We start from the raw sequence: 68,206 nt of genomic DNA on the forward strand, positions 1-68,206 counted from the left end.
AGTATCAAAACACTCAGTCCACAGAGAGATGCTCACAGCCAGAAACAGATACACAGAAACAGTGTATTTAAATGAGCTGTCAGGACTTCTGTACGCTTGTGATGTCACAACTATACTATGTATAGGTATAAATGCTGTTACAGTCATTCCCCGGCTGTGATCCCAGTGCAGAGACACAGAGAGTGCAGAAGTGGCTCAGAAACACTGACCAATCAGAACAGACTGGGCTTTTTCAGAAGGGATCATTAAAGAGAAAGGAGCTAAAGCAGAGGGTGAATACCAGAGCTGTGGTCTGAAATTCTATCTACTTTTCAATTGATTGGTCGACCATAAAAAAAAAATCTGTACATTATCTTTATTCTTTGCCATGGATGCACTGTGCATTTACGCTCTGCTGCAAACACCAGCAGTGTATCAAGGTGCTGAGCCTCTTGCACTATGTTCATTTCAAGTGTTTTTTTTAATTTAATTTTTAAACTAAAAACAGTATACAACTATACGATTTACGTTATTAATTTGATTAAAAAAATGTTCTAAAAACGAAGCTAGAAATTCCCAAATGAATGATCCATTCACCCTGAGATGGTCCATTTGTTTTTAAATAAACACTTGAGTTGTGAATGTTTAATCACTTTTTATTCTAACACTGTTTCTATCACATATGAACCAGCCATTTGTAGCAAAAAGATAAAGGCAGCATCACTTCACACTTTTATACATTTCTGTAGTTATGTAACACATTTACATTCCAGCTGAGAAAAGAAGAGCCCTGAATTCCAGCGGCGACCGTGAGTGGCAACAGCTGTACTGTTGTTATGAGGTCATTATAGGCCATTGTACTCTGGGCTGTTGGAATTTACTGTAAGTCTCTAAGTAGGACTGTTTGTCCCTGAGATGTTGTGGTCCTTTATTTCAAGACAGCTCTCCTTCCGTTTCCTTCACTTCATATGAACAGTCCTGGTGAAATATGTTAAGGTTTTAAATGACTAAAAAAAAATGTGATCTCTGTTATTTTTGCCCTTCTATGGATATTTCTTTAATTAAGAGTTCAGTCGTTAGCCATGACTGTAAACGTCATATATCATGTCTTTAATGGACATCAACAGGAAACGGCTTTACACTGCTAATGATTTACAAAAGTGCTTCATAAATAGATAGAAATTGTACACATTTACGACTGACACAGTATGAACAAAATACTTATGGTGGCAAATAATATCCTTGTGCATTTCTTAACGATGTGACGTTTATATGGACTTGACACGAGACTTGATATTCAGAATTAGGAGGCACTTTGTTTTCAAGATCATTATGAGCAAAAAGTCAGTTGTTCTGTTATCTGAGTTGAGTGTTGGACGTCATTCTAACTTAATGGAGTGGCGAAGATTCCCGGTTCTTCAGTAAGTCTTTAATCTCTCAGCTTTTTCCACCTGTGTCAAGGTTCACACAGCTGCAGTCTCTCTGCAACAATCAAAAGTGTGTTTATGACCTCAGTATCCTGCAGCGTACGCCCACTTGCGAGGATCTGACTGAGCGTGGAGGCCGTCATCATGGCGAACCACTGCCTGCACCACGGCTCCCGTTGATTTGAGGAACTCTGTCTCGTGGTTCTTTAGTGCCAAACCCTCCAGGACGTCCTGCAAACAGGAGCATGGAGCATAGGTGTAGCATGCTGATTATGTCAAATCACACAGCAGGAATCAACAATGCTGAGGTGCTTAAAACAGTGGTGGAAGAAGTACTCAGGTGTTTAATTTAAGAGGAAGCAATAATATGGTAGAAATATTCAGTTACAAGTGAAGGTATTGAAAATGTGACGTAGGTAAAAGTATTAGAATAAAATGACAAAGTAGCCACCAAATAGGTACTTTAAGTGTCTAATTATTGATGCATTAATGTGTTAATGTTGCATTTGGTAAATATGAAGAATATTTTAATTTATTATTATATATTTGTATTACTTATATAGTACTTTATATTATATGTATATATAATAGAGCCTTATCATCATTTATTATTTACTGACTGCTTATATCTTGTTATTTTAAACGGAATCTGCAATGAAACTAGTAACTAAAGATGTCAGAAAATTGTGGTGGAGTAAAAGTACAATATTTCCCTCTGAGATGTAGTGGTTTAGAAGAATACAGTAGCAAAATTGTAAAAGTAAGTACTTGAGTAAATGTACCAATGATTTAAAAGATTATTGCAATATAGTATTAGTGTGCAAGTTGCACTGCAACCACATATAAAGTAATTCTTCTTCTTATAACATGATATGCCTATTTTTATCCAGCCCACAAAATAGACCATTACCATACCAGTGCTGAAACATTTTTTCCCCCTGAAGGTAAATATAATGAACAGTGTCCCTAGTGTCTGCCATCACTGAGGAATAGGGGCTCAGTGTTCGCCGGGCTTTTGTTTGAAGTAGTTTCTCCCTTCACACCACACCATATTGTCATTTGTCACATACATCAGTATTGTTTGCTGTCGGTGACACTCACTTTGTCAAAGCCAGGCTCTGCTACAGTGGCGTTAGGACTCAGCTGGTTGTGGAGCCTTGGATCTGCCACAGCTTTTTTCAGATTGTAGTCGAAGAACAGTGCATTAAGAATCACCTACGAAACAGAAAACATTTCCACCAGTGATAAATGTAACAGTCAAAGAGGAACTAACTAGTTATGATTCATTTATTTAAATGGCTACAAGAACTGCATCAAATTCGGACTGCATCTTGAGTCTCACCTGGGCGATAGAAGTGGTGATTTTTGTTCCTCCCGAGCCTCCGACCACCATCTTGACTTTGTTGTTTTTGTCAAAGAGGATGGTTGGACACATAGAAGACATTGGCCTTTTTCCTTTTGACAAAATTGGTTGGTAGTTAAAGTTAACATGGTCAAGTGAAACAAGCGTATGTCCTTTGCAGTGCATATAAAAAGTATTCTGAGTTTATTGTCTCACAACATTGAATCAAAGTGCATTAAACATGTTGTTTGTATGTATTTTTCTGTTTTTTGTGAGTAGGTATACAAAAAACAATCTATACAAAGTATTTTACAGCTGGAATTCACTTTGTAGAGGTATTTTACATTAAAGACTATTTCTTTCTGTTGATCTGTGTTAAAGAAAATAAAATCTATTTAAAAATGTCTAATCCACATTAAATCTACTTTGATTCAATTCTACAAAAAAAAAAGAAAGATTAAACCTTCTATAGGGGGTGAGGATATTTGATCGACTTTAAATTTTTAGTATTAATGCACACAAAAAAGAAACATTAAGAGTTAAAGACATAATGTACAGTGTCAAGAAGGACAGGTCGACCGAACATTCAATCTGAATTATCTGAGTTCTCTCTGTCTCTGTCTCTCTCTCTGTCTCTGTCTCTCTCTCTCTCTCTCTCTCTCTCTCTCTCTCTCTCTCTCTCTCTCTCTCTCTCTCTCTCTCTCTCTCTCTCTCTCTCTCTCTCTCTCTCTCTCTCTCTCTCTCTGTGTGTGTTTGTGTGTGTGTGTGTGTGTGTGTGTGTGTGTGTGTGTGTGTGTGTGTGTGTGTGTGTGCGTGTTCGTGTTTAATTTAACCTGGCCTGATGAAGTTGTTGGGTGAAGGAGGCACTCCAAAGCCGTTTGTGATGAGCGGCGAGCTGAAGTCATCCATCTCATTGTTGAGAAGTATCCCTGTTGATCTTGACATGACTTTGGAGCCCAAACTGCAAGAAAACAATAACCGTTTAGATTTCGAAGGAGTTAGAGGCACAAGTCACATTAACGTATTTCGTAAAGGTCAGTTAGGAGGTCATACAAGTGGTTGATGGTGCTGGTGGCCGCCACAGCACTTCCATCTTCTGCTACTACAGAGAGGTGCGCGGTCCCGTGGTTTTCTGGCAGGTAAAACTCTGGCTCATAGTAGTTCTGGTGATGTGTGGAGTCATCTGTGATTTTTTCACGGAGGTCATCGGCATAGGACCTTGAAGTCATATTCTGGATGAGCTTCAGAAAAAGAAAGTGGGACACCAAGATTAACGTTGAGATTAAGTATTGTTTACTGTTGTTTCATTTTTGACTCATGTTCTGGGGAACTTTACTAAGAGTTTCATGCTTTTAATCATGTCTCAAGTTAGAGATTCCTAATTTCTCCAAAGCTGAATGATTAGTGAAACAATATGTCCTTCTACAGTAGATGTTATAATTTAGGTATTTACCCTCCAAAGTCATTTTTAGCCTGGCATAACCAAATTAATTTGCATATGTGTATAGGTTTTGAATCTCTCCATTCATTTGTAATTTCAGCAGGTGAATATGCCAAACTAGTTTCCTAGAAATTATGTTGATGGGAAAAAAAATTATGCCCCAATCGCGTTTATCATCTTAATGGGAAAACATTATGGATCTGCCAAGTTGGAAAATGTTGCTGCAAAACAATTAGTGACAACATATTTAATTTGTATTCCCTATAAGAACACATTATGCAGCTCTTTTTTACGGTTGTATGGGCAGCCACAGTACTCAGTTAAGGTTTGGAAAATATTAAGCTCTTGGATTATTAATATTTTAAAAAAAGGTAAACAGTGACTTAAAACATAAAACAATACATGCTTTCTTTATCATTTTTTTTGTAAAATTTAGTAAAATGTAAGTCAATGAGAAAATGTCTTCTAAAATACAGCATGTAGTTCATTGGGTAAATTATGGTCTTATTTAGATTCAAATAGAAAACAAAGCAGGGTATGCTTTCAGACAAGGCAACGTTTGGTATTGTCCATATTTTCGTCTTGGAACATTCACAGTGTTTTTAGTTGATGAATTGTAACATGGTGGCTTTGTTCACTTCACAGTCTATTTTGTGTTAGAAGTGAAACAGTCCTGAAACCTATAATTGGAAGTGGCGGCAAAACACTGCCTTTCAGCCGGGTGTTAAGTTACTCTTTAACCAGAGTGCTTTGTTTGTACATGTTAAACATTTATTGAACTATGTATAAATTTAGAGAATGTCTGACTTGCACATTGACATGATCCCATCAAAACATGTTAAGTAAATGCTAACAAGCACAGAGTATTAGGTCTTCAGCTTTGGAGGAGTTTTTTTCTTGACTTACAAGAGCAGCTGGGTAGTCAACACAAAAATCGTGCGGTACCCCAGAAACAATTACAACAACCCTACAACTATTAAATTGTTTTAAACAGATACAATAACCTTACATCAGTGATGTTGAGAAATGCTGGATCTCCAAGTAACGTCCTCTTTGCATAAGCAAAACGAAAAGCCTCCACGATGCGATGGTAGGTTAGGATCTTGTTCTCAGTGCTTGCCATACTATCTGGGGTGAAGTTGTAACCTGTAGAAAACATAGCAATCAGCAGTAATTCGTTTTAAACCACAGCTCAACTCATCTGTCTTCATTCAGACGGCTGTTCAGGTAGGAAAGGAAACAGCTCAAATGGACTTGACCCAGCCTGTTCCTGTGTTTTTATTTAGTCTAAAAGCTGCTGTGACCAGACCGTGGGTATTAGCCTGAGCTGACAGCCACAAGGGGAAACAGGAGGGAAGGCTGAGGGAACCAGAGTTTTGGTTTGATGGGTTTCAGCTGTCAGACAGAGGCAGGAGTCATGGTAAATGAGCAGGATGAAAGTTATGGGCAGTCACTGAAATGTGTGCGTGAAGCTTCCACCACTCGACTGTGTCCAATTAGAGGTAAATTGGGGAGATTAGTGTTAGCGTGTGTGGCAGGGGGGCGCAGTGAGTGGGTGGCCAGTCAGAGGAAGAGAAAGGTTCAGAGAGATTAATTACTTTAGCAGGAAGTTTCTCGTCTAATCCTCAGAGGAAGTCACTGTCACTGTACTGAAAAGTAGCAGAGGCACAGTGTCTCAACATGAACAGTTTGGCTTTCCTGCAATTACCAGCTAACAGAGGAAGAACTAAAATCAAGCAGTGTATGACGTACACAGAAAGATAAGATTATATTATTAAAATGATGATTGATACTAAGGTAGCAATGACTTGATTAGCAACATGTTCGTGAACTTTGCTGATCTGAGACTCTCAGGTGTGAAGCAATTATCTTTGGATCTTAATAACTTCAATCAAACAAAAGCTTTTTTTTCTCACTGTTACAGAGCCTTTCCCTCAGGTGTTTTAATTTAATTCCCTAAATTAGAGGAAGTTAAATGTAAACCTGATATTGTTTCAGTAGATTATTGCTTCATGTCATTTTGAGGCACCATCTGTTAGTGTTGCAGAATCAACAATCAAGTCCTTGTTCCTAAAAAAATAGTCAATTTGTCAGTGTCTTCTTCCAAATTACAAAAGCATATGAGGTTTTTCTGATCTGGTCTATGGTGAAAGGACTCGTTCAACATTTTGTGAAAAGCGCTTGTTGCCTTTCTTGAGAATAATCCATACAAAAATCAAAGTGTAAAAATGGCGTTTTACAGTTGGTAATGTGCTTGATTTTGGAAACTGATGATTGTTTTAGGAAAGGTTGTGAACCTATCATTTCAGATATACAGTCTGGAAACCATCAATATATGTACCAAATTTTATGGCAATCCATGAATGTTGAGATATTTCAGTGCATTGCTATTTCTGTAGCCTTAAAGAAATGGTTAAGGTTGGAGGTGCCTTACTGTCATGGTTAAAAGACGCCAATATTGACTTTTAGAGGGAGAGGTTGCGTGGCTCTAGAACATCACACATCTTATACCTTTGAGAAGTTATATGTATCTGTTTTACAAATGTAGGTATGTTTTTAGGAGAAGTTCAAGATACTCTTGGGTAATTTTAAGTCAACAAAGATTTTTATTTTTAGAGTAAATTTACTGTACAGTAGATCAGCATGCTGTTCACAGTGGAGTCTGAGAGAGTAACTGGAAGAGTGAAGCAAGCTCACATTAAAGCACTCCCACTCGGGATGTTTTTGGACAGAGTATCAAGGCTTACCATTCAAGATGTTTAATATCAGCGAGAGCACAGGGCCGCTAGCGGGGGCATTGGGAACAGCCATGGTGTACTCCCCCACATTCACCCATAAAGGGTTCTCATCCAAGACAGGCGCATAATCCTTCAGATCCTCCATTGTGATGATACCGCCTAAACATGGATTGACACACACTGTGAATGCACACTTGACAGAACTGGGGGAAAAATCCTCCTTAACATGGAAATTAGCTGTGCAGAGAGAGGTGCATGTTGGTTTATTTTATTATGTGCCCTGAAGTATATTCAGCAAATGCAAAAATGATCTAATCTGCAGAAACAGCTGTTTGGATCATAAAAATCAAATAAACGTATGACTCAATTTTGCAACTTTTTCCCTGTAAATGACTAAAAGGGGAAACATACCATTGATACTATTTACTAGGCTTTTTCATCTTACAAAAATAATTTGCTTTTCTTTAAACAATATGACTTTAGACAGTTTGTTTAAACTGTTAATGCTTATCAACTTTCAACAAATACAATCAAAATAAAACAATAAGAATTACTACCTGCTGCATGAATGTCAGTCACAAGGTTCTGAGCCAGTGGTCCCTGATAGAAAGCATCAGGACCCTTTTCTGCTATTTCCCTATAGGTTTCTGCAAGCTTGGTAAATACGATGGTGTCATTTTCTTTTAGAACGTCGCCTTTTTTCCCGCAGAACACTTCACTGAAATAGGAGAGAATAATTTAAGATGGTAGGAAACACGCTTCAATTGACATTCAAATATATCAGACTGATTTAATAGTCCTTAGGTCGATGCCTCTCACCATAGGGCTCGGTCCTTGATGATGGTTGTCTTGTGTCTGGACAGAGCAGAAGCAAGTGCCCTGCCCAAAGGAAAACCTTTTTCTGCACGATCAATGCTCGGCTGGAACAAATCTTTCCAAGGTAGTTTGCCATGTCGTCTGTGTGCCATCTCATAACCTCGAATCTCCCCCGGTACAGCAATAGACAACCCTCCTATCGACCACATGAAACAGAGACTTAGATTATTGGCTCGTAAGTTATTTAGACCTTATTGTAAGGCATTTGTACTCATACAACTGTGGGATTTGGTTTCTAAGATCAAAACATTTGTTATAATTTATTCCTTAGCTTAGAGCTCTCAAAGAACATACACCCTCTCGTTTGTCTGTCACTATCACAAGGTCATGCTCTTTGCAGCTTCCGTCAGCTCATTTCCATGTCTGATAGTGCCGGTTAAACATTACCTTTCTGGGATAAGTCTGTACTGTTCCCAAACATGTTTTCTGTCGCATTGCGTGGCGCTGTCTCCCTGGCATCAATGGTCTCAACTTTCCCTGTGTACAAATCAGGAAATGCATTAAGGATGGATGAACAGGAAGTTTGATGCGTCAGTGGGGAAACAACAGAAGACTTTCAGGCAGTGAGAGTAAAGGTGTACCAGTTGTGGCGTTGTAGATGGTGAAGAAAAGTCCTCCTCCAATGCCCATACTGTGAGCATTCTCTAGTCCAACGCACAGTAAAGCAGCTATAGCGGCATCTACTGCAGATCCCCCTTTCATTAGTATGTCTCTGTGGTAAAATTAGTTAAAACACACAGGGAGGTAAGAGGTGGAGGATTATGTTTACACTTAAGATTTTAAGACCCTGCACTGGCAAAGGATAAAGCAGGCTCATATGGATTCCCATGGCTGTATGTGCAAGCAATGTTCAGTTGTGTTATGTTTATGCATATATGAGTCTGTTAACAGCAGAGCAACGTGCCTGTCCTGAAGGATGTTTCCGTGTCTAAACTCTCACCTGCCGACCTCTGAACATGGCCCGGCATCTGCTGCCACAGCTGCCTTTAGATGCACCTGCTCGCTTGGTTGCTCCCTTCTCCCGACACCAAAGAAGACACCCACGAATGTGGCGACGGAAGCCAACAGCAGCAACACTAGTGCCACAATTATTGTCTTCTTCACCATTGTTATAGCGCAGGAACAATCAATGCTTTATATAATACCTGTCAAGAGAAAAACATTATTTGCATACATTCACATTAGTTTATTTAAAATGTATGAAAGTGCAGCTGCACTTTGTAAAATCAACAATATACAAACAGGAATTATACATCACATGCAGTGGATGTGAGATGATAATATTGTATTATTGCAGCAATAAGATAACTCATATGGAAGTTCAAATCTACAGCTGTGGCTTAAAGCGGCAAATCTTGAAGATTTGCATTTAAATAAATATATTTTAAGTCACTATCTATCACTAGAGGAGATAACGGAATAATGATTGAGCCTAAGGCCCACTGATGAAAGTGTTGTATATATATATATATATATATATATATATATATATATATATATATATATATATATATATGTGTGTGTGTGCACTATTAACAACTGGGTGTCTGTGGTGAAATTCCAACGAATAAATACCGTTCCGCTTTGTATTCACACAAAAATTTGAATTATGCACAGAATGAGATTGACGCTATCCAAACGTTAAATTTTTGGAACACAGTAGCACACCGACCCGTCCCAAACTGTGAGCACAATGCCACTGTTTTTACTCAAAAAGAAATCCTAAATCAACCAGGGCTGACATCTTAATTAACCATTGTTTGTTTCGATATCAATCACATGAAAAGGTTATACATAATTGTAACTATATGAATATAAGAACAGTAGTACACAAACCCGACAGCATAATGCTTATGTGGATCCAACGTAGCTTGTTCACAACAATGTGTCAATTTAATGTCAAATATATTTTCAGACATTTGTTCACTTCAAGTGGACTTGAATAACATTATTATAAACTAAGGCTCAGGAGCTAGACCACATGTCTATCTCCTGTGCCTCACTACCTTATTCACCCCATAGATCCCTGGCAGTCAACCCCATTCTTCATTACGTCCTTCGTTACCTTAACAACCTACCAAGCAGGACCGGAGCCTCACCCATTACCAGGGAGTTGCATCTGTGTTTTCTGTTACAGCATGTGCCGAGGTGAATAATGTTAAATGTAAGTAATTAATTAACAACAATGGTCAACAGACCAAGTAAGGCAGAAGTCATTTGGGAACTGAAATGATAGCGAAGCTGTACTCTAACTTACCTGTTGTGCCACCTCCATTTGTAAATGTATTTATTTAAATTTTCAGACGGGCTTGTATTAGCCAAAAGGAGTTATAAGAGCACTCCACCAATTTAGCATTGAACCCTTATGACACTATCAGACTCAATGATCAATTTACGAAAAAGGATAAAAACTGATGCAGTGGAACCAGAGATATCGTCTTCTTCCTTGTCAGAACCTGGCCCCTAAATTACCCACCATGCAACTCGACATCTGGAAGTTTAATTGTGTAGCAGCCAATGTGGCTTTGAGCCTTTATCCTCAAACAGAGATTAGGAGTCTGGTAAACTCACTTCTTTTCATCCCCAACTTACTCTGTGACCCAGGTAACATCACATTAGAAAAATTATGAGATTTCACCGCTTTCCTCTGGAACCACAAAATATTTTTTAATTTATAATTACATTAGCATATGAAGTAATAATCCCCAGGACACATAACGAGACATTGACGTAAAATTGGTGTTCCCCTTTAAAGACGTACTAATCCATGTAGCTGTAATAAAAGATAATGAACAAATCTAATAATAATAATTATAACAGTGTAACTAATGTTATATCCCTCCAACAAAAGTTGCTTGGTCAAGTTTAAGACAACTGAAGCCAAATCAAGATCATACTCACTCAAAACACTGAGCTGCCAAACTTCAACCGGAGGATTTAGCAGCCAGCACCATCATATCTCTGTGTGATGTGATCATGATGTAGACTAAAAGTAAAGCTGATTCTGTAGGGCATTATTACGTGTTGCACAGAGCTGACCTGTTAGCAGCAGGTCAAATTATCTGGAGGATGGGCAGCAATACAGCCCCAGCCCCCACTTCAGATTGTTTAACTATATAACGACATTTAAATGAATGTATTGTAGTAAAAAAACAGGGATTTGAAATGTGTAATTGAGGGCTCTGCAAGCCAATAAACCTCTTAAATGTTGGGTTAAAGTAAAGTTGTTTACACTGAAGAGTTTTCTATATATGACATGCTCAAACTGACATACATTTTAACTTTAAAATCTCTGCCATTTGCTCCCTGAAGCCTACTGTCATGCACATTCTTTGGTCTGTGAGAAGATATCTATATTACTCATTCATCTAGTTAAACATTACAATAAACCATTTATACAAAAGTGTCCTTCCCATGGAAGAACAAAGTGGCTTCAGCAAATAAAAACTAAAATAAATGTTTGGGACGTTTAACAACAACATGGAGAAATGTATATTCTAGCCTTGATTTGGATTCAACATTGTACCACCTGGATGACTGAGATAAACCTTCCCAGACACATAAAAAAAAAAGAATTAAATCTTACCTTGATTACTCGCGGGCCCTCAGCAACAGGCTGCTCACTGTGTGCGTTTGCCACGATCTGCAGCAGTTGGTAGGTAATAGGCTTACTGTTGTTCTCAATATGTAACTATCCCAAAGTCATTAAACTTTAACCCACCCCACCATAAAACACCTATCATGTGTTACCACATGGAGACAAAAAAAGGCAAAAGGACACTGAAAAAACAGCTTGAGGCGACATTCAATATCACTCAAATAATTAGTCATCTGTACTCAATCTTCACATAACTTTCTAAAGTACCACAGAGCAATTGCATGACCCTGAAACTGAGAGGAAACAATTCACTGGATGAATAGTTCTTTATCTGCAGTGGCACTTATCTGCAACAAAAGGTTAACTAAAAGTCGTTTGCTGGTGGTTCATTTCAAATAGATGACATATGACTCTTGGTCCACACTGTCACAAAATGATACATACGGACATGTTCAACAGCTATGATGTAATGCAGCTCTATAATAAATATTGATTTTGCATTCATTATGGTTAGGCATGGTGTCTTACAAAACCTTTGATATCAAAGTTTTAATTAAAGTGCCTCCTCACCAGGAAAATGAAGGCTTTCGAGGCTGCGAGAGAGAAGATCACATCTGCTATGAGGGGAGGAAAAGAACACTAAGAACAAACTGCAGGGGGACAGTGTGAAAGGGGTGCAGAGCTGGATGAGAAGGGTCAGTTAAATAAGCAACCAGGCCAATATGTGGAGGTCAACGGGGACAGGACGAACTACTTTAAAAGCTATTCCAGGTTATCCCCAGAAAACCTACTACCACCGATTAAAGTCCCCCTTTGAATTGACCCTCTGAGGTTGTGCTTTAGCCCGCAGACTGCACTGCCCCTTTGGTGCTCCACCAATAAAATGGTTCACACAGAAATTGGGGAAGAAAAAAAACCAAAGTGTTTAAATATTTAATTTTGTTTAAGCTCCAGAGGGCCAGAAGGCACTCAAGGAGGTGCATAGGTATATTGAGGAAAAAGCCCTGACAGCCAGTCTTGAATTTGATTACCAGTCAAATAGTTATATTTAAGTTATAAGTTAGTCGAGTTATCCGAGGAGTTTCCATCAAAGCAGTCTATTTTGTTTGCTCATTTAGTCCCAGCTTGGCACATTTAGTTACAGCTGTGATAATATCAACACTTAATGTTTGTGTTTTCACAGCTGTAGCAGATCAGCTGTACTAAATATATAAAGTAAGTTACATAGCTCCATTTCAAATAGAAACTTATAAGTTATACACTCCATGTATGTTTGGAAATACTTCATTCATCTGTGCACCAGTACGCTCGCTCATTATTTTAGGAGTCCTATCGTCTATTTCACAAGACTGAGACTTGTGACTTATGAGCAGGCAATTGCCTTCTTCTGGATCACTGCCCACAAACCTTAAAGGTCTCATATTGTAAAAAGTGAGATTTCAATCTTTTTTTTAATTATAAGGCAGATGAAGGTGCTCTATAAATAATGTGAAAGTGCTCAATCCACAGAAAAATGCACAGTCAATGGTAAAAAAATATATATAGTTATATTCCGCACAAAAGCTGTGTAGTGTCAATCCAAAAATTGCTCCAACATCTTATGAGACATAAGTGAGAATGGGAATTACTTTATAAACTTAAAACATAATGTACTTAGCCCTTCTAACTTTTCACAATTGATTTTAATGAATTGATTAATCAATTACAAATGTATTACTGTAAAACCCTGACACAGTGCTGAGCTGTATCTAAAATTAATCTTCAGGTTTCCAGCGTTCAGATGCTGTACACCGCTTCTATGTAGCACCTACTGTTGACCTGCTATCTCCCCCTGAACATCCCTTGTTGCTCACCCCTCTAGAAAAAAGTGTGCAGCTCTATATTAAGAATGCATGTCAGAGCCTGATAATAAACAACATCTGTGCTGTGTTGGTGCTTTAACAATCAACAGGCTATAAATGATTTTTTATGCCACAGGCATGTAAGCCGAACCTCCTCAACAGACATGTATGAGTCCTTTGACTTTACACTGTGTGGTGGAGGACCACCTTGCCCCACCACCATGAAGAGTAAGAGACAAAGTCAGTCACAGATATTCTCACATGATTTACCTTGGTTGTAAAAACTCTAAATGAGCATCCCGAGGAAACACTAAATATCATGAAACAATCCTTCTCCAACATACTGTGTATGTGCTCCTGGAGTGTCCTTCTGGCTGTCAACCCCTAACTTATCTCTCTTACTCACTGACCAGCGAGACACTGATTCATCCCATGCTTTTATTTGCTTAACAAACCGCACCTGTGTCAATGACAGTGGATGCAGTTTAGAGTTTGAAGAAAGGTATCAATACAAGCCCAAGTCTCACTGTTTAATATGAAACTTTAGCCCCCTGATGTCAACGTTCCTTTGCCAGTATAGCCCAACAGGATATTACGCCACAAATAACAGATGGGTGATGTGAGACCTGTGCACAGGAAAGTCAGACACCGGTCGAACCGCTCATCACAACAGCCCCAACAAGCGGACCTTGGCAGAGTGTGTGGGCAGACCGTTTCCAGTGGAAAAATGTTAATTATCTGTTCTCGGTTGACTATTTTTTCAGACAGATAGAAGTGTGCAACTTGTCGTGCAACAGTTTAGCAAGACAGGGTTATTGAGAGGTGCAAAGCTGTCTTCACCAGGTTTTTATCAAGGATAATGGACGACAATACTCCTGCCATGAGTTTGCTCAGTTTTCAAAATACTTTGACTTCACACATGTAACAAGCAGCCCCAGAAATCCCTGTAGTAACACAGAAGCAGAAAGGAGTGTCAAGACAAAGACGAAAAAGGGAGAAGTCCACAAAGCTCTGCTAGCATACAGGGCCACACCCCTAGCTCAAGCGAGCTCTAATTCATGCAATTTTCAATGCAGTTAAACCACAGGTCTAAAAAGCAAGGGGTCTGCAGCACCATCAGCATGGGTGGATGAGTCTGCAACTCCTAGTATCGGCTCAGCTCACTTAGATCCAAGACTCAGGTAGTACCAAAAAATCTACCAGGTACTATCCACAACTTTTGCTAATGGAAAACCCCAAAAAGAGAGAGTAGAGTTGAGTCAAGCCTTATCATGCAGTGGAAAAGCGGCATTTTACATTACTGCAGCAACATGAGCATTTCCAGCTGCTGTGCTGTAAATTGAATGGTGTTTTTGTTGAGTTTTCTGTCTGCTGCAGTGTACATATCTGCTCTTTAAGTCACTCGTCATATTTGTGTCTTTGAGAAGAAAAATCAGAAATCAAGATGGAGAAATGTATTTTCAGTATTTCTGGCTTCATGACGAACAAACAGTCCCTCCATCCACTCAGTGAAAAAATAGCATTCATGCTATTTACCCAAAGTGTTTCTCTATTTCAACGATGAAAATATATGAATGAAAGATAAATACATTTAAAAAGACATTGACATTATGTTTGACTAGAAAAAGGGTTAATTGTAATTTCATTGGGACTATAAAAGTAAACTATAACATCAGGAGTGTTTGTGCCCATTCTGGTTGAATTTGTAAGTCTGAAATCATGGTGTGCACCTGTAACCACACCCAGGGATGTCACTGTGTACTGACACAGCCCTGAGTACACTTCTGCATAACCGCAGCAAGGTAGAGGAGTTAAACCAGTGGATTTTTGCTGGTGGTTTGGTTGGTTTGTTGCTCTCCACTGTTAATCCATTTCTCTTGAATTATTAATGCATCCTGCCAATCAATCTTACAGGTCATGTTTCTCTGTATTTGACTAAAATCTTTCAACCAGTCCATCTGCCTTCAGCTTCATCAATACTGTTCCTTGTTTAATTGAAACCCAAAAGTTTAGCTCATGCAGTCTGTATGTCATGGGTGTCAAACTGATCCAGTAAAGGGCCGTGTGGCTGCAGGTTTTCATTCCAACCAATCAAAAACACACCTGGTCCAACAAATCAACTGTGTGAAGACAGTTCAGGTGATTGAGTAAGTCGAGTCAGGTGTGTTCTTGCTTGGTTGGAATGAAAACCTGCAGCCACACGGCCCTTTACTGGATCAGTTTGACACCCATGCGTATGTGATGGATGTAGAGATTATTATGAAATTTAAATAGATTTAAACAGATTTAAACATCTATATCTATCTATCTATCTATTTATCTATCTATCTATCTATCTATCTATCTATCTATCTATATTACTAGATTATGAAATTGTTACATAAGACCCTACACTATAATTAAGCAGGATTAAACAAGTCTTCCTCCTCATAGTCAAATGAAACAAGCAAGTGTGTTATGATGTTGGGTCCAGTAAGAAAATCCCAGCTGAGGTCAGTCTCCGACATGACTCTCACACTCTCAGGCTGTGCGGAGAATCGCGATCTGATTGGCTGAGGAGCGCACCAGCTCTGAGTAAAGCGAAGGATGCCAGAGCGCCCAGGCAGTGAGTGCATGGACGGATGAGAGTAGAGGGACGACGGCGAGACCGGGCATGAGGATGATGATGTTGATGATGATGAGGATGATGAGGATGGGGATGAGGATGTTAAAGTAGCCTTGAAACTTTTAGACACTATTTCACGGAGGAGAGCAAGTTAAGTGTGATGTTTTGGCTGCATGTTGTAAAATCCCTCTCACCACCATCACCGACACATCCTCTCAGGAGTGATGGGTTCTAAGTTGACCAGACAGAGAAGTCTCGATCTTGAAACAAAAGTGTCCAAGAGGAGACGCCAGAGGAATGACACCCCGGGAGAGAGCGACAGAAGAGGCGGCGGAGACTTCTTGTTTACCTCCTTGATGCTCAAGTCCGATAAGCTCCCGGGGATGCTGCGGAAAACCAACCACAGCCCATTTGTCAGGCGGGTAGCTTGGATCCGGGAAATCCAGAGGCTTCTCCGGGAGCAGAAGATGGAGCAGGCAGCCGAAGTGCTCAAACTAGTGAGAAAGGTAAACGGCTGACATTATTTTGGATCATGCACCGAGTTTGTCAGTCTGCACTTTATTTTTTTTAAGAAGCGGTGTAATTGATACTGTAAGTGTGTTTTATCGATAAAGCACGTGGGAGAAAAAAAAGTTTGCGTAGCCTACATTTGTGTTTTAAAAGGCATTTTTGCATATAATGATCTCTCTCTCTCTCTCTCTCTCTCTCTCTCTATATATATATATATATATATATATATATATATATATATATATATATATATATACAGATAAAGTTTGTGTTCATCTAAGTGTAGATGCTTGAAAATGTGTATAACAGCAGTTTATTCAGTTGCTGTATCCTTATTTCAGTATATCTGACATCCCTATGTTGTGTACAGAGGTACTGGGTGTGCAAAAGTCCTGCTAGATTTAAACTGATGGTGCTCATTGGAGAAAATCCCTCCTTCCATGGAAGTATCTGCAGGTGTCAGTGTGTTAATATTTTCTTAAAAGTTAAGTCATTTAATCATCCATTTTTTGTTCTCATGAGGAAACCTTTCTCACAGAGACGCAGCACTCTGTCTTCTTCTTTAAAAGGTAATTCATCTTTTAATTCAGATGAAAACTCGAGAGTTGGCTGTGTGTTGTTGACAGTCGTCAGTGTGTAGAACAGTCCCCAACTGTACTATGGAAAGTGAGATGAATATGAACATGATTATAAATGTGTCGATAGACTCTCATCTTTTAGGTCATTCTTAATGAATGGCAGAGGATACAACTGAAACCCTAAAAGTCTGTTGTCTCCCTACTTTTAAAGCATTCTGATAATCCAACAGTGTAATAGATCCTGCACAACCTTCTCTCCAAATAGTGTTAAAGGGTTACTATTCCTGAGGAAAAAGTAGCACTGGTTCAAATCATGCACCTGTTTAGTCTGAATGGCTAGGAAGTCAGCTAGTTAATGTTTTGAATAGTCAATCACCTCCAAATAACACAGAACACTGAGTGTATTATATGTTATCCCATTAAAATACACCCAAACCAACTTAAGACTTTGCCGTCATGTTTTCATCTGACGACTTAATGATCTTAAATTTGAGATTTCCTTTTTGAAAACAAATGATGTACTAGCCTGTGGCCTCACGGTAACAAGCTTTTTTTTAGGATTAAAGCCGCAGTATTGAAAAAGTAAAAAAAACAAGCCAGAATTTGAAGTAGAGGGAGACCTCTTCCTGCTGCCCTCCCTCTACCCTCTCTGTCCTGAGCAAATAGGAACATTCTCTGTGCCTATCAATTGATACTGATATGGTATTTTTAAATACCTCCAATTTTGCCCCCTGTTGCCAGCATGGTGCAAACACTTTGCTGTTAGCGTCATAGCACCCATAGGTAGGTTTGTTTATTTCTTGCATTTAAGTATGCTCCATTACATTTTCACATCTAATGCTTTCCCTGGTCTAATCCTCACTTTCAATAGATGTATCCAAACTAGAGAGAAGAAAAAAAAAATCGTTTTTAAAGCTCAGCTTGAGCTTTCCGCTGCCTTCTGGTATCAAAGGAGAACAGCACAGTTTTGAAGTTCAGACAAAAGCAGTTCTGATCAAGAGGGCCCCCTGTCATGCAAACTCCCTGCCCATCTGTACGGAAAATTAAGCAGATGTGTGCAGCATTAAGGAGAGACGCTGAAGTCTAAACTGATCACAGATATGAATTCTCTCTTCTTTGCACAGAGTCCATTGTCTGAACATGCATTATTGGGTTAATTTAAACTTCATCGTAAAGCTTCATGTTCATATTTGTGTGAAGCAGGAGGCATATGACTCATGCTTATCTTCCTGTAAGACATCAATGTGTCTGTCGCGGTTTGTTATTGTAAAACTTTTTTATTTTTTACTTTTTTCTATTATAAAGCAGGTCAAGGTTCTATATAAATACTGTCAAAGTATCAATTGCTTAATTCACAGAGAAATGAACACAGTCTGTATTCAATAACTGTCTTTTTAAATAAGACCTTCAGGACTTCATACTATATAAAGGCAGAAAGTGCCACTGCAGTGCAGTTACAATCATTTTCTGGCTGCAATGACGGTGCAGGGTTGCCGGAATTTGAAATGTAGAAGATCCATAAACACTGATCAGAGTAGAGTGGGCTTTATTCGGAGGGTAAAAGAGACAGGCACTTAAACCGATTGTTTCAGAAGAGGGTGAATGCAGGTATATTCAGACAGATAGTATGAGAAAAATACTGTAAACATGTTCTAGAACAAACCCAAAATACAAGTATGAGCCTGAAAATTAGCGTAATTTGTGAACTTTAAAGCAGTCCCTCAGTCTCTCATAATTTTATATCTTATATCTTATGTGGGTCGTGAGCACTGGCAGCTTTCTCCATAGCTCGGCATTTAAATTGCTCACGAAGCACGAATACACTCTCCATCACTCACTGAGGTGAAGCCAGAGCGATGCTGCTGCTGTATGTCGTTGGGGCCGAAGCCAAGTGTCTGACTAACAATACTTCAAGATAGGGGGAAAAAAAATAACTGGCAGCAGGTCTCCTGTTGATTCTCTCCAGCTGCAAAGCAGCTTTTCCTCAGAGACGGATGGATCTGGAGATAATCACCTGGAGATGATGGATGCTTGAACACGTTTCTTTCATAGAGGAAGTCATTACAAAGAGGAACCAATAACACCGGCCCCCGCACTGTATCTCCATCGCAGATCTGCCTTCTGGGCCATTAGGTTAATTAGTTTGGGATCTTCTATATTCATTAGTAAACAAAGAATCAGCAAATACTCATGTCAGTTACGCTACAACATGCACACTGAGTAACCAATGTGCAGCGATGGAGAAGACACTAATTAAGGTGTTGTCTGTAGTGTATGAAGACCATTCTGAAGTCTGAGGTTACAACACATGTTGCTTTATTCAACTGTGAATACATCAATACAAAACTGACTGACTGTCAGATTTTGCTGCCTCTGTGGTCTTATTATTATTTTATTCAATAATACACAATTAAGCTAGAATATGTATATTTGTTGTGTCTAGGGTTAGTTAGGGTTTAAAAAACAAATAATCTATGTATGCTATGAATAAACGTTTGACACCAACACACGTTTATCAAGTAGTTCCACATTTTTTTGCTGAATGATGCGAAAAGATTAATACTACTCTCCTGTCAGTATTGTAAATATCTAGGCCTGCAGCTGGTTAACATAGCTTAGCAAAAACGCGAGAAACAGGGGAAAACAGCTAGCCTGGCTCAGTTTAAGGCATCAAAAAATACCAGCACCTCACTTATTAACATCACATATATGTTTGTTTGTTTGTTTGAGCCATGCATAATATGTAAATAGTGGTTTTACTTGGGGGGGCCATGTGCTGGATTCAGTAAACTCAACTGCTGGTTGTCTGGCAACATCACGGTGACACCAGGACAGCAATAAGTTGTTTTTACATTCTGATTTTTTTACAGATTGAACAAACTAGATATACCGTAGCTAATAAGGGATCTTTGGACAGAGCCAGGCGGAACCGTACCTATTTTCCCTAGGTCCTATGTTCCCAGCTTTGTATGTCACCGGGGAACATAAGACCCTTTAAAAAAAAAAAAAAAAGGTCAGCTGTTCCCCGCTGTTCACAGAAAGGATCCTATGTTCTCTTATTTTTTCCCCAATCAGTGCCAAATTCCACAGCAAATAGTCCTATGTAGACCCTAACACTACCCCCTAACCCTGACCCTCACCCTAACCATAACCTCTAACCCTGACAAAATGCTGAATTAAATCTGTGAAGGCAGAGGCGTATGCGACCGGGGAACATTGGACCCTTTTAGGGGAAAAAGTTCTGATGTTTCCGCTCGGGAACATAGGGATGCCCCTGAGCCAGACTAGCTGTTTCGAGTCTTTGTGCAAAGATAAGCTAAACTTCTCATGGCTGTAGCTTCATACTTGCCATACAGACATTATGTGGTATCAATCTTCTCATTCAATCCTCAGCAGGAAAGTGAATGGGCTTAGCTCCCTAAATGTCAAACAATTCTTTTAAAAAGGATGAGTTTTTGGCACTCGGCTGATGTGGCCTGTAGCTACAGCATAAATATCATAACAATCTGGTGAAAATGAAAATACTGAAGTGAACATGGAGACTCACTTTGCAGGAGTGAATGACACACCATCAAGTATATACAAATATATAGTGTTCATTTTAAACAAGTGTGCAACAAAAGACTATCCGTATATCCGGTCACATTTGACTCATTTGACTGATTCCTCCTGTTAGTCAGATATCTTTGCCAAGGCGTAGTTGCTTTGTGTCTTTTCAGTACTTTTTTATGTGCCAACCATACCGTTTTGAATACATACCTTGGATTTTGATAGGATTTCATACAAGCAAAGATCACAACATTTTGTCAATCACAGAAAAGAACATGTCATTTTTCAGTCCATGAAAAAGTAAGTTATATAACTGGACTAATGACAGCAGCGACATGTTTTTCTCACACTGAAGCAGAGAACTGTGGGACTGGATTTGCCACACTGTGCAATTCATTTAATTGCATTCTAACAAACTGCATGGGAGCTTGTCGCTTTATTCAGACTTTCTGTGACAAGGCTTCAGATTAGATATGTGGCATTCTGAGGGCACGCAGGCGTGTACACAGGCGATGGGAAAACATTTTGCGCTTTTATGATTACGAATCAGTCAAATTAATCTACAGGATCAGATCTGTGTGTATTTAAAAAAGCAGGCTTTGTTTCAGCTGTGAATCACCCTCATATCTGATGCTGTGGCTGTACTACGCAGTAGACACACATCATCATGCGTGCATCCATTTATGGACCTGTGTGGTACCCTCAGTCTGTGCTAAATGAGATTTATTAAAGGGAGAGGTAGTCTGGAGGATAGTCCAGTGTCAGGGAATCCCACAGAGCTCCGCTGTAATAAATCAACTCAAAAGCTGGAGGAGGAGAAAATGCTGATGGCAGTTTTCCTTTTTCTTCCACTGTGCCGCAAGTGTTAGAGCTGTCAGAGCGTATACAGCATGTTTTACACAGCTTCCACCTCAAGCCTGCTATTTGAAAAGCTTTTCAGTTCATATAGGGCTGCCAGTATTTACTCTTCAGCTCTAAAGCTTTTACAAGAGGATTGAGGTCCAGCAAAACATGTTTGTTAGTCAGTAGCAGCAGTTATGCCACTGATGTACCAGCATTTATGAGTAGAGGAAATCATCTTTTCACAGTTGTTGTGGATTAGGAGAGGAATGCAGCTTTATACCTAAAAAGAAAAGATTTCTTTTGATTTTTTTTCCTCTTACTTCCAACCTTTCATTTTCTGTTCATTTTTTTGTTTCATCTGCTCAGATTCACGTCTTGCCTGATGTTTGTTGTTTTGCTTTTTTTCCCCCCGCTGTGTGGGTGTTGGTATCTTCCCCAAAAAGGCAGTGAATGTCGAATGTTGGTGAAGCTCAAACACTGGCTATTAACAACACATCAGCACTCAAAGCATCACCCGAAGATGCAACATATTTACATTTTCAATGTAAATTGTCAGTCCGATAGAAATATCATCAACAACAGAGCATGAATCCTGGTTCCTGGTTTTATTGAACAGTTCTTCGCATCACTCAATCTTTTACTTCTGAATGCTGAAGATTAAAGGTAGAAAGCACATTTAACTGGAATCAGAAAGGATTTTCCTCAGACGTTTTAGAGTAGTGTTTTGTGAAAATGATTTTGAACTACAACTGAAATCTGCAATTAAGAAACTGTAAGAGTAATAATAATGAGGAGAACTGTAGTATTTGAAGAAAGACCAGACCACTTTTATCTGAGATTTCTTCAACTTTACTCCTATGGCCCACACACACACGAACACACACACACACACGTACACACACACACACACACACACACACACACACACACACACACACACACACACACACACACACACACACGCACACACAAATAGACACTCTCCCCACCCCTTATCTTCTGTAGTGGGTGTTAACACATGACCCTGATAGCAAAACCTTATCAGCTCGCAACGTGATAAGAGGGCAAGATGAAAGGGGATGATGAACAAAGCTCATAAACATTGACTCTATTTTATATTAAACTATCCATGGAATGTCACTTGAATATTAAATTAAGCGTGGCTCAGACAAGGCTGTTCTAATCAAATTCATTTCTGAATGTCTACACTGTTAGTTTTAGTCGGTGTTAACCAAATCACTTCCGCTCTCTCTTCTTTTCTCTCAGGATTTGGGACTCCAAGGAACGTCACTCAATGACATTTTGTATAAGAATGCAGCTTTTCTGAACCTGGTGGACCCCATTTCTCATGAGCTCCTGCTCAGTCTCGCCCGGGACCTGCAGTGTCCAAAAAGGGTGAGAATCCAGAAAGATTCAGTTTGTTTTTAACTGTTACATTCATGAATTATGAAAAATAATTTCTACAGACGTCACACTAATTAACAGGGAAAGGGCTACGCCAACAAACAGGGGGAGACAGGCTGCAACAAGTCCGCATTTATTAGCTACGCCTAAGTGCGTGTGTCATATTTGTTGCCATGCTGTTGTGACAACAATGAATGGTCAGTTCGCTTTGTACAAACACAACTACAGAAGCTAGGAAGCATGGAAGCGTGAGGAATTAAAGATCAGGTATTAGGCCATGAGTATAATGGATCACTAAGCATGTCTTGGTCTCTCATGACACATTAACTTTTATTATGTACTGTAGGGATCCTGCATACTATTCACAGATCTACATAACTGACTCTGGATGTTTAACAAGTGGAATGTGTGTAGCTCAGCACATTTTAAGTCAAGTCGAGTTTTATTTCTATAGCTACAAATCAAAAATTTGCTCAAATATCTTTAGAATGTGACTTTTCACAGTTAGCATAGCTACAATTGTTACTTTGACATTGGCCGCAGAGAGTTCGGTAAGATACTACTGTAAATATCAGGAATGAGCTCATAATTCATTGCATTAAGATATTCAAACTGATTTCGCCACCGTTCATGGCGCAGTTTTCTATTTGTGGGTGAACAAAACAAACCAGGTCTGTCCCCTTTGTTAAAAATTAACAAATCATCTACTGCTTACAGTTGAATGTCTCTTTATGGCCATGTTTTTAACCCTTTTTCCGCCACAGTTCACAATGCATTCTGAAGTTTTCTCCCACCATATTTCATTTTTAAGTCTGCACGTGAAAAAAGCTTAAAATGAAGGCTACCACTCCCACCTACAAAGGGGACACCTGCATGCTGTAGGGTGGGTAAAGAGGTGAGGGATGAAAGGTATAGGGCCAAAGGAGATGCACTAGGTCAGTTTTTCTGACTGTTTTTTGCTGTGGCACCATGCGGTCTGTTTTGCCCGCTGGTCATGTGCTCTTTTAGCACATTGGCAAATGGTAGCAGCTGTGCTCCAGAACCTTCAGGTGTATGAAAGCAACCTGGGCAGGGGCCCAGTGGTCACCATGGTGAGGTCAACCGGGCCGCTGGCCACGGTCAATGGCGCTGTGGCTTTGGGCAGCGAGGCTTTGGCACTAACAATGAGAGCTTTTTGAGGGCTCTGACAGGTGGCAGGTGGCCAGTGGGACCAAACTGGAGTCCCTTGAGTGCTGTGGAATCTGTGCTCCCCAAGTAACAGAGACTTCACACTGTTATTAGAGAATGAAAGGGGTCCAGAAAAGGTGGAGGGTGTTTAAATATATCTCTTATTTTATATATACTTGTATATATCCTGTATATATAGTATATATCTTACATCTCCATTCCATGTGTGCCGTGGGTCATAATGATGCACCTTGCTATATTCAGAAGACCATGTTCTGTCTCTGGATCAGGGTTTTATTAATGTGTACATTGGTGTCTCATATTAGAAATTGATATAAGATAAGGTCTGAATTGAGTCTTACCAACTTACCTGCTGTCACCCTCAAATTGGTTTACATATATTACTGATAAGAACAAACCTTTCACAGCATCAACAACATTAATAATTTACATTCAGTTGTCTAACATTTCAATACATTTTACAAACACTTCAATTATGCATATGAAATCAGTTCAGATTTATGTGGTCAATAAAATAAAAGGTCTGCTCCTGATTTATCCAGACCCATGACACATACAAATCTGAAATATTAGATTTCAAATTACTTCTCAAACTTGGGCTTGAGGGTGAAGACACTACAGAAGCGGCTCAGAGTGGCTGTAAAAACGAAGAGCCAGTAGCCATTACGCTTATCTGAAGTCTGCAGTTATCTCTTTTAGGAAAAGATGGGCTGCCTTAAGATAAAGTCACTGTGTGTGTCTAGTTTTTACTTACCGCGTCCAGATGATAATCACCTGTGAGAAACTCTAATCTTATCGCTGGGAAAGCCCAGGAGGACAGGAGGGAAAGTGAGGAGCTGGCAGCGTTCTTCTGACTGGCTGGCGACCCGTGGCAGGATACTGTGTCAGACGTGACGAGGATGTAGAGAGGCAATGCGCTGGATTTAAGGCCTGACAGCTGCTTTCTATGCCAAGTATTTTTCACCACAGTAAGATTTATTATACAGTATATTCAAGGACATATTAAGGAGTAAAAGATGAATCATCTGCAAATGTTTTGAAGCTCATGGTCATCAGTTTCAAACAGTTAATTTAATGTATGCACTCAGCTTTACAGGCTCGTGATTCACGTCTAAGAATGCTTATGGAATCTAGTGACTTTGTTGATCCTTCCAGTCCACAGATTTTCTAGGATTACTTTCACATTGTGAATCAGTATGCGCTGCTATAACGTCGTGTTCAGTCATCCAAGTGGCTGAAACAGCAGCACTGACTGTTTAGAAGTATGCGGCATGTTTGTTTGTCACCCTAGAAAAGAAGAGGCAGCCAGAATGGTTAATCGCCTTAAGGTAAATTGCCCCTGCCTTTTTTCTACCCCCTCTCGCCACATTACCTCTTTCTTGTTGTCGTGTTGTACCATTAATTAGATTTACCCTGCTCAGAACAACGCATTCCATTTAAAGTCTTTGACGGAGGTGGGAGAGAGAAAAAAGAAGGCAGAGAGGAGAGGGGGGAGGAGAGACGCAAGAGGGAAGCAGGAGGGAAAATAAATGTAGAAAATGTTTGAAGCAGCTGTATTCAAAGGACAAGAAAAACACTTTCTGACTGTGTAGAAATCACTAATGTAGTTTGCAGATCAGACATCTAGCATTTATACACTCCTTGTAGATATCCAACAGCTCCGTTTCTACTTTGCCAAATGCAAAATTTGCATTGTTCAGTGGTTTGTTTGAGTAATTCTGCGATGGTTTACATTAATTAATTCATTTTAATTTGTGTATTATAGGTTTCTAATTTTGGTCCATCATGTGTGCGTGTTACAGGAGACTGATTCGTTCAAGTCCACCAACAAGATCTGCCGCCAGCTGATTTTCCACCTGACCCCTCACTCCAAGTGGACGAGACAGAGCGTGCCCAGGAGGAAGTCTCAGGCCTGGTGAGTGTGTCCTCTTTGCTGCCGCCTGACGCTGTGCCATCACTCTAAAGATGAAGTCCATGCCAAAGTAAACACATACCATAGGCATCCGTGCAATTCATGAATAACTGTAGAGCTTCTCCGAAATGCCAGTCTGCAATACAGAATTGGGAATATATCAGTATTGACAATTGTTTGTTTGCTTGTAATACTGAAACTGAAATAGGACTCCCAGGGAGTCCTATTTCAGTTTCAGTATTACAAGATTGGGAAATGGGAATATATCACTGTTATTGTAGAGTACCAGAATTTCTCACCATAAACTTTTTAAAAACAGAACTGTGGATTATTTGCCGTAAAAAGTTTTTAAAAGTTTATTTGTCATAAAATAATTGTTTGATTTTGTGGTATTTTGAACTACAGTATCTTTCAGGTTGAAAACAGCACAGTGCTGTTGTCTGTTTTTCAGCGAATCATCAGTTTTATGCCTGAGTGATTATAATAGAGAGTCTGAGTTGAATAATTACTGTTGCAGCGGCAGCAGTTTGGGTTGGAGGTCTGCATATATAATCAGGTCACTTGTTAGACAGTCTTCATTGCATCAAAGCTGAACTGTAAACTGTTATTATCTTGTAAAGTAATTGAAAGTAAGACTGCAGATGAAAAGCTCAAATAAATCCAGCTACGCCCTGAGGAAAATCCTGATGAAAGACAATTTTTTGCATTTAATGTTTTTATGTGTGCATTTTATCTGAAGGATGAATCTAGAAATGCTACCTTTCACACATCCATTTAAACCTCTATTTGTTTCTTAATACATGAAGGTTTACTGTATCCATCATCTACCTGTGTAACTGTAGCCCCATTCAAACATCCATTTTTTTTTGTTGCAGGCGCCTTTATGTCACCCTGTCTTTATTTCTTCCCACCATCTGTGTGAAAGGCCCAGAGATGGAATGGGGGGACAGATAGTAGATAGCAACAGAGGTAGCACTGAGCGGACTTCTGTGTGAATGGGAAAGCCAGCAGGGCGGATAGACACACAGTAACGATGACTAGTCGACAAAATGGTCAAAATGTGTGTACTACCATATCGTACAAAGCTCACAGTTTGTTGGTCATCTCGGCTTCGAGTTGTCGATTAATGTGCAGATCGGCTCACACACTAGATGCCGATGCTGGTTTTGCTTCCGGGATGCCAGCGTTCTGCATGAAATCACAACTGGGGCAGCTTTACTGCTTTATGTTACGCCGTTCCAACATTGTGCTGCTGTTGCGGAATCTCTGTGTGAAAAACCCTTGTGTCTCCTTACGATGATCCATCAATTGCCACACTTGTCTCTCAGCAGTAAACAGTTTCCCGCCAGACACTATTGTCAGAAAAACGGCCTAGAGCCATCTTAAACAACGCTAAGTGTGATTTTAATATCTTTTCTAACATCTACAAACTAATCTCCAAGAATGATCTGGAGAAAACTAATATAGAAGCCCAGTTCAGACTGTTATGGTTAAACGTTGCAGGTGAAAGTTACAGCGATGTGAACCGGCTGCTGTTGTCGCCTCCTACTTAGCTTGTAAAGCCTCCAGCAGCTGGTTTTAGAACGTAAGGCACATGCCATGTTTCAACAGCCAGTTAAATGTTTGAAAAGTCTGCTGGTCAAGTCACTTACAGCTGGTTGAAATGGCCATTTTGGACGGAGATTCATCGAGCGTGCGAGAGAGAGAAAGAGACGGAGAGAGTGTGTCGAACGAGCAAAAACATGAATAAGGAGAATGAACGCCGTAATCCAGAACAAAGCAGTGAATCAGGGAAATAAAACATTATATTACCGTTTTATCTCAACTAGAAATGCAGCTGTAGTGAGTATCTTACTTTCTCTGGACTCATTTATATTTTATAATGCTACAAATTATATACAGCTATGAAAAAAAAGCCTGAAAAGTCGTAGGTTAGAACAGAAGTACAGAGAGTCGTTGCTATGGAGATGATGCACCGTGTCGCCTCGTCTCACTGGTGTGAATTGGCAGGGTGCAGAATGTTGCAGACCTGCACATTGCAACTACAGTACTTGCAAGTTTCATCTTGTTGCGAATCTTTGGTCTGAACTACAATGCATGACTGAACAGCCCCATTTGAACTGGGACCAGCTGTCACCAAACTGACGCTGCAGCAGCAGTAGAAACTCAGTTTGAACAAATTAAAACTCCAACTCCAATTAAGTAACAGGTACATTTGTGGTGTGATGTTATGAAACAAAAAAAACATCTCTAATGATGATCACGAGGCTTCATCTCCCTGAGCAATTAACCCAGATTGAAAGATATTTTGACAGCTTGAGTTAACTTCCCGCCCCAGTCTCTTGGTTGCAGTATTTTGAAATAACACTCAACAGAACAACAAGGCGGGCTCGCCCAGTGTGCTCATTAGCAAGCTCTGTCTCTCTCCCAGCTTTTACTGCAAGCATCCAGGCAGCAGCCCCTTACTGTGGGACTCAAAGCAGACCAGTTTTTTTCCCCTGTTAATATGACACCCACCAAAATAAAAGAGCAGAAATTAATATATTTGGATGAAATGAATCATTAGGACACAGTTTGTTTCAAATGCTCTTCTGTTATTGATCTTTTCATTATAGCTCCTGCTCCATTTCCCTTGTCTCAGTCTGTCTCCTCCCCCCTCACCTTTCTGCTTTTCTTTTTCTTTACCCCCCAGCTCCTCCATTCTTACTATTTTAAAATCCCTTCCTCGCATTGATTTTCTTCCTCTCGTATTTTCCTGTGTGATTTTTTCTCTCATTCTAGTGAGAGTCCATTTTGCTCAACAGTTGCCACACAGCAGTTCTGCAGTTTGAGCCGAGGCTCTGGGGAAACGCTTTGTCAGACAGAGAGAAAAACAGGGAGTGGGGAGGGGGAATCACTGCAAGGTTGCCCACTAGAAGTTGCGTATTACCCTCTTTCTTTTCCGCCTCGCTTCGAATCGATTATGAATTTGATCTCTTCATATTTAAGAATGAAAAGCATTAGCTATCGTATAACGACGCATTCTTACATTCTTTTTTGTGATATTGAAAAGTCTATTTGATCACTCTAGAAATGTGCTGCGGTCTGCTCTCCGACCGGAACTCAAATTCAATTACTTTAAACAGAATATATGCAGTTGGTTGCAAATCTTCAAGAGGTAACACATTAATCATGATTCAAGCTTTATTACTCCAGCCTGCTTTGCCTTTATAACATTGTAACTGGAAAGCAACTGTCACATTTTATATGTTATTAAAGCAATTTCATTTTTTCCTCTGTGGCTGTCTGTGCCAGGTTTCTGAGAAGCACAGTGTTGTGGAGTCCCCATGAGTTTTTAATGTTATTGTAATTGGTATAGAATTTCAGATTAATCAAGCTCATATTCTTTTATGACACCAAAATTGCCCTTCCAGCACATTTCGAAGAGATTGGACTCCGATGGCAGATGCTATTTCATTGCTTGTCTTTACCGCACGGCAGTAGTTGATGTGAGGCTCTTACAGCACCTATTATAGACATCTTCAGTACATTTAAAGAAATAACTGTGGTTCAAGAAGACGACTATTTTATCTAGGGTTAAGATACTCCAAGTGGTGGAGGAAATCTAAGTGCATCTGGCATTTTTTTTTAGAATATGATTTTTTTGAAGTGCTAATATTCAGTCATGAAGGTCATGCCACAGATGATTAAGAGAGAAATGAGACAGCTGTTTAGCCAGGTGTAGTCAGCTGTGATGAGCTTTGATAGTCTGAGTCCTGATATCTGACCTCGACTCCACACTGATAAGGTCGTCCAAAAGTCATTTTATTGCTGTTATTTATCTGCAAATACAGCTCAACAGAGCTGTTGGAGTATAGACAAACAGTACCTTGCCAGCTTCACTCTTTGGAAAAACTTTAACCAAATTTTCACCTGAAAAAACGATATAATAGTCTGCATTCATATCTGCAAATCTTGAGGGTTTAGCACAAGCATTTCCCTCAGAAAACAGTCAAAGCATAGTTAATACTGCGCAGTTCCAACACGGTGAAATATAACAGCAATATTAACCAAGAAGATGAAAGACACGACCTCATGTCTTGAAGTTTTACCATTACAAATTCATCACGTCTTGTGTTTATCATCCTCATTGTGCAAACAATCATAAACAAAAGTGGTACCAAAGTGTTTGCAACACAAAAACATGTGGTGATAAAAGCACAACACTCACAAGCAACATTAAGTGCCCGGCCGATCTGCTCCCACAAATGGGCTTTTCTGTCAGGTGTTAGTTTACTGAAAAGGAGCAACAGCGACGACGCCAGCGCTTTTGACAAAGATTTTCAATAAGAAGCGCATATAAGCTCTCTCCTCATTGGGAACAGTTTAAAGAAGATGGTGGCACTTAGGAAAAAAAAACACTATGTAGACACTCAGCATTAAAAGACCAAGACTCCGCATAAGGGGGAAAGTAGGGGTGATGGATGGGTCACACAAAAGACACACAGGACTTCCATCGTGGGTGTTCCATTAAACCAAAAACTCATCAGTCACTTTCTTTTACGCTAGGCTGCATAACATAATTTTCTTATGTAACATTTTTACATTACGTTCTTAACTAATACTAAAAACATAAGTTATGTAAAAAAATTAAAAAAAATTACAAAAAAACACAATCTCCTTCCCAAACCTAACAGAGTAGTTTTGTTGCCTATCACCCTAACCAAGTAACATTAGTTTTGTTTGAATTCACAAGGGGTCTCGACCAAACTAATGACATCCTGTACCCATGAGACTGATAAACCACTGATAGCATGAGTGATAACATTCAAAATGGGGAATTCTGGCTTGCCCCGGCAGCCAAAAATGGACGTAGCCTCTACATCGAGGTCCGTTCTCTCAACTTGATCCAGTCGTACTCGCCTACTACTGAAGTCGCCACTTTGTCAGACTTTGACTCTGCCTCATTTTCTCTTACGAAAAAAGGGCATTGATGTGACATTGGGGGAGGGAGATATGTCCTTCTGGCTGATGTATACCTCTGAGGCGAAGTGAGGGACAGCAGCTTGCTGTCCCTCAAAAGGCCACGCCCCTAATTATTCATAAACTATAACTTTCAATTAAATAAAAAGTAGCCTGGTACAAAAAAATTCACCCCCCTCTCAGTGTTGTCATGGAGATATGATCTACACATACAGACTAGAATGGGGTTTTTTTTGTCCCAGGCCTTAAACAGGTTTAATTATGCTATAAGACCAGCCTGTTTAACATGGGGGTCAATGAGAAATTGCTCTATTATGAAACTTGCCCCTAGTGGACACCAGGATCACTGCCATTTTAGGCACTTCCTTATTGGATCAACCAGGAAATCGCTGTGGTGGGGGTTTGCTCTGAACACAGCTCCACATTTCAACCCAAAGAGGCTTATGCAGATATGTTTTAAAATTGTCTTCTGTCTCAAGCATGGAAACACACTCTGGGCTCAGCTCGGGAAACACTCTCCTCATCCAAACCTTTGCAGTCTGTCTTCAGCCTCTCAACATTCTCCGACATCAAATCCTCATCTGCTTCCTCCAGTGGCTTTCAGGGCATAAACAGGGCTTAATCACAGAAGAAATGTTCACTGGGATACAATCTCCCGTTTCTCCCTGCTGTGCTCAGGCTAATTTGCTCTAATCTTTGAAAAAAATCCCTTCTTCCTCTTTTCTCCGCTGTTATTTTGAGCCCTTCTCCATTACGTGATCCTTCCAGGGTCAAGTCACCACACCTACCACCTTTGCAGTCCTTAATATTGTACGTGTTGGTAACTGGATTTAAGCTTATTTTCCTGTCCATTTCTTTAAGGCCATGGCTTATTTTGTTTTTTAATGCACGTTTGAAGTAGAGGAAAATACAGCCACAATTTCACACATAAATAAAAATAAAGAACCAATTTTAGTGCGAGAAGATGAAAGAGTCATTGGGGGGATATCATTTACAGTAATAAAAATAATGTTAATAGAGGTAAAACTTTTCAAGGACTCGCACAACAAAACAGCAACACTTCGAAAATGGCCATGAGCCGCAAAACAAAGCCGTTGTCTCAAGTGGCTTACATACTGAATAAGAGTCAAGATGTGCTTTTGGTGGAAGTGGAAGATATTTTTATTTCTCTTTGGATGGCAAGGTCAGCCTGTCAGCTGGTCTAGACAGAAATATCTCAACAGCTGTTGGATGGATTGCTGTGAGATTTTCACAGGCATTATGTCACAAAAATGAAACAGATGAACCCAAACGCAGGAGACTGCAGACAACAGGAACTGTAGACGACTCTTCTGTCAAGGCAAAGGGGTCTAAACATAACAAAACGACAAGGATCCAACAAAGACTGACCTAAAAACCATGGCCTAAATACAAACTGAGGAGGGGATGAAGTGCAGCTGGAGAAGATCAGGTGAAAGGATATGAGAGACGGATCAAACAGGGAGTTGATTGGCAGGGGAAAACGGGGGAGCGGGGAAAGGACTAACAAGGTTAAACCCAAAACAGGTGTACAGATGAATCTTACTGACTTTGGTGATCCTCTGACTTCTCGCACCACAGAGGTTGACATTTATGTATCAGATTGAAATGTCTCAACAGATATTGAATGGATTGACAGGAAATTTGGTGCAGACGTTTATATTCTCTTTAGGATTAAGTGTAATAACTTTGGTGATTCTTCAACTTTGATTTGTCCAGTACTGTGGTTTATGTACAAATAGATAGTATTTAGCTCAAATGCATACTACGGATGCTATTACCGATGACCCATCACCAAATTAAGTTACACTTTTTTACATTCTACAAACAATAGTATTTTAACCCAAACCTCAATCTTTTTTGCCAAACCTAACTAAGTATTTTTGTTGCTTAAACCTAACCAAGTAAAATAAATGTATTATTCTATTTGCATTATCATGGAGGGACAGATAAAAATGAAATTACATTTAAGTACCATTTGTTACCAAAATACATGGGGAATGGACACAGAGCATACGTAGGTGGGGTGCAGCAGGGGCTTTTTTACCTGCTTTTTACCTTTACTCAGTTATATGTAGTTTTTACCTGTTTTAGGGCCAAAGATAAAAAAAAATAGACAAGCCGCGTTAAAATATAATTGAGCTTCCATTATCCATGTAGCATCTTCAATTTGAGATAATAGGCGCCCGTCCAATTGAGAGACAACATTTGAAACTGCTGGCTCAAAGCATCACTGTGCCCAATAGCCTCATAGAGTCTCTAGTGTTGCTGACTCTTAAACTTGTTCAGTGTTTATTCAACCATGAATTGAAATCAAATCTCTTTTAAAAGACAGAACAGGCTGAAATCTGAAATCATGCCACAGCATGGAAGACACAGATCTAATTTACAACATTCATTTTAAAACTTGATCTGAGAGGCTCCACAGCCTTTGGCTATTTAAAATAGTCAACTGCAGGAAATACCAGTAAATACAGTATATTCCTACCTCGCAGTGATGCCCCCATAGTAATAATAATCTGATTAAACCCACTCTCTGTCACACAGCTGCTGTGGCACCCCTGAAAAAAAATGAACCAGATAAATCTTCCTTAATGCATTTACTGTACATGTGGCATCCGTACACTGCCATGTGTCATCTGTCTTTTGAGACATACATGACCTATTTCTTGAGCCAAGTCACCCCCCTGGGGTGCGCACTGGAGGGCCAAACACGCTCCGACTAAGCAGCCCTGACCTCTGACAGGCCTACAAGGTACAGTAGACTCCTAAGGCCAGGGAAAAAACTCTGACAGCACGGAGAAGGAATATGTGAAAGTTTTGTGAGTTTGTGTTTTTGTACACAATCACAGATGTCTGGTTTTTTAAAAGATTTCACCTTCTCTGCTTACATTTCCATCCAGAGATGAAGCATTCCACTTGACTGCACAGTCTGCTTTCTAGTTGACCTCCACTTTTAATAGAGACTTGAAGATCCAACCACCATCCTCGTCCATGAATAATTGAGGGTCTTCCCGCGGTACAGACGAAGAGCCTAGAGGATGAAGGGGAGGAGGAAGAGACACTCAGTATCCATCTCTCCGATCTTCCGGGCACAGGGTCATTATGAAATAATTAGAATGATAAGCTGCGTCGATCGGTAAACACGAGGTTGGAGGTGTTTTTTTTTATTTAACAGACATTTTTTAACTTGAGGAGCTGCTTTAAATAACAGCATTTCAACACTTCTCTAGTTTTTGACCAGGGTTTGAACCTCTCTTAACCTCTCGTTGATTGGATTTTAACTGCAAATCTGAGATAAGGCTGCTGCTGTTTGAGAGTAACAGAAACAAGGATTGATCATCTGTGGCTTTCGTTCCTTTGAGGCAGATACAGATCACTCCCCAACGATCAAGCCCCTCGGTCTGTGTTTGGAGCCCTGCATTTTAATACTGATTTCATAACTGTGCCTTGACATAGTATAGCAGACACAGGCGCACTCCTCCATGCCATACAGTTATGTAATGCAAACTGTTTTACTGTGTTCTGTCGCTGTATTCAGTATTCAGTATTCACTATCCAGCATCCAGTTTGTCACATCAAATCAAATCATGGGTGAATTTATAGCTCAGCCGTAGAGTACATTTTACATTTTGCATTTTTACACGCTGCACAGTTGCATTATGGTACGTTCTGTACCAAGAGGTTTTATAATCATTGGCACAACAGCAAAAATATGCTTTTCTCTTTGGTCGGAAGTCAAGTTGCTGATTGTGCTATTTTTGGTGTAAACTGAGCGTAGCAGAGTAGTAACATAAATGAGATTTACAAAAGAAATAAGGACATATTTTCCTTTCCTTCTTCCTTTTTTTTAAATGTCACTCCTGTTTGTGCCTTTCGACATGTTTGCAATGACATAATTGTGCCACATCTTCAGGGTTTTTTCAACCAAACTGTTTGTAAGTTGGGGATTTGGCTTTTAATGACTCGTGTCAGATTTCCATTATGTTCCTTTTTGTTCCTTTTTTAAGGGCACATGTGCTGTTCCCATCACTGCTGTCAGTTGACATCAACATTTGCTACTTTCCCTGAAACTTCAGACTCAAAGTTTCAAAGAACCAAGTGACTGATCTGGGATGTCAAAACATTGCACAGCCCAGAGCTGCTGCATTGACGACGTACAATAGAGGAAGTCTTTATCAGCCCATCCGCTAAATGTTTCACTAAAATTTAATCCAAATCCAAATGAGCTTTGGGGCTATTTTTTCCTCCACAGAAAATGTGCCATTATCCCCATGAAACTGGAGGACACTGGCTGGTGAATGCAATCATCACTTTCATGTTTCCCAGTACATTTTCTGCAAAACCGTAATATCAGTATGACAGTAGCATACTGAGACAAATTTAGTTAAATATTTTGTTCAGAGCGACTGTAAGATATTCTCGGCCCGAGCTGCACCAACGCACTCACATATTTGATGCTAAAACTGAGTGGAGTTAAACTAACTGGTTAAGGAAATGTTCAGCATTATAGGCCGCAGTCATAGTCCTGAAGGCACATTCAGCAAAAACAGAAGCACAGAAATAAATGAGCAGTTCTTTCTCTCTTTTAGCTCACTTTTCAAGGAGGAGTTTTTACATTAGGCCCTCATAGGCTCTCCCACGGCTGAGCCGCTCATGCATTATACATATGCCTGGAGGCGAAACAGCTTAGATCGATCGGAGGAATAAACAGGTCAAGACCAAAGCGTTGATGAAGCAGACATTGATCTGACCAATCCAACGTGTCACTGGAACAGCATCCACATCCAATGTTTCTCAGGTGCCCTGAAATAAGTCATGTTTCTCTACATGTCCAGCAGAGAGTAAATGTGAATATGTATTACAGTGTTTGTCCAGTTAGTCCTTTGGATATGCTGTATGTCTGATCTGATCAGTGACACACTGACGTGGGCCAGATAATTGCATTTTTTTTAATTTTACAACCAATCCAGCAAGACAAATATATATAGCTAAACTAGGAAGATTTTCTCACCCGTTACTATAAAGCTTGAGTTTATAAGTTTGTCATTGATGTAATAATGGTTAATACATGGTTAATAAATAATTTAGTAATGCTTTAAAGATCAGTAATAGTGTAATATCTTGGGTTGCCAGGTTGATGTAGATCTTCCTCCAGCATTAACTGGTTACAAGTTACCAACCCTTTACAAGATTCTTATTAATGGGTACCAAATATTCTGTGTAACTGAACAGATTACAAGTTTCTCCTGCCACTCTCTTATTATATCTCTTATAACTCTCACCCACACGGAATAACGATTCTAAAATGTTCACCAGCCCTCTGTCTCTTTCAGGTTAAGTGTAGAGGGAGTGTTTGGTTGCAAATGTGAGGGGAAGCTGCAGACTAACGCTGATGATGAGCTCTTAATTTTTGTAACATCAGGAGAGATACTGGACACTGTGGACACTGATTGACACCAGATGTGGGTAAGAATATGAATGAATACAGAAATGGGTCTGCCATGACCCTTAATGGAAAAGCTTTTGTCTTGTCTTGGGATGTATAGCACTAAAGGAGAAAGATGGAACAATACAATAATAATAATAATAATAAGAAGAAGAAGAAGAAGAAGAAGAAGAAGAAGAAGAAGAAGAAGAAGAAGAAGAAGAAGAAGAAGAAGAAGAAGAAGAAGAAGAAATAAGAAGATAATAAGAAGAAAAAGAATTTCCAAAAGATGGCCACGAGCAGCAAATACACAACTTCCTTGCGGATACAAAAGCTTGCGGATAAATGTTGGAACCAGACCATGGAATTGTTACACTAGGTTTAAGGGAGCGTGTCAAATGTGTCATTACATTCAAATGAATTGAATTACCTAAACAGGATCATTTTTGACATTTCGTCATTGAGTTGGAGGATGTCAGTCTGACTTATTTAAAGACACCAAAATTCTGGTGGTTCCTGATGTTATTGCTACATAGACTATCTCCTCATCAGCATAGCAATCAAAATAATGTGCTTTTTACAAGTGGAAGCACATGGATAAGAAATAGAAGGGGCCAGGAACAGAGCCTTGAGGTACTCCACAGTTCAGAGGGGCAGTAGATAAGTTGAAGTTACCAGGAGCAACTGTAAACTGGCTGTTTGAGAGGCAGGAGATGGACAATTCCAGAGCAGTGTGCGAAGTTCTAAACCGTCTCTTACACATCAAATTAAAATGTTATAATCTACTTTATCAATCGCCAAGCTTAAGTCAAGGAAAATCAGTGCAGAGCAGCTAGCATCAATAGTAATCATCATTGGTCACACTAAGTCGAGCATTCTCAGACAACCTTTTTCAGATCTTTAACAGAACTGGAGGTCTACATACTAATATATGCTATAATATATACCGTATATACAGTATACTACTGCATATTTCATGTGATTGATATTGGGGGGGAAATTACATGGCAGTTCACACATCAGAAATTAGAGGTGTAGAGGTTGTGTGTGTAAATCTTTGTATCAACATTGGCAGCCTGTGAGATAGATCAAGCCACTGTAGGTTTGTTATCCAGTATGAACTCTGTTCACTGCAGTTTAGATTGAATTACTGATTCTTCAGCAGCATATTGCAAAACACTTTTGCATTAAAATGAATTCTGACCTTTTCTGTATGCTCGGTCTCTTTGCCTTCACTCTGTTTCAACATCACAAACCCCTGATGTTTTACTTCTTACCTCTGGGCTTTACATAACTAGGCCTAGAACAGCGAGGACCCTTGTTCAGTGCGTAAAAGTTAACAACATCCCTGAGGAAAGGCATGCTACAAAAAGCAATTAGACAGTCTGCCTGAACCCACATTTAAGCAGCCAATAGTTTGACATATGAGTCTGCTTCTATTAGATTCCTGCACTGTTGTATCAGTTGCTCCTGAGAATGTCAATAAATGGATTTCTCTCAGTTGTTGCTCTTAAATGAGTCCCAATGCAGGGACGCTCTTGTTTCGCATCATGTTTAATGCGGGTACACTATCCTTTGAAGTTGTTTGTATCTAAGCTGGTCCAAGTGGATATGCATCACTGCCTACGACCGTGGCAGCCACATCAGAGGGAGGGAGATGCAACATGTTGTTGTTGTTTATGTTCTTATCATTTCATGGTGATGGACTTCATTGTGCACTGTGGTTTTAGAAATGCTACGTGTAGCTGTGCTGTGGGCCTGTGGCGAGCCAAACAGCCTGTGGGTGGATGTGCCCACAGATCCGAGAGGCAGAGGATTCGGAAGAGAGTCTGAAGTCTTCTTTACTGTCTCATTAAACACACATTAGAGCCCACCCTGCCCCTGCACCACCCACTCAGTTACAGTACACCGTGCCTGACTTTGTCTCATGGATCAGCTCTTCCTACACAAACAGGCACACAGGTGAGATGGGCGGGGATCCAGCAAGTAGGAAAACCCTCCTATAAATAAGTCCCGGAGAACAAAAGTCGATGCCGATAATCCGTTTCATTACAGTAAAGTGCAGAAATTCCACAGTGGTCCAGTAAACCCTCAGAAGTGGCAGAGGTGGTCGAGTGCACCAAGAAACTACAGATGCAGTCAGACTTTCCTGGAATTTTTAGATGCTACTGTCAAGGTCAATAATGTGTGAGTGCTGATACGATTAGTTAATGAATACATTAGTCGAATCGATATAAAACGAATCAACATCAATTTAATAATCAGTTAAGCATTTAAGGATATTGTCAAGCAATAAAGGTCAAACACTTAGTGGCTTCAGCTTCTGACTGAGGATTTGCTGCTTATATCATTGTGGATTTAATATATTTGGGTGCCTGACTGTTGGTCAGACAAAACAAGCAATTTGAAGATGTCAACTTTGGCTGATAGAAATCACTATTTTCTGACATTTTAAGGACTAAATCTGTGGTTCCCTGCCTTTTAAGCCATGGCTATACAGATGGCAATGCCGGCCTGTCAATCTTGGTCAGTCAACCGCTTTGGTCCAGACTAACGTATCTCAAAATCTAGTCTAAAGAAATATTGTGTGGACTTTCATGGTACTCAGAGGATGAATTCCAACAACTTATGTGATCCCCTGACTTTTCCTTTAGTGCCACCAGCAGGTTAAAGATTTCACCTTGAAATATCTCAACATCTTCTTAATGTATTGCCGTGACAACTGGTTCAGACATTAATGGGAGATTGATAGATTGATTAATAGGATTGATTGTTATAACTTTTTGGGATCCCTTATTGATTCATCAAGCGCCAACATCAGCATGTTAGCTTTGACGTTAGTCCTAAGCATGGCTGTGCCTCAGTACAGTCTCACAGAGCTGATAGCATTAGCCTTGTTAGTTAGTAGTTAGTTACGATTGCACTTATTGTATCCCCACACACAGTTTTGTCCTACTCCTAACCAAATGGTTTTGTTTCCTAAACCTTACCACATAGTTTTATGTGAATCCACAAAATTAGCCATGTGTTTCCCATGTCTATGCCAACAGGTCCTGGCAAAACAGCAGTATGCAATGAGCTGGGATGAGAACGGGTTAGCTTCGTCATTCGAGGTTTCAAGTCAACCAGTCACTTTTTTTTCCGCAGACTGTGTGAAGTGTTTCTTGAATACTTTGAAGGCAAAAAGCAATGACTAAAAAAACAGAAAATTATCCTGGCAATCATCTTGCAACCCTTCAGATGCAACATAGGAGCCATTGGAATAAACAATAAAATCCTTGGGCTAAACACACACATGAATTGATAATGAAAACAATTGTTATTTTCAGCCTTATATTGTTAGATAGATAGTAGAGGGGAACACATAAGGTACGGGCATCATTTTCACATGATAAATTATCTTGACATTTTAATCTGTAAAGAGGCTTGGTTGTTGGTTGCTGGTTTTATGAGAATTTTAATAAACATACAAATGCAATAAGCCATTTAAAAGAAAAAAAGTGGGTACCGGTGCTTCAGCAGATCAATTTTAGAACAGGAAAGACAGTAAAATTATAAGAGAGAGGGAAAGAAAATAGGCCAAGAAACAGAAAGTGAGAGGTAGTGAGCGATAGTAATGATATAAAGGAGAGAGAGATGAATTATAGCCTACTCCTGGAATCAATAATCTTGCAAATTACAGCAGCGGTGTGCTAAAGATCTTTTTTCTTTCCCTTAACCGAGCAGAAAGGGTAACAGATGGAAAGAGCAGCGCCTGACACTTTTTAAGGCTTCCTGGCAGACTGGAGAGCAGAGAGAGACGTGGGAATAATCCTTGCTGTGCCCGAGGAGACAGGGGGACGAACAAATGCAAACAGGACTAAGACAAAGAGAGGATAAACCTTATGCCGGTTAAACAGAACATTTTTCTCCTGTTTGGTTGATTTTTTTTTTTAAACAAAGTCTCCCACGCTTCCACTTTATTGTCATTTGTTGGGCAGATGTTTCCCTCTGAGTCGAAATGGCTTTAAAAACAAGGAGTCTAGTGCACTGCAGCTCCGTGTATGCAGCTTCCTCATAGCTCCCCTATGCATATTTAACCACACTCTGATATAGGGAGAACACTTTGTTTCAGATTGCAGTGTGCTATCAGAGGCAGTGATGAATACAATGATCCAACCTGACAAGTGTGAAGTTATAGTTGTACTTTTTCTTATGATGGATTCACCTCACACCTACGTAAGTTGTCTGAAGTCATTTGGACTGAAAATAGATGATCACTTGCCATTATCACTCTTGTTTCTCGTACATTTTGTGCCTCTATAGTGCATTCGTCCATCCATCATCTACCTTTTTATCCTCCTGTCCGTTCTGCATAATATCTCAGAGGACGTTTATCACATTCTGAAAAAACTTAAATACGTTCCTGCACAGAAGCAGGCAGTGAAAAAAAATTATTTAAAACCTGAGTAAAACCCGAGGTGGCCTTCGTGTAACAAAAATGTGAAAGATCCTGTCCAGTGTTTGGTTAGTCGTTCTGGGATACTGTATAAACATGGCAGCGCAACATGTCGGGCTCCTTAGAAGAGGATGCGTTCCCTATGTAGATATGAAGGGCTCATTCTAAGCTAATGAAAACACAGCGATGCTTAGTTTCAGGTGATAATAATAAAAACATATTTATGAATATTTTAATCAATTTCTGCCAATAGATCTACATAAACCCTACACAATTTGGATACATTCAAAATAAGTTAATTTAGCCAGAATGAATCAGCCGCTACTAGCATAACACACTCAAATTTCCCACAGAACTGCCAGTGGTCAAGTTGCATTATGGGTAATGTAGACACCAAGTTTTGACAAGGAAGAGGGATGAATGTGAAAGAAAGACAATATCTCATTATAATATATCTCTTAAATCTGCCCATCGTGAGTCCGACAATGTTACAGAAGCAATAAAGTGAATCCTCATGTTGTTGTTTTTTTAAAATTGGCTCCTAAACTCAAGTGGCTTATTCATGTGTCACCTTCAGAGATATGTGACCTGTTTATTAAAAATCCAATGAAAAAGATGCATCTCCTTCTGAATCCTTGTTTATAAACTTCAGCTCCAGCTCCAAAACAAAGTGACATATCTGTTACTAATTGGCCCTGGAAGAAGGGCGACATTTTCTGCCTTGCCTTGTTTTACAATCATTTATTTATTGTTTTTGATGGTTGTTCCGTACTTGAAGACTGAGAGAGCTGGCTTAGAGGTGGCTTTACGGAGAAAGAAGTGACACCCGAAACTGAAAGCAGCTGGTGCTTTTCAGTGGATGACATTCAGCCCAGGAGACAGAATTTGTTGCTTGAGGGACTCAGACAGAGACACATTTAAATGTTAATTCTCTTCTTTACATTATTGATTGCTACACTCCCCACACTGTACTGCTGGATTTTTAGCATACTTTGCAGTTCCCCTGTACTTGTGGGACAGTGTTGCACCTCATTACAGAGCCCTTTAAATCAATAATCCCAGTATCATGAAGTAAAGATTGTTTGTTTTTACGCACTTCTGTGAAACTAACTGCCAGTGCTGAAGAATGAGCATGCCATTTTGTGCCCCAGACATCCAACTTGTAAACAAAGTGATAGAAGTTTGTTTTTTCTCCTCTTTCAAACAGTCTGAAGACCACCCTGAAGAAGAAACTTTCCGGGGATGTGGTCAACCTCTCAGGCATCCCGCTGTCTGGCCGAGACGTCCACCGCGTAGCCTTTTACCTCCAGAGCAGCAGTGATGCGGTGTCTGCGGTGGACCTGAGCTTCACTGAGCTGCAGGACGAGAGTTTACGGCTGCTGCTGCCCCACCTCAGCTGCCTGCCGAAACTGAACATACTAGCCATCAACGGGAACCGTCTGACAACGGCCATCCTGAAAGACCTGACAGAGGCAGTGAAGGATCCTAAAAAGTTCCCCAGCCTGGCGTGGGTCGACCTGGGCAACAATGTTGATATCTTCACCGTGCCCCAGCCGCTGCTTGTGGCCCTGCGGCGGCGCTTCGGTTTGCGCAGTAGCCTCCCCACCATTTACGAGTACAGGGAAGCACAGGCCTTCAGTGGCTACAACCCAAACATAGAGACATCCGTGGAGGAGCCCAGTCTGTACGAGGAGGGAGATGGAGAGGAAGATGATAAAGAGGAGGAGGAGGACAGGCTGGAGCTTCGAGGCTGGGCGTTTGGAGAAGAAAACATGTCAAAAAATGTGCCACTGCACTTCTGTGGGAGGTGATCGCCTAGAGCTGCTTTCTTTTAGACTGCCCCTTATATCCCTCAGCATCACCTCGCCCTAAGTCTAGCCTCCTCCGTTAGAAGCTGTCACAGTGGCAGATGCTTACAGTGACCCACATGTTTCTCAAAATAACTTTAACACAAGTAAACTATGTTGTGTGTCCCTCTGGATGCTTTGACTACTGAAACTCAGCAATGTGATGCAGGCAGCTCTCTGTGGTTGTAAAGGCGCTAAGGATTTATTTATAGATTGATTGAACCTTCACTTCTCCAGGAGAAGTTTAACAGAACATGTTTGCTGTTTCCTAGTGCTTTATGTTCCTAACGTATTGTGCTCTCACTCCTCGATGCTTCCCATTATCTACCACTGTCCACTGGAGCAGCTGGGGCTTAAGTGCCTTGCAAAAGGGCACCTCAACAGTAGCGGTTGAGGAAGGGGGGAGCACATTTAGCCCCAAGCACATTTAGCAGCTAGTTTCTCTGACAACTTCACCCCTGTCGCCCCGAGTCTGTGACTGAATATCTTGCTTAAGAAATAGTTTAATTGAAACTAACATTTTTGCTATGATATATGTGTTTCTTTTCTCTCAACTGCAGTGAGATTATGTTCATAGAAAATATGCTTTTTTCTCTGTTGTGACAGTCTTTAGACAGGTTACAGTAAATGCTGAAACTGAAGCGTCAGTGTTGATGCCGCAGCTGTGCGGAGAAAAAAGTGATACACATGCAAGAGCTGCCTATGAACTGATTACTGCCTCTATCAGGTCTTGTTAGGCCCCATTAGCCACAGATGGTGAGCAGAGGATCTATTTTTTTTCCACAGAAAATAGGACTAGCCCCAGATAATTTGGTCCACTGGTGATTGTTGAATAATTCTGTTGATGAGTCAGACCGTAAGCGACGAGAAAGATGCCCGCTCTGGCTTACACAGACAATAAAACCATTGCAGCTCTGCTTTTATCTTTTCTTCTGTTGTGCTACAGCAGGCACTTAAATCTTTGTTGTTGCATGAGCAAACTGCAAAAAAAATCTTTTTGACTTTTTAGGTGTGTGGTTCTCATCCTTTTTGTAGTAATTGTTTTGTTTTGTTTTAATGGGCATGACTGTTTTCTGTAGCACAGCACCAGATCCAACAGACAGAGAGCATGTTTACATGTATTTTAATGTTCCAGACAGTAAATTAGATAATATTTTTGGAGATAATCGCTACAAAATTGCTGCATGTGAACACAGCTGACCACACTTTACCCTGCCTACAGATGTTAATGTGGTCTGTTCTCCTTCCATGTTATTATTCAGGAAAACCTGATTATTTGTGTTTACAGGAATATTAATGAACAGGATGTGTGTGTGTGTGTGTGTGTGTGTGTGTGTGTGTGTGTGTGTGTGTGTGTGTGTGTGTGTGTGTGTGTGTGTGTGTGTGTGTGTGTGTGTGTGTGTGTGTGTGTGTGTGTGTGTGTGTGTGTGTGTGTGCGTGCGCGTGCGTGTGCGTGTGTAAGTGTGCGTGTGTGTGTGTGTGTGTGTGTGTGTGTGTGTGTGTGTGAGTGAGAGAGAGAAAGCATAATTAGTGTGCGCTCGTGTGCATGAGTGTGTGGTGGACATGCAGACTAAATTACTACCTTTGATCGTAGAAATTAAATGTTTACTCATTTGCACTTTAAGGATGAATCCGTCCCTGAATGCACAAGCTTTGTTTCCATGGGTTGTTGTTGTTGTTGATGTAAAAAAACAACTCACTAAGTCAAACGGGTCCTAAAATAAATGTTTATCGCAACTTTTTAATTTCATAGATAATTCATCAACCTTCAAAAATCAGTTTTTCATGTGACTTCATTTTGGTTTTGGCTCATTAGATTTTTGGCTTGCTTTTAAAGTAAAAGTGATGTTTGTCTGTGGTTGCTTCAAAAACATGATTTGAATAACATTTGCCTTCTATTGAGTTTTTAAATTGCCAAGTCTGAAGCAAGTGCTCAAAATTTTAAGTATACTTACACTCAGTGACATTTAAGTAAAATCAGATCAGCAGATAGAGATTTTTTTAATCATGAGAATTCCCTGTCATGTAATTTTTACTGCTGCAGTTAATAAAACTTTAATCTGATGTACACCTAAATATGTATTAACTGGTATTTTTGGCCACTTGGAGGCAGCGCAATAAAAGGTGAACTCAACACTGACATATTGACATGTCAAACAGTTGCTATAAAGCTGATAATCGAGCCAAACCCTTTCACACTAAGTGTAGTCATTTAACACTATGTTGATATAGAAATATTGTTTATGTGCAGCTTTAAAAATAAAGTCTACATGAACTGTAAACATTTGTTTATTCCAGAGCTTGCTGTAGAACAAAACTTCATTTTGGATCATGATGAAATCTTCACATGTAACCCTTGTGACGTGACACCATATTTTCAAGGTTTTACTGTGCTGTGCAATGTTCCTGGATTACGTTTATTACAACAGATCTTTTTGAAAATCTATAAATACATATACAGTATTACATCTCCATATTCCATTGTTTTCTATATGATTTAGATAAACACAAAGTTAGATATTGGAACATGCGTCTGTACACTAAATCCCTGAAAATTAGTAATTGTTCTTATACCTCAGGGAGGCACTTGAGATAATCTGATGACTCTGGGGTTTTGTTCAGCAGCTGGTTTCCATGTCAGCATTTTAATATAGTGTGTGGATGAGAACAGCGCCCTGTATGGGCCTGTCAGGGGCAGAATAATATCAACATCCTGCTGACTTGTAGCTGCTCTGCTAGCGAGGCATTTTTTATGTTCACGGTGGGGGGAGCCTGAGGCCATCCATCTTTCGATCCCTGATGGTCCCTCTAAAAGAAACGGGGGAGTGTCGGATAACACAGGATCCTGTTCTGGTTTGTAGTCAACTCTGAAACACCCTGCAGACATTTGGCAGTTGAATTACTTTGCTGTTTGTCAGACATGTCTCATGTGCAGCAGAGGGGAGCATATTTACTGCAATACAATTACACCACAAACTACAGCCTCCCAAATAACCATAAAATTGATTCGACAACACGATTAAAACAGAGGTGTAAAGTTCTTGGCCTTGGAAACACCTTGGTCTCACCATAAGGTCCGTTTAGTAGCTGTGCTAGAGCTTTCAGTCATTCAGGCATCAGATCAGCTGCATCATCAGCAGATGGAGTTTGCCAACCTGGACAAGAAGTCGTTAAATGGTCAGAAACGATGGAAACTGTTCTGTGTCAACTGGACAAAGGCCATCTGCTGATGAGCAGAGCAAGCAAAGAGACAGCAAATGAACAAAATGGGCCTTTTTCTCAACAAAAACATATTCTGACCTTCGTGAACGTAATATTTATTGCGGGACCATACAGACACAAACACGACATAATACATTTTTAGAAATTCTTCTTCTCAGAGAGCATGTCCTTCTTCAACTGAACAGATTTGCACAACTCTTACTTGTACTCAGTAGGTGATTTTTTAATAAGTTTAGATTTAGTTCACCAGCAAGTAGCGAACCTAGGGTGGGACTCAAGGGGCGCAATTACAAATCTCTCTGGTACTTCAGCACCATGGACAGTGTTGGGGATTTATCAATACACAGGCTACTGATATTACAGAGACATGTTCGGGGGGGTAGATTCTAACTTGCACAAATCTCAGTCGGATAAATGATCAATGAGTCAGGCAGACTAGACTAACATATTCGACTAATTTACATTTCTAACCAGCTTGGTCATCATCTCTGCACAGGGTCTGCACAGATTTTTTTAAATTTCACTCCTTTTTTTACTAAACCAACAGTCCAGACAAGTCATTATTCATTGGCCGAGTCATTTTAGACACAGGATGTGTGCAGTATGCAGTAAGAGGCCGTTAGTACACACTGTGCTGCAGTGATTTAGGAGGCAGAGGGAATATTTTCATTAATTTGCCCTTCTGTGTCATCCTTCCTGTGGTTTGACCCCGGGGGGAGAAACAATCTCACTTTCCTTCTTCCCTTCTTTAATGACAGGAGCTCAGTTAATGGCTCGTAAGATAATGTAGTCCGTGCTGGCTTTTCATGTTTGGTAGATGTACTTAAGTCCTCTACTTAAGTCAAATGATATATACAACACTGAAAAAAAGACTTGATAAAAAGTAAGGTAGTTTAGTCCAGTGGTTCCTGACTAAAGGGTCACAAGATAAATGTGAGGGGTCGTGACTCGTGAGATGATTAATGGGGCAGGGGGAAAAAAACAGGTTCTGCTAAACAATTTAAATTTTTTGGATTTCTCTCTAATCTTTGATTTTTGTGGGTAAGAAATGTCATTATTTGACCTGTTTGGGCATCGAAGCGTTACCTAAAGGAAGCCATCTGAGAAGTTTGTAAAAAAAAAAAAAAACAAGACAAGGAACCACATGCTTTTTTCTTTTTATTTCTTTTTGAAAAGGGCAACATGTCAAAAGGTTGTGAAGCACTGGTCTAATCTTTAACAATACATTGTATTTTATAAAGTAAAAGCTTAATCAGAAAAGTGACTGACTATTAGCTGTCAAATAAATTTAGAGAAGTTAAAAGAACAAGTCGTAGTATAATAGGAGAAGTCAAAGTCAAAAATGTATATTTCCTCAAATATTCTATTTAGCTACATTACAGATTCAGATGAATAATACAAAATATGATCCAAATACAAATAAATCATGATGTATCATGCAGATGACTTTATTAGACTTCACTTTAATCTAGAAGCCTCCCAGGATATAAAGTAATTAAAATGATCCTCACTTTTTACCAGCAGCAACATTAAAGTGATGAACACATCAATACATCCATAATTATAATCCAATAATAAAGTATAAATGATTCATAAATGGACCATTCTGCATAATAAGTACTTTGGTACTTACTTCTTACTTCTTACTTATGCAGTTGAATAAATCTTTGAATATATGACTTTTACTTGCAAAAGTGTTTCTAAATTGGGGTATTAGTACTTGTAGTTATGTACAATAACTTAGTAGTTTGCAGATGTGCCAATAATGACACATTGTTTAAAGCCTTCAGTCAGACACTGTGAGCAGCAGATTGCTCTTCTTTTTTTTAAAAGCATACACACTCCATCTAGTGGCACTTGCTGGCAGCACAGAGCAGCTCCGGATGTCATCAGCTCTATGGGTGGCGTGTCTGTACAAGAAGCAGCTGAATGCTTTTATAACCTGAAATAAAAGCCTTAATTCATTTGCACTGACTGAATATCTCAACATGAGCACCAGAGAGTATTGGGGGGAAATTTGATGACTGTGTTTGCTGGAATCATGAGAAACACTGAGCTGTAGTGTTTTTTTACATAAAGTAAAAACACATTGCTGAGACTTCCCAAGGAGACTGTTGCTGGAATGAGCATTTTCAAATGAAGTGTAGCCTAATTAACTCAAAATTCACGGAGGAGTAACGTTGATAAGAAGATCAGTTAGCACTACAACACAAGTTTACATTTGGTGCGTTCACATGTATTTGTATATGTGTGTGTGTGTGTGTGTGTGTGTGGGTGGAAGGGGGAAATCATTCAAACCTCTCTATGTTTTTTATTGCTTATGTTTTGCAATCCTGGAGACAGATGGGTGTTGGACTCTCTCCCAGAAGAGCAAATAATGCTCGCACAGTGTTTGAACTTGTCATCTGGTTCTCATCCAAAACTTACTCAACTGACCGTAAGACACCCCCAGAAGTGCGGGGGATCCAGAATCATTGCTAAGAAGGTGATCAGTCTTGTTTCTTTGCTTTTCCCATGTGTTGCAGCATTTGTTTCCCCCCCATGGTAAACACATTTTCCAGTAAATGTGTGAAATTTTAAATGTGATTTCCATGAAACGGTCACCTTCGTCAAAAGCTGTATGATTTGAAACAGATTGACTAAGTAGATGAATAAGATTATACTCCATCTGAGTTGTGCAACAGGGTGAACATTGGAGGTAGCTGTGAGAACAAAGCACAGATGTTACAGATCATACAGACAGTGTGGGAAGAAAATGAATATTCATTCATCTGTCATTGTGCCACCCAATCAGTATGAAGCTGACACTCTTTAGTGGTCCATTAATCAGAAAATTCTTTCTTATTATTAAAATTCTTTCTAAATAATTGATAAAGCAAAGCTGCCTAATTACAGCTCCTCACATGTGAAGATTTGCTGCTTTATATTTTACATATTTGACTTTATAGATTACTGTTTTATATCATCATTTCTGTACAGGTGTCACTATTTTGTCACATTTCTATAGACTAAAAGATTACAGTGTGTATGTGCAGTTTGACAGAAGGCTGATAACATGTCTCTGCTCCCCTACACAGGAATTAGGGATGATGAAAGGGTTCTTTTGAAAAGCTCTTTGGTATGAACAAAGAGAACCAAGCTGTACTTGTAGAGCCGTTCTCTGCATCATTTGCCAAAATTTCACTGCTTGCTCCAGATCCGCAGTCCTAAGTTTGTGCTTGCACAAGTGCTTCGTGGCACTTCAGCCTCCTCCTGTGGCTGTGACAGAGACAGCAGCAGCAGGCTGCAGGATGCACAGGCAGCTGTTTCATCAAAAACACACCAAAAACACTTTCATTGGCAGGCAGGCGTGAATAATGCCTGACTGATATTTGCAGGTACACAGAAACCTACTCCTTTAGAAAAGTAAAAATGTGTTAAAAAAATCACAATGAGCCTCTCTTTTGAATAGCTCCTTGAAAGGAACAGAGCCGTGAGATCTGGCTCCCATCAAAGGGCCTTGATTCCCATCATTAACAGGAACATCGAAACTTAAAGCCTCCATCCCACGTGCTGAGAATGGATTAGTTGACAAGTTGGCAAACGTTTCAAATGAATAATATGTGTTTATTCACAGATTCTGGATTTCCAAATGAGGAAGAAGGAGCAGATAAGATTTGTGTTGACTTTTTGATGGAAAAAACATATTAGATATAATTACAAGAATTTAATCTTTCTATCAATTCATTAAAAAAACAATAGACTAGTCAATGATAAATATAATCATTAATTGAAGCCTCTGTGTAGCAGCTGACCAGGACATGCCCTTTTACATTTCTTTCATCTAAGATAAAGGGCACTTTTGCCCCTTACAGTAAAACCAAGACACTGAATGTGTTGTTAAAACCCCAGTGGCGAAGAAGAATAGTCCATTTCCTGTGAAGCCTGAGAGGAAACTGAAACGAATAAACACGGAAGGGGTGACACAAACAAAACTCCCACTGTTTGTAGGTCAAGACTGGACAGAGTTAAACAGAATATGAGAGATGGAGAGCAAATTAACTGGACCAGGGGTGATATTTCTAGAGCTGGTTAATGTGGCCCGGGAAAGGGAAGTTTGGGGTCCCCTGCTAAAGCTGCTGCCCCCGCGACCCGACCCCAGATAAGCGGTTGAGGATGAGATGAGATGAAGACAGATGTTTATTCTCACTACTTATATGTGGGTCCTTCTCTATCTTTTTTCAGTCATCTTGCTTTTCTATATGGTCGTTTTGTGTCTCTTTATGGTCATTTAGATCTATATTAGTCATGTTTTGTCATTTATCTAGTCAGTACGTGTATGTTGTTGATTGTGTTGTGTCTATTTTGTGTCTCTTTGTAGTCGTTTAATGTTTATTTCAGCAACAGAGCATCTGATCCGATGGACCCCTTGTCCTGTGCCCGGTTGGCCTTTTTCAGTAATCCATCCATGTGTTCAGGGTAAGTGTCAAAAGAGACGAAAACAGCAACTGTGCCTGTGCAAAGAGTGCATCCTCTGTCTTCAGAGGTAAGCCAGTTGGCTCACACTTTACTGGCATCCTCACAACCAAACCAACAAGAGTAAATTGATCATTCCATGTCACATGGAGTGTCAATCTTAAAGCTTGTAATGGACAGAAAGGGGGTCAAGTTATTTCATGTGGGGCTCACAGCATCATATATTATTGGATTTATCGAAATCAGCAGAGAGGTATCTTTTGAGAAACAGTGTCCCAGTTACTACGGATTATCCACTGACAGTTTTCTTAGAATGTACTTTCTACTGGAGAAATAAAAACTGTTGGCAGTGAGCTCTGTGGATTATCCAGCGAAATTGCGACACTCTTTTTTTTTTTTTAAAGATGTTACTCTTTATTTTTTTCCATAGCTTTTGGCACCTTCATTGTATTTGGGAGGAGAGAGAAATATCCGATTTGCCAAAACCTGCTTAAATAAAACCAAATTATCTGCATTGCGGGACACCACTAAAAGTTGGTAAAAAGATGTGCCGTTTGGTGAACCACCCCTTTAAAGTAAAGTCACATTGACATTTACCCCACTGATATTCTGTCTGCATTTTTCAAATGTGAGAAAGAGTTCGGGCACTTTCACTCTCCAACACAACTTTGATGTTTGAACGCTGTGGAAGAATATTCAGGCCAAGTCTGAAGCTGTAAAGTGTGTCACTTGTGGCCCGAGGGCCTCCACATATCTTTTAATGTGGTTGTGTGAAATAAAATCAACATAGTAGGGTCACTGTTTGATGAACTGGAAATGGCAGAGGATTTAAAGAGACTCAGGCTGAAGCATAATACTGCATTTGCATCATTACGATTCCTCGGACAGACACCTTAAATGGCCTGTTTCGATTCCTGCACCCCTGCTGCAACAGCTGCATAACTTATAAGTTGAGTGTGATTTCAGCTGCATTATACAGTAAGAACATGATGAACAGCATGAGCAGCTTTCTTCCCCCTGAGGCTCTGTTATGTCTGAATGATAATAATGATGTGGCAGCGCTATCTGCTGCCCCCTGCGGGCTCACGGCAGTACTGGCCATGAAATGGAAGAACCCCCTCTCCTTTAATCTCCTTACTGCAGACGGCAGCCACACGCGCACAGTCACAGGCATGCACACTTGCACACATGGGGCTAAATATGGCGATAAATACGATTGGAGGCGCATTTAGTTTTGGTACAAAACAAACAGAAATAACACCGCATGTGTTGGTGCAGTGGATAATCTTAGATTTTGCCTCCTGCGAGAGAAGTAAGAGCATGGGAACTAAACATTATTCCTCAGAGTGATTTAAAAAAGATCACATATTTCTGTATTTGCAACTAAATCAATAGTGCATAAAAAATGTAGTGATATAAATTAAAAATGACTTGATTACAACATTCCAATCAAGTCTGGTGCAGCCGAGCACCTGATTTAATTAAAAGACACAATTGTTTAAAAAAAAAAAAAAAAAAAAAAAAAGCTAATTCACTAGAATAAACAAGAGCTGTGTAAATAGCATGATGCGTCTGTGAGGCGCACACATGCGTCTTTACGCACGGCACCGACCGCCCACTCCGGTGATGTCTTAAAGCGGATTGGCTGCTAAAGATACCAGCTCCCGTGTGCGCTCTGTGGTTGGCTGCGGCTCTCTTGGCCATTACGTTATGCTTACTCCACACACACAGGCAGCTGGAGAGAGGGAAGACGTAATGGTTTGATTCCCTGTGCATTTGCAATGGTCGTCGTTCTGACATTACTCGGCAAATTCCTCAAACGGGAGGTGCAATGAAGGTATGTGGTAAATCTGCAGGTCGTTTCACGCTCTGGATTTACTTAACGATGCAGATTTTCTTGTGATTTTACGCACGATGCTGCACCGAGAGGCAGGGAATACCTCCGACCTAATGTCAATTAAATGTGTTTGCGTGCACTAACGTGTAATTACATCAACCGGCTTTCGTTCAAATGCAGCATCCAATGTTTGATTTTAACTTGACATCAGCCTAATCTTCTCGCCGCTGCTGCCTTTCCTGGGTCTGTCAGTCTGATTTTTTTATTCCGGCGAGCTATAGGAAGCCTGGGGATGCTTTTCCTGCATCTTCAGTCGTTCTGATAAACAGCAGGTGTAGTTTGCAGCCTTTTAATGAGCCTGATTTGACCCCAGTGTGATAGTTCAGCGGACTAAAGCCGCTCTAGCGACGTCCATTCACCGTCAGTCTTTTAATCCGGTCTAACGAGATAGAGACTGCGGTCAGTGGGAGTGAGTGAGTGCGGGATGTTTGAGAATCGGTGTGCAGAGGGAGAGAGATTCACCGGTCAGGTTCCGAGCTGTGTCAGGAGTCTCCTTCTCCTCTCTCTCTGTGTGTGTGTGTGTGTGTGTGTGTGTGTGTGTGTGTGTGTGTGTGTGTGTGTGTGTGTGTGTGTGTGTGTGTGTGTGTGTGTGTGTGTGTTATTGTGTGGAGTGTGTGTTTGCTGTAGCAGACACAAGGCTGCAGCAGCACGGGGAGGAAAAAGGTGATGATGCTGTCTGGCAGCTCGAGCTCCGGACGGATAACGATGGAGATGATGGCGATGATGTCATTGGTGCTCTGGTGGTGGCGGGTTTGTGGTGACAGTCACGATGAGAGGACTGCCGCTACCACCACCATCATCATCATCATCATCATCTTCATCATCATTAGCACTGTGTATACACAATATGAAGAATAGACTAATCACTTGTTATTGCAGTCGTACCGTAGCTGCATCCTATCTGCAGCTGAGTGCATGCATCAGTGAGGTGTATTTTACAAATAAAAACCTCACTCAGTGATAAAGTAACTAAGTACATTTATTTCCAAATCCTACTTAACTTTATTACTGTTTTATACACTGTGAGACTTTTCACTCCACTTCATTTTTAATAGTGAAATATTGTGATTTGTGTGTCAGGTCAGAGGGTTTCCCCAAGCAGCTGCTGCAAGATAAATAACCAGCTACTCAGCTCTGGCTGCCCAGGTATTGTCACATATCTAAATCACAAAATTACAACATATCTGGAGAAAACGATGCACAAGATTTAAATATTCATAAAGAATATATTCACGTCTGTCACTGATGATGCCAGCGAGGCTCTTTAAAGGTCCCATATTGTGCTCATTTGCAGGTTCATACATGTATTTTGGGTTTCTGCTAGAACATGTTTACATCCTATAAAACAAACATTTTTCTCATGCTAGTCTGAATATACATGTATTCATGGCTGGGCCATATGGCCAAAAACTTCTATCCTAATTATAGGTCATTTCATATCTCGATAACTTTATCACGATATCACAGTATCACAGTATCACGATATAGCATGTATTTTTCATTTAAAAATGTAAGTGCAAATTAAACAAAGGTTTCTAGTGAAATTATTGAGAAAACATCTTTTCCCAGCCGTACACTGATTATGTTTACATGCACACAAATGGTGTGATGTAAAAACAAAACAGCATGTCTTCAAATAATATTCCCTTAAAATATTTCACGTCAGATTTTCATAGAAATTTGAGTTAGATTGTGCCTCTTATTGTACGTAATTGTATATCACAGTGTCTCAAAACATGATTTCACCACAATACGATGGGCGATAAATTATCATATAGACTTATCGCCCAGCTCTACACCTGTCTTCACCCTCTGTCTGAAACGCTCCGTTTTAGCGCTTGTCTCTTCAAGCCCCCTTCCAGAGAAAGCGTACTCTTCTCTGATTGGTCAGCGTTTCCGGGTCTTACGCATCTGCACTATAGGCTTCTCTGCACTGTCATTGCATATAGCATAGTTGACATTACAACCGTACGGCAGGTTAAGGTTGCAATCACTATTTTCTGCTTTTCAAATTAAAAAAAATGCTCCGATCACACACAACGCACCAATAATGTAACTCTGACCAGACACATAATTCACACTATAGTATTACATTTTAAAACTGAAGAATATGTTCTGCAAATACCTCATACTTGTGTAAAATGTTGTATGCAGTAGGCCAAGCTCTTGGATACGGTTTGTTACATTATTGTGGAAGACAAAAGTCTAGAGGTGGACAGCGGCGCTTCCTGTGTCCCAGGAAAACAAAACGGACGTGATGTTTTATTGACTAATCTGGTTTAAATTGAAAAGAAGCTTTTCTGCCCCTGTGAAAGAGACCGTGTCAGCTGAATAAACATACATCTCAAAACAGGGAAAAACTGCTGTACATTATGTGTTATCCATGCCATTTTAATCACGGCATGGTCTATGACATATACTTTCTAGCCAAAAAAATCCTCTTACCATTTCATTTTCAATACATTGTGGATGCAAATGCAAAGCCCTGATGAAATTATAGCCTGTAACACTGATCTAGCACAGTGAATCATGATTTGTCCAAATGAGAATAAACTCACCTGGGGCAGACTTTTAAAGTAGGTGAAGGTGTCTGAAGCTATAAAGGGAGTCCAGGGGGCACAGCAGATTTCTGATGGTGGTTGTAAAACAGTGCACTCGTGTTTTGTTGTTGCAAGACAATCGCCATTGAAGTCTGTATCTGTTTGTATTTCCGCACCAAAAGTATTCCCCAGAGCTAAATTCTGCCCTAGTCTTCCCCCGCCTTTGGCATAAACTGTATAGATCTGTTATTTTGCAAAAAACATATCCAAACTTAGCTGGTAGCAGCTCGCATTTTCTCCAGCAGACATCACCAAGCATCTATTTGAGTGATTTGTACCTCATTTAGATGAAATAGCACATTTATTCTCATAATTTTTAGACAAATAACAAAAGACGGTAATGAATTAGTGTATTTTTCAGTGGCGACATTACTCTGAATTCACTTTTCACAGTTGGAGAGACATTTCTAGTTGATGGGAGAGAAAAAAAACAAGGTTCAACAGAGGAAATGAAAAGCGAGAGACAGACAGTGGATGATGGAGAGATAGTGAGTGATGATCGTCTGTTTGTTATATATCTGTGTGTATTGATGCCTATTACATGCTTGCAAATGCATAGACCAGGGACAGACAATTTGACGATATATATATATACCATGAGTTGATCTGAGATTTTGTTTTACCATTCATGCAAATGTAGGTATTCACTTATAATCTCTAACAGAACGTAGTAGAGAGTGTTGTAAATCAGAAAGCAGGACTGCTTTATGGAATTATTGGATTGGATTTTTTTGCATCAATCAGTTGAAGTACCTTCATTTTCAGGTTTTAAATTCATTGGATTAACTAAAAGCATTCCTATCTACTGTATGAATTGTTTCTCAATTAAATTTCCAGAAAATTGTGTTGTATCACGATATACCGTGTATCACTATTATGACATGAAATTACACGCGCAAAGATTGAGATTTTAATTCTAGTTTAGACGAACGCTTAAAGGGGTACCCCAGAAATGTAGTGCTTAACTTCCTTTGAGCTAGAGCACAAGAGAGCAAGAGATTTAAAAAAAGAACGATACAAATTAAAGCGACAGAGGCAGAGATATTCTGACTTTTAGTCCCCGTAGTATGAGGAAACACCAGATCCTACATTTCCCATAACGCAACAGTATATTTCATTAGAACCAAGCTTTGTGTCTCCTAAATGTCCGCTGCCTATTAAAACCACACACCTCCAGTTTGTCTCAAGCTGAAATGTAGGGCTGCCACCTCTGAGTTCTTTAGTCGACTAATTAGTTGTTTGACTGAGATTGTTTTAGTCGATGATTCATTTTTATGCATTTTTATTGCTGAATGACTTAATTCCAAGAAACGTATGAGCACATTTCTATCAAACACAAGATTTAAAGTGATGCTTTTGCATGAGTCTTTGCAGGGAAACTCAGTGTTACAGGTCCGTCAATTAAATCAACTAATTGATTAGTCGACAAAATCGTGTGAGCGTTAGTCAACTAAGACTTTCTTTAATTGAAGACAGCCCTTCTGAACATCTATTTTGTCAGACTAAACATCTCCTCCAGAGCCATAAAAGAGGTAGTGTATTACTCTTTGCAATGAGTAAACTGAACTTTGTGTGTGAACTCAATCAAGCATTACGTGATTATTGTTGTCGTTTGGTTAATGAGCTGCAAACATTTCAGCGGAAGATAAATCAGTAGATACACAAAACTCACTGGATGTTGATTTCTCTCTTTTTGTGTTCGACTTGTTTCAGTTCGAGGTAAAACGCTCCAGTCTCCATGTGACACATTTAGGCGCCGTCCCATATGGTTACACTCTTCTGTGTCAACGCATTTTTTGAGATTTTGTTTGTCAAAAACTCATGAGGTCAGATAACTGCACCCTATGAGGCCCGATCATGCTGATTCTTCTCCCTTTCAGTTTTTTTCTATTTAAATCAGTTTCTCTGTTCCTTTTTGCTGCGTTCCCCTCTAAGTCTTTATGTGTGTGTGATGTTCACTGGGGCTGGATTGTTTGCTCACCCTATTTGATGTTGAGGATCCAGCAGTAGTATGAGAAATATCTCAATTATGTGGCCCAGACCTGACACTCAAAAGTGTCCGAAGATGATTGGAATAACAACAATATAATGTTCCCAGTCTGAGATATATCTTAAACTTATTTCAGCCATAGAGAAAATATAAAAGTTACAGGTAAACAAAACAATGTACCACATTGTGGTCGATGTTTGCTCTTGTCACTTGTTTGTTCGGGACTCCCTGCCTGCACAGCTTACAGCGCGCTAATTGAAGTGACAGAGGGAACTCGTGCTGCTGGCTCAAAGCCAGATAAGACTGATTTCAAGGCCCTCATCCCGGAGAATACAGTAAATATTCATTTTAGTGGTTTCACTCCCATATGAGGGAGGCTGTATCTAACCTGAGAGACTTTTTAGCAGCTGAACATCAGGTCAAGTTTACGCCACAGGCAAATAATTCAAGTTGTTATGCATCATGGTTTTATTGTGCACACAAAGCTGGAGTGTATCATGATAAAGAGAGCTGCTTGTGGTGGATTTTAACTGAGGACGAGATGAGATAATAACCCCGAAAAATAAACAAATAATAAATATTAGTGCTAAAACATTATGAAAACGGTTTTGTAACTGATTGAAGCTCATTTATAAAGCAATAATACCAAACATTAACTGCTCCCTTCTCTGTTTTCATAATCACTGTATTTAATATTTTCAGGCATGGACTGTTGGTCAGACAAAAAAAAGCTATTGAAATTTAGAGATGTCCCCTTGGGTTGTGGGTAAGGATGATCCATCCAACAGACCATTCAGTTTAATGATAGATTTAACCTCTAAAAACCCATCCTGACCGTCCCTCTGCAGCAGGAGCTTCCGCCTTCCTCCTTCTTGCCGTGACTCCACATATAGTACCTCGTTCCTAAGATTACATAACGAATCCCTAAGCAGATGGGTGAGATCAGATCACAGGGTGTTTGTGACAAGTCGGAGCGGTGCACTGCCTTAAGAAGAGGCGCCGCTGCACCCTGTGAATTCCATTGTTTTCTACATAGAGCTTGGAACCACAGAGGGCTTACATTATGCTCATGTCAGCTATTGATTCTGCAGGCTGGGGGAACAACAGAAGACATATTCTCTCCTCGCCGTATCCCCTCCCCCCCGCCCCCTCCCTCTTCTTCTCATCAGTATGCTCCAAGGAGCCATGGCTCCCATCACGCCATCTTTGCTCTCTGTGTCTGACCCGTCCTGTGGTCAGCCAACACATCCAACGCGCTTTAACTTTACAGGCTGAGCGCACTAACCTGAAGCTAGTCTGCAAGTTTTCTCAAGACACACAGAGGCAACATAACATCCACCTCTTCCCATCTGACCCTCTCAAAGATATTTGTTGTGTGGCTGAGACTCCTAACACACCCTCTGCTCCCACATGGATTATTTGTTTATCAAATTGTACAAAATTACGCAGTGACTGAGAAATTTAACTCGCAGCTCTCTTCGGAGATTGTCATTAATAGCAGCTCTTAGAGTCTACTTGTGTCTAATTATCTCTAACCTCAAAGACTCTTACAGAGCACTCTCAATAATTTGCTGCCCAGCATTCCCCCCCCCCCCCCCCCCCTTTCTCTTATTCATTTTCCCTCTCAACACAAACCAAGGATCTCCTCTAGCTGTTTTTGGTATTACTAAGTGAGAACTGTGTGATATGCTTCATATCAGTGTCATGGTATTACAGTAATAAGAATATTTTTCCAAACATTTGTTATATATATGTATATGATGTACAGATAAGTGACCAATTAAAGGAAAGACTTGATTAACAGTTAAAATGCTTGCATGCAGTGCACAAGGAATCACCGAATGGTTTGATCCGTATGAAAATGATGTGACGCTGTGGCCTTTATGGTCACCAGATCTCAATTGAAGTGAACTCCTCGAGGAGATTTTGGAGCAATGTGTCATCAAAACACCAAATGAGGGATTTTCTTATGGAAGAATGACGTTTACCCCTTTAAGATTCCTAATATGTCTGATTGAATTTTCGGTAAATGTGTAGAAAATGATGCACAAGACCTAAATATTCAATATTCACGTCTGCCACAGATGACGCCAGATAGACGCTTTAAAGGAGACATATTAAACCCATTTTCAGATTCATACTTATACAGTCTTTGAACCCATCCACTGTCAGCCTCTCAACAGCTTACATTTCAGGCTTTCCTGTGTAGCCAGCAGATATCAGGGCCAAGGCTTCCTCTTATGAGTGATGGTAATTGTTTACGGTCTGATATCAATTTGAGATGCAAGACTGGAGTTGGAATTGAGAGACGACCTATGATTACAATAACAATGAAAAGCTAAATCATCGTCAATAGGTTCCGTGACTGCATGGCGGTCAATGTGTTCCAACTTTTTTGTTCTCTGCATGCAACTCCAGCAAGCTTAACATGATTGGTAAATAATACTCGGACTACAATGGAAACCTGGCAGCCCCTGTTTCCCAAATCTTGTCCCGTTGCCAACGGATTCTACATTCCTATGCAGAATCTGTTAATAGAGATTAATACTTCTACTTTGTTCCTACTAGGGTTCCTACTAGAACATGTTTACATGCAAAAAACACATTATTTTTCTCACACTGTAAGTCTGAATATACCTGTATTCACTCTCTGCCTGAAATGCTCTATTTAGGCGCCTGTCTCTGCTCTGATTAGCGTTTCTGGGTCTTCTGAATCTGCACTCTTGCCATCTCTGCACCGTTGTTGCAACCAGGGAACGCCACTGAAGGGGGACTTTCCTTCTATATTTTCTACTTAAATATAGTATAGTTGTGACATCACAACCATACAGTAGTCTTGACAGCTCATCTAATAAGCTTATTTGCTTCTCCTGTGTGCATTTCTCTGTGTATTGAGCGTTCTGATAGTTTCACAATATACAGTATACATAACCTCAACCTGCTTTGTTATCAAAAAAGACCTGGAAATCTCACGTTTTACAATATGGGACCTTTAAAAAGCCATCATAACATCTGTGACAGATGTTTCTGAAAGTCTTAGACGTGCGTGCTGATGTGTGTATTCCTGTCTGTTATTCGTAGGCAGGGGCATCGTCCATGTGGGCGTCATGCTGCGGGCTGCTGAACGAGGTGATGGGCACGGGCACAGTGAGGGCACAGCAGCCGGGGTTCGGAGCAGGGGCGGGGCCCTTCCGCTTCGCCCCCAGCGCTGGGTACTCCACCTACCCCCCCACCAGCTCAGGGAGCGCCGGACAGCTGTGCAAGGCCTGCGGACTGGCCTTCTCTGTCTTCAGACGCAAGGTAAGCTAGACCTCTGGGAGTGAAAGCAAAGTCATGCCAATGGTTGTGATGAGTTTGGTGGTAGATGATGAAAACGGTTTCATATAGTAAGAATGTTACTGTGGTTAAAGACAATATGAGTTTAGGAATATTCGAAAGACCTAGTGGGTTTTGCAGGTTTTAGCCTATTACATGTAAATATTATTCACTGTACATTTTCCTAAGGGAAACAGGACTGCATGGTTTCACTTCAGGTCAGCAGTGTATGAAAGACTGCCTGAGTAATCCTTCAAAGTGAAGGTTTAGTCAGCTTTTTTTGTCAGAATTATGTAATCATTGCGTGCAGTTGGGAGCAGGGACTCTTCCTCATGGTGCATTGAAGGAAACACAAAATTTCATAATGACTGAGTCACTTGCTCAAGGGACCCTTTCAAACTGAAAACCTCTGAAATAATATTGACTTGGTTCACACTGAAATGCAAGAAGTATCATTTTAATCATCTTTCAGGGTTAAATCACTGACAAGGTATACCTTATCATGTATTAACTCTTTATTCATACAAGGTGGGTTGGCTGAGCATACAGCAACATCCTGTTAACAGCTTACAGAAATGAAATACAGGAAAGGACAGCAGTTAAAAATAAAACAGAATAACAGTGAGTAAAAAAGATGCACCTTCAATTAAGACCGAAGGCAGGTGGAGGATGATCATGTTTGTTTAATGTGAAAAATATAAAGAGACAGCAAGTTGTCCACTGTGATGTAAAATCTGAAGCAAGTTTAAAGACTCTAGGAGCTAAATTTCATGCTCTGATGAAAGGAATGGAAGATAATGTCTGGTCTTGAAGGCAGCTGTGGAAAATAACTTCATACATTTACTCAAGTATGTACAATTTTGAAGCACTGGTACTTTCCAAACCAGTGATTAATCTCAGTGTTTCTGTTTGGGGCTTGTTGCGCTACATCACCTGACTTCCAGGGCACTTGCTCTGAACATGTAATATACTCAAAGCAATTTCAGTCAAAAACAACTGGACTGGTTGTTTGTCTAGGAAGACGTTTCACCTCTCATCCAAGAGGCTTCATCAGTTCATGTACGCATCTGACCAGGCTGGGACTGGTCCAACTAACTGGTGTGGAGATCCAGGTATTTAACCTCTCACAAGGCCGATGAAGCCTCTTGGATGAGAGGTGAAACGTCTTCCTAGACAAACAACCAGTCCAGTTGTTTTTGACTGAAATTGCTTTGAGGATAACGATGACCTGGACGAATGAGAACATTCACAAACATGTAATATACTGTAGCCATGGATGGTTTTCACATTGGAGTCAGTTGAAAGCCCAGTGTGTCTGATACAGACATTTAAGGGTGCCAAATACGATTCATATCATCGTATCCATGCTTTGCAGTAATGTTCAAAGCCCAAGTCTTTTTTTTCTGGTGACATCCCAGATTTTAAAACTAGCTCCACCTTGACCAGCAACCGCAAAAGGCTGCAGCATTAACAATCTAATGTGACTTCACATTGTGATGACATTGTTGACACATTACAGAAGTAAATATTCCACCACTGCTTGGAGTTGTAAGTTGACCTAAAACTTTGGTGGTTTCTTTTAGAAAATGGTCAATGGACACCACTGGAGGTAAACCAGACCCAATATGCAAAAAAAAAGGCATGTTCCTTTAAGAACATGCACCATTCATATTCATTCTGACATTTGCAGGGTCTCTGCACAGCTGAACATGTCAGAGTTTAACTGCAGAGTATATCTGTCTGGCAGTCAGGCGCACTGATAAAAACGCTGCCCGTCTTCCTCTCTGCTCACTGCTTCAGATCGCTGGATCGTCATCCACACGCCAGTTGCACTTTCTTTCTGGGGACACACACACACACACACACACACACACACACACACACACACACACACACATTTGTATGTCACTGTGATACTTTAATAGTATGAAAAATAACGCGCTGGGGGATTAACAACTAATGATTGAAGACAGGTATCAGTTGCAGTGCAAATGGGCTTTTGGTAGACCAGAGCACATTTGTGCAGGAGTGATAAGAAAATGTTTACAGCCGTGGCTGACCTGCTTTCCTGCCCATTTGAAGTGTCAATCTACTCTGCTGCTCTGTATCAGGAGACAAGCCTGTAAAATGTCAAACATCACCAGGAGCTTCAGTTTATTTCTCTTGTCTTTATTCTTGCCCAGAAAATCCCTCCGCACACAGAATATGAGCCACTGTTTCAGATGGAATTTAGTGTTGCTGGTCTCTCTTTGTCAGTAGACTCAAAGACAGCTGACTCGAAGAAATATACAATTATCAATATTTGTGCGTCTGCTATTGATTACTATATGTAATTATTGTTTTCATAATAAATTAATCCGTCAATCACGTTCAATGAACTAGTTAATCTACATGAAATTTTAGAACCTAAGGAAAAATGCATTGTTTCTCAACGTAACATTGCTTGTTTTGTCTAAAAAAAATCCTCACATTTGAGAAGCTGTAGCATGCAAATGTTTGCCATTTTTTCATCCGTTGTTGATTCATTTTTTGCTGATCGACTGGGCCAATTAATTAATTGATGAATCAGCTAATCCTTTCAGCGCTAATATCAACATATGTCAACTATGTCACCAAAAAAATACATGTAAACTAATCAAACTGATAGGTACCATCTTTGTTCCTCTATTGACCGATAAATCAAAAACCTGAGTTTGTTTTTTTAAATTTTCTATTGCTATGAATAATAAATATGAACAAAATAATATTGCGAAATTATAACAAAATAAGATCATGTCTAAATCCCACTGAATCATAACTAGAACATATCCCTCCTCAACAATATTCTGCAAGAAAAGCCATGTGCTGATGGGAATATTCTGATGCAAATGAAGACAATGTTACTATTATTAGTACAAACAGCAGCTTCAGTGACTTCAGTTCCATCATTTGACCCATTTTTCAGAGCTCAAATGAGTGAAATAATTTTCATTAGATGGTTAATTTATCCATGGAGGATAAATAGTATTATGTGAAAACAGTAGACAGACATGCAGAGCCTATTTATATTTTACTATAAATGATTTTATTTATAAATGATATGAAAGTTTCTTACGCAACGTGGTTGAAAAGAAGGCAAAGTATAGCTGATCACATCACGTGTGTCTCTGCATCTCTTCTCCCTCCAACAGCACATCTGCTGCGATTGTAAGAAGAGTTTCTGCGCCCTGTGCTCGGTGCTTCAGGAGAACCTGCGATGCTGCACAACCTGCCACCTTCTGCGCGGCACCGCCTTCCAGAGGCCTCGGCTCATGCAGCTCCGAGTGAAAGACCTGCGCCAGTACCTGCTGCTGCGCAACATCCCCACCGACACTTGCAGGGAGAAAGAGGACCTGGTGGACCTGGTGCTCTGTCATCAGGGGACAAGGGAAACCCCGAGACCCGTGGTGGAAGAGGACGAGGAGGAGGAGGAAGAGGAGGAGGAAGAGGAAGAGGAGGAAGATGAAGAGGACACACATGAGGAGGAGGAAGAGGAGGAGGAAGAAGAAGATGAAGGGGGAGATGACACAGACAGTCTACACTCGCTCCCCCACTCGCGTGCCGCCTCACCCCCCTCTGCCACGCGCTCAACCTCCGAACAGTCGGTCCTGTCCGCCTCTCAGGGAGACGTGCTCAGCCCAAGTGACAGCTCAGGGACCACCAGCCAGGTTAGACAGACACACACACACACACACACACACACACACACACACACACACACACACACACACACACACACACACACACACAGCTGATGTTCAGTGTGTACAGCCACACACAAACATATGCTCTCTCATTCTCTAATTAACATATGCCATACTTCTTTCACATCTGCCCTCATTCTATCCAAGATAATTCATTTCAAAGGTGAAGTCAGCTCATTTAAAAGTGTCACTGTGACTGTTTTCAGTGAGGAGACTTATGTCTTTCAGCTCCCTGACAAACTGACGCCCTCTGGTGCATATCTTTGTTATTTCTTTCATTGTATTTCATGCTTTATTCTTCCATTTGTCCTCTGTGTTGTTACGGTTTAGTAGTGCTTTGTGCTCTGAATGAATTTTGTCTCCCTGAAAATCTACATTTCAGTGTTTTTTCCCCCTCCATTGATATAATGAAAGCTCAGACTTGCAGCGCTGGTCTAATGTTCAGCAGAGTGTGCACGTGACAGCTGGAAACATCTGTGTTAGTTGTGTGTACGTTAGTGTTCAGAGAGCTCGGACCAGCCAGCGAGGCAGCTTAAGCCCTTTGCCTTTTTTAAGTCTGTTACATAGGCTGAGTCTGTTATGTAACAAGCAGACGGGGTGAGAACTCCCCACAGCGTCACAGCTGCAACCACACAACAGAAACACAGCAGTGCATCCTCTCATCCCCCAATAGATTATTTTCTGTGTCCTTCTCGTGGTTTGTGGCACATATAGGCTTTCAGATTATTGTGGGCTGTTTATTATTCATGACCAATGTAAATATGTGGATATACTCTCTGCAAAATAAAAAACAAACATAACAAAAAGATAATACATAGAAATCTGTCAGAATTATGGCAGCCTTACAATTTAAATCTGAAATATAAATAGAAGATGATTCTGTTTACTTACCTTGGATGTATAGTGTTCGCATTGAAAACTACTTTCATGCAATAGGTTTTTTTTTGTTGAACGTTCCTTGAAATAACCAGTTCCTCTAGTTTACTCTGAAACAGATGTTGGTGTTGCAACAATATAATCCGAATTTGAGCTTTGTTTCTTGTCTGCTCCAGCTGAAACTTGATTTGAATATCTAACTAGACTACATTGAAAAAAATGTTTTAAGTTATGAATACTAAAGATGTCTAGTTATGCTCCTGTTTCAGATTTAAAAATATTTGGTTTGGTGTTCTCATGAACTACTGTAATGTAAGAACCCATCCATGACTGTCTATCGCCATGCATATTTTAATTCAGATGAACCATTCCTCAACATTTTCTATACTTGAAATAACTCTAATCTTGCAGCTTGTGCAGCACTGACAGAAATACATGCTCTCTGAGTGTTCTCTAGTACTTCCACATGTTTGAAATGGTTGAATGAGATCTAGCATCAAGTCAAAGAATCTTTGTGCTCCGGAGAGGTTTGGCACTTTGCGTGTGTCGGGGCTTCTGCTCGTGGTTTTGTCTCTGAGGAGTCTAGCCTGAACAAAAGCTAGAAGTGGGAGGCCTCTAGCACCGAGACGCTGACGGATACATTATTAATACATCTTCAGTCAAAGGAAGATGATTGGTCTACTGGAATGTGCCGAAGCAGAGGGAGAGACAGAGGCTTTTTACACATTTTACGGCGCCAAAACAGAGACTGCACTCCGGCAGGATATTAAGCAGCCAGAGCTGATTTTAGCATGCTCTCTTTTGTCAAGGTGATAAAAGAATAAAGAAATAACTTCTCTTTAGAGCACATATATGGCTGCTGAGATAATACAGGACTATACACTCATATCGAGTGGCGTCTGCACTATTCTGTAGCTCCATTTTACCCCCCTTTCATCCAGAGAATTCTCGACCTCCGCCTTCAAAGAGAAGAGTTAAACTGTTGCAATTTAAAGGGGACATGCTTTTTTCAGGTTAATACTCGTATTTCGGGTTTCTACTCACTCCCATTGGTCTGTGTTTCTAGGTCTTCTTTGCCAAATGCTTTGACTTGTATAAGGAATGACACTTGCCAGTCAAAACCTAAACACTATTTCTTCGGCAACACACCGAGAGCAAAGAAATTGCACAATACAGCCAGTCATACAGAAGTCCTGATGGCTCCAAATCGGCAATTATGGCATTCTTTTAAATGGCAAAAATCCAAGGTCATATTTTTTAACATTATTTGACTGTATTTTGTTTAAACATCACATGTTTCAAGTGGAATGATTTGATATTTGGTGATAAAAGCAGCAGTAGGTAAAAAGTCCTTAGCCAATTGGAATGCTCTCTGACTCTGCAATGACCTGTGATTGGCCAAAGTCTCCCGTCACAGACTAGATTTTTTAAAAACCCTGAAAACTGAACCAAGAGAAGCTGCAGGAGTCTAGTTTTTTTCTCAGAACACTTAAAATATGATGAAAGATTATTATGGATTTGGATTGGCCAAAAATAAACTGCATACCACAGGTTTATGCAATAAAGCAATGTGTTTTTAATAGGCTGAGATGTTGTAATAAGCATTATCCGTAGCAGTTATAGGGATTGTATCACCAGTTGGACGCCGTTCGCTGGTATTAGCCCTATCTGGATGGATCTGGTCTGCCGCAGTTTCTGGTCTTTTCGTGGTGCTTTTACTGGGTGGTCGCCACCGAAGTGCAAGTAGAATTAAATTATACACTTCTAAGAATCTACAAGTGAAGTTACATTTACATTCCAAATTAGTGTACGAAAGTGGCGTTGATGAGAGAAAGCAGTAAGAACGTTTGGGCGACGCTCAGTCTGAGTTGCTCAGGTGGCAATTTACATTAAAATAAGGAAATTAAGTAAAAGAAGAAGAAGTTTTGGAGCTGTTAAAGTATGTCATTTTATTGTGAAAGACTGAAGTATGGTCCTGGATGTTGTGACAGCATTGATGCTAATGTGGACGACCAGCATTTCCCGGTGTTTAAGGCGAGGAGATCGGGGTGTCCGACTAGTGCCGAGAGAGCACATGGCTAATTCACCAGTTAGCGTCTTTTTGACCACTCTTGTAAACACAAAGCTAAATTAGGCCGTTAAATGATATATGGTTACAAAGATAAGAAGCTAGACTTTAGTTTTACACCATGAAATTAACTCAACACAATACACCATCATTTATGTTTGTAGGTTAAACAGAAAGTTTGACAGAATTTAGACAAAAACTACTGGTGACACAGTTTCAGAGACATTTCTACCGATGTCCTCGCTGAAGTGAAAAGAGCCAACTGCAAAGTCCGTAGGGAAGTCCGGCATCTTCTATGTAAATAAATTCACGAATAGCAACCAAATCCTAGCGTTCAGAGCTGAGCACAGCTGACCCAGACGGTCGACAGGGCTCACGTCTAAATGCATGTACATCATTATTTGATACTTTGGTGTCTTTTAACATGATTATACAACATTATGAAAACATTTATAGGTCAGAAAAGTTAGAAAGCATAATAGGTCCTCTTTAAATTAACGTGAGCGTGTTGATTTCTACTCCAGCAGGAAGATACTCCAACAGCATCTCTCTTGAACCTGGAGCCCACAGAAAATTTCATGGAGGTATAACGCTTTTGTTTCTGCAGCACTAAATAGAGTTTATAGTAGAATAACAAAGACGTTTGTAGACTGACAATGCTTTCAGGGAATGCAGACTGTGTTACTGACCCCCAGCTCTGTTTCCCTGTGTGGATTATAGGTCAGTCCAGCGACACAGAGGAGGATCAGGGCCTCGCTGTCTGATCTGGACAATGAAGAGGCGATAGAAAACCTTTCCGTCCGCCAGCTGAAAGAGATTCTCGCCAGGAACTTTGTCAATTACTCCGGCTGCTGTGAGAAGTGGGAGCTGCTGGAGCGAGTGCATCGACTCTACAGAGAAAATGAGCAGAACAGGAAATCCAGTAAGAATTTTCCTTTTTTTTTTTTTTGCATCTTAATCTCACATTTTGACCTTCAATGTTCTGTTTGATCATAAAATAATTACCCCCTTTTCTGCCTTTCTTTAGTGGAAAATGTGAGCATAACTGCAGGTAATTATGCTGTCTGATTACTATATTTCCAAGGTTCAAACAGACATTGCCTTTTGATGTGAACACTAATATCAACATATTAAATCCACATACAGTGCAGTAACTTAAATGTTTCCTGACCTAATATATTTTCTTTATACTGCCCATTCTTATCTATAAAGTGGTTGCATATCCTCCACCTCTCTGCAACAGTGGAGTAGGAGGTAAGATGTTTTTATAAAAAAAAAAGCCACCTGACACCACCTTTCCCATCTCCTCCATGAAGACACTGTACATTGCACTGATCATGTCATAGCACTAAACAGTAACGGCATGCTGCAGCATTTTTTACCCGCTTGATCCTTTTATATGATCATGCATATTATCACATTATGGTCATTTGAGTCATCATCTCCTGCCTCATTCATTGTCTCCACATCCTGTCACTCGTGTTTGTTCTCCGGCGGGCATCACCTCGTTTTATTCTGAAGGACAGCCTCTCATCCT

The 68,206-nt window shown here is 40.1% G+C and overlaps 3 protein-coding genes across 3 annotated transcripts in view; 2 read left to right on the plus strand and 1 right to left on the minus strand.

The window, feature by feature from the left end:
• Positions 1-1,490: 1,490 nt before the first annotated feature.
• ggt1b (gamma-glutamyltransferase 1b) lies at positions 1,491-8,910 on the minus strand (the record flags this gene model as incomplete). Its single annotated transcript, XM_083930181.1, has 12 exons — positions 1,491-1,637; positions 2,508-2,621; positions 2,749-2,861; positions 3,582-3,709; positions 3,802-3,989; positions 5,199-5,335; positions 6,937-7,086; positions 7,485-7,645; positions 7,747-7,939; positions 8,191-8,280; positions 8,385-8,515; positions 8,744-8,910. 12 exons carry the CDS (start codon positions 8,908-8,910, stop codon positions 1,491-1,493), a joined length of 1,719 nt encoding a protein of 572 aa, XP_083786307.1.
• Positions 8,911-16,056: 7,146 nt separating this feature from the next.
• Positions 16,057-42,488, plus strand: lrrc75bb (leucine rich repeat containing 75Bb; the record flags this gene model as incomplete). Its single annotated transcript, XM_083929423.1, has 4 exons — positions 16,057-16,353; positions 22,594-22,722; positions 25,722-25,834; positions 41,885-42,488. Exons 1-4 carry the CDS (start codon positions 16,072-16,074, stop codon positions 42,486-42,488), a joined length of 1,128 nt encoding a protein of 375 aa, XP_083785549.1. The 5' UTR covers positions 16,057-16,071.
• Positions 42,489-51,938: 9,450 nt separating this feature from the next.
• Positions 51,939-68,206, plus strand: part of rnf34b (ring finger protein 34b) — a gene marked incomplete at its 3' end in the record, with an annotated part of 17,944 nt that continues 1,676 nt past the window's right edge. Inside the window, exons 1-7 of the mRNA XM_083930337.1 lie at positions 51,939-52,038; positions 59,770-59,988; positions 63,174-63,689; positions 67,194-67,253; positions 67,390-67,591; positions 67,697-67,720; positions 67,882-67,923. Coding sequence (XP_083786463.1) covers positions 52,033-52,038; positions 59,770-59,988; positions 63,174-63,689; positions 67,194-67,253; positions 67,390-67,591; positions 67,697-67,720; positions 67,882-67,923 — 1,069 coding nt within the window. The 5' untranslated portion in view covers positions 51,939-52,032. The remainder of the gene's footprint in view (positions 52,039-59,769; positions 59,989-63,173; positions 63,690-67,193; positions 67,254-67,389; positions 67,592-67,696; positions 67,721-67,881; positions 67,924-68,206) is intronic.

The sequence above is a fragment of the Echiichthys vipera genome, assembly GCF_963691815.1.
Source record: "Echiichthys vipera genome assembly, chromosome: 16".
NCBI classification, from domain to species: domain Eukaryota; kingdom Metazoa; phylum Chordata; class Actinopteri; order Perciformes; family Trachinidae; genus Echiichthys; species Echiichthys vipera.